Raw genomic sequence first — 58469 nt, forward strand, 5'->3', positions numbered from 1 at the left:
TTTGTGGACAAAATAAGCAAAAAAGAAAACTATCGCTAAAAGTGTGAAAAAAAATCTAATTTCAAATTCATGCTAAGAGGATTCTTCTTCTATAGTGAAACTAAATAATGAAATGTGAAAATATATTTGTGACACCTGAAGTGAAATAAATGAGAGACTGTGTAGAAATCTCTGAGGTTTCATTGATCTCATTTAAACCATCTCTACATGAGATTATTGGCTGGAAGAACATCGATTAAACCAATACAGCATAAAAACTCATAAAAACAATCGTCACCTCATCTCATTAAGAGTCTGTTTCACACTGAGGCTGTTTTTGGTGCAGCACTTGTTTTAAGTTCTAAACACCAGGTGGTTTACAGTCGTAGGATGTTGTTAACGGGTGGAACTGGTGAGGAGCGCTCCTCGCTAGTTCTACCAACTTTTCCAAGAGTTGTCAGCAAAGGACAGTCAGCACCGAGGACAGATTGTTGGTATTTATCTAAGACGCCACTTCTGTCAGAACGGAAATGATGTAATTTACAGATAATTCCATTTTCCATATTAGAAGTCTTTTAAAATTCAATTTTATTTATAAACAAGCAGTCTTCTTTATGAAATGACCACGTCACAAACACTACAGACTGAGAAACATTTCATGAATAAACAGAGGCAAAGATCAGAGGTCTATTCTAGGGTTAAAATATGTATGGGCCTGTTTAGAAGTAGTTCCACAAACATCGGCTCATTTTAGCTTGGTTAGCTTTGGCTACAGCTAACACAGCTACGTAGATAAGTTAGTTCATTAGCCAATGTAGCTACTAAAGCTAACATAGCTAAAGTGATTCTATGTTTGTGTAACTACTTTTAAAGCATGTCTAGCTATAGCAAATGTAGCAAAAGCTAACATAGCTTCAGTGGCTTTCAGCTTTAGCAACGTTGGCTATGTAGCTTCTCTACCTGTGTATGTAATGTATTTATGTACCTCTGTTACCTATGTTGTTTTTGTAGCAAATGTACCTTCATTAGCATTAGCTTAAGCTACATTAGCTTCATAGCTATTTTACCTGTGTAGCTTGTGTAGCTAATAAAGCTTCATTAGATCTAGCCCCAGCTTTTTAACTTTGTTACCATTGTTGCTTATGTAGCTAATGTAGCCTCATTAATTTTTTCCTTTGTAACATACCTTTGTTACCTATGTATTTTATGACATTAATGCAGCCCCATTAGCTTTAGCTATGTTAGCTACGTAGCTTTTTAACTAGGTATCTTAAGTAGCTGATGTAGCTTCATTAGTTTTAGCTTTGTTTGCTACAAAGCTTTGTTTCCTATTAAGCTTAAGTAGCTAATGTAGCTTCATTAGCTTAAGCCTTAGGTATGTTAGATACATAACTAAGATTCCCCATGTAACTTATGTACTTAAGGCAGATTCATTTGTTCTAGCTATGTTAGCTACATAGATTTGTTACCTATTTAGTTTATATAGCTAATATAGCTTCATAAGCTTTAGCTATGTAAGCTACATAGCTTTGTTACCTATGTAATTAATGTAGCCTTATTAGCTTTAGCCTTAGTTATGTTAGGTACATAACTTAGATTTTCTATGTAACTTATAGAGCTAATGTGCCTCATTAGTGTTTTCCTTTGTAACATACCTTTGTTACCTATGTAGTTTATGCAGCTAATGCAGCCCCATTAGCTTTAGCCATGTTAGCTACATAGCTGTTTTACCTAGGTATCTTAAGTAGCTAATGCAGCTTCATTCGTTTTAGCTTTATGTTCTACAAAGCTTTGTTTCCTATTAAGTAGCTCATATAGCTTTATTAGCTTTAGCCTTAGGTACATTAGATGCATAACTTAGATTACCCGTGTAACCTATGTACTTAATGCAGCTTCATTAGCTCTAGCTTTGTTAGCTACGTAGATTTGTTACCTGTTGTTGCTTATATATCTAATATAGCTTAATAAGCTTTAGCTGTGTAAGCTACATAGCTTTGTTACCTATGTAGCTAATGTAGCTTCATTCATTTTAGCTTTGTGTGCTATAAAGCTTTGTTTCCTATTTAGCTTAAGTAGCTAATGTAGCTTCATTAGCTTTAGCCTTAGGTACACTAGATACATAACTTAGATTACCCATGTAACTTATGTACTTAGTGCAGCTTCATTAGCTCTAGCTAAGTTAGCTACATAGATTTGTTACCCGTGGCTTATATAGCTAATATAGCTTAATAAGCTTAGCTTTTTATGCTACATAGCTTTGTTTATGATGTAGCTAATGTAGCCTCATTAGCTTTAGCCATAGTTATGTTAGGTACATACCTTAGATTTCCTATGTAGCTAATGTAGCCTCAGTAGCTTTAGCCATAGTTATGTTAGATACATACCTTAGATTTCCTATGTAGCTAATGTAGCCTCAGTAGCTTTAGCCTTAGTTATGTTAGGTACATACCTTAGATTTCCTATGTAACCTATGTAGCTAATGTAGCCTCATTAGTTTTAGCCTAAGTTATGTTAGGTACATACCTTAGATTTTCTATGTAACTTATGTAGCTATAGAGCTTCATTAGCTTTAGCTATGTTAACTTAATAGCCTTGTTACCTTTGTAGCTTATCTAGCTAATGTAACTCCGTAAAGTTTAGCCATAGCTACATTAGCTTCATACATTTGTTACCCATGTGGCTTATGTAGTTCATGCAACCTTGTTAGCATGAGTCTTAGCTACGTTAGCTGCATTAAAAGGGTTTTCATGGAGACTGTTTATGAGGCTTTATTAAATGTTTTGTCATCAAGTTTTGAAGGTAAAACTTTTCACTTCTGCTATCCTGACCCTTTCATTGGCCCTAACCAGAAGTTTTAGCGTGTATTTCTGTTCTGAAAGATGCGGCGTCTCACTGTAGTGTTCTCTAAAAGGGGAGGTCTGAGATCTGCTGTCTGCAGCCTGACTGTCTTTGTCTTTTTCCCTCTGTTGATTTTTTTAGGCATTTGTTGTTTTGAAGCGGTATCATGTAAAGTTATTTAAAACCTTAAATCCACACATGCCTGACATGATTACTTTCACTTTAACAGCACAGTTAGTAAGGTTATAATTACAGCTTAAATAGTACATAGAAGATCGTTAGTTCATACATGAGCCAAACGTGTTTTTGGAAGATGGTGGATAGATGTTTCAGAACGATGCTTTATTATTAGGCTCTTTATGCTTTTCTCTCTTTAAAGGACCAGTGTCACCCCAAATCTCTGTGCCTGAGGATGTATTTTCCTGAATTTGTGTAAATGCTGAAATAAAAAAACATTAATGGAAGGTTTTCAGAGGTTAAACGGAAACTGTTGTGCAAATGTGACAGCGGTAGAAACAGTCAGATCCACATGAAGGAGTTAAAAACCTGCAGCAAACTCAAACGAGCCCCTAAAACTTCATTAACATCTCAAACACACAGACGTGGCAGCCACTTTTTGTGGTGCTTTTAATCAGATTCTCAGCAGTTTTAAGTTTCAGATCTTGCAGTAGGGTTTTCTTGATACCAGGATTTGAAATTTTGGTGCAATTCTGGTAAAATTCAAACAAAATCAAAATCTATTTGATATCCAGAAATGAAAGTAAGAGTCCTGGTTTCTGTTTAAAACCTCAGGAGGTACTTCAAAAGTTTGAATCGATCTGATGAGCCCCTACGTTTACTCAGCCTATTTTCCTCTGTGCTTCTTAATAACGGGGGTTTAGTGCTTTATTACCTGCATATCTGAGCCACATTTTTCTCTTACACTCCACACATGTAGGCACTTCTTCACTTCTCTGCAGTGGGCAGGTCAAGGAATGCATAATATAAATAAAGGTCCTTATAAGTCTAGAAGAGTGATTGTGTTGAGGTCAGCAGAATCCTTCAGCCTTCACCTTCAGGACGTCACAGAGCCCGGGACGCTTCTGAAGAACCTAAAAAAACACAGAATGAAACTTTAGTCAGGACCACTTTGTTATGACCTGCCTGAACTAACGCTTGGTTTTCAGTTGTCAGGTTTGTTGGTCGTAGCTACGAAGCTTCCTTACCACTGCTATGTCTAATCCTGTAGAACAGCGGTTTTAAAAGTGTGTGAGAGGGAGCCTCCCCTAAGAAGAAAGTATTCATTCGGTGGACCCCCACCCACAAAAAGGATTGAAATTGGAAAAAAAAACAACAACAACATTTATGTCTAATCTTTAAACATTCTTAACATTGATATATTTCGGATATTTTTAGTGATGCACAATAAGTATTTTTTTGAACCGATACCGATAACCGATAATTTCCTACTCCTGATGGCCGATAACTGAATAAGAACCGTTATTTTTTTCTCAATTGTTGATTTAAAAAAGAAGTTTGTTCAATGTATTTATGCACATCTGTGGGTAAGAAGTGAGCAGAGATATTTATTATGAATTCTAACTGACATCACTCCTGTTTACATCAAAAAACAAATAACAATTCTGACTTTACAGCTGTTATTTTTTTAGTTAAACATTTGTGTACCAAAACACAACATACACAAACAACTGACAGACGTTTTCCCTTGAAACGAATTAAAGTATCTTGTCAAGTGGTCAAATCTGAAATTTCAATCAACTAAACAAGAATTCAGCTGACTCCTGTCAAATCAGACATAAAACCAAATAATAACAGGCTGTCATGCTTAACAAATGGATATGTTTGGGGGTCTGTTTTTTTTTTCTTTTTGCTTAAGTCAGAATTAAAGCGAGCTGATGTTTTACATAAAGACTTAAAACATGCACTGACAGAAGTCATATCAGAAATAGGTTAAAAATGTAAAGTCCACTGTGGTCTGTGGGTAAACTTCTGTTCCTAACGTCGATCAGACTGAATGAAACCACGTCAAACAGCAGGCAGGGATACGTCTATGAAAGCAGCAGTGGATCAGGAGGCTGTCAGACTGATTTTGTCATTTATTAGCGTTGCACCTTTTGGATCTAGCAAACCTTCGGCGGTTTCTGATGCCTGCTGAGTCAACACTCTGCCTGGCTTTGGCTTGGTCCTGATGCCCGCAGCTCACGACTACTGCCACTTCTTTTTAACGTCGTTGTGATGAAGACTTTTAAGTGACTTATATGATCCGCTGTGTTAAATTTTTGTGTCAGGACTGTTTTCCTCTCTTTGGGATCTTTGAGGGGCAAGTTTTACAACCACTGTTGTGTTATCCACTCATCCATTTTCTATACCCTTTATTCCGTTCCGGGTCGGCGGGGGGGGGGGGGGGCCTGGAGCCTATCCCAGCTGTCATTAGGCAAGAGGCAGGGTACACCCTGGACTGGTCGCCAGTCAATCACAGGGCTGACATATAGAGACAGACAACCACTCGCACCTATGACCAATTTAGAGTGATCAATTAACCAAATGAGCATGTTTTTGGTGGTGGGAGGAAGCCAGAGTACCCGGGGAGAACCCACGCGTGCACGGGGAGAACATGCACAGAAAGGCCCTGACCGGGCCACCCCTATCGTGTTATCCTCCCCTTAAATACTGAATAATTCCACCATGTTTTAGCCTCTTAGCGCTAATGCTGCTTCCTCTTCTTCCCTTGGGCCAACGGCGGGTCCCCTACTGCGGCGCCACCTACTGTTTCGGAAGGTGTAGTTTTGTGAGAAAGAGAACAAATGCCTTTATTATCAGTAGATTTTATTGGTTAATATTTTGTTATCAGGATAATAAAAATATGTAAAATGTATGCAATATCGGCCGATAATTTATCAGTGCCAATAATTATCGTGCATCCCTAGATATTTTGGTTAGCAAATGTCCTTAAACATCTGCCTTTCCCTCTTATTCAGTTATAATGCCATTGAATACCCCTTTTTCTTCTTTTTTGGCCATTTTACAACTTCTTTTTGCCTCTTTTCCCCATTTTTTCCACTTTTATCCCATTTTTGCCCTTTTTCACCTTTTTGCCCATTTAAGCTACCTTTCATCATTAAATATCATTTTTCCCCCAATTTTTTTGCTCATTTTTGCGACACCTTTTTTTTTTGCCATTTTTATCCCATCTTTTGCCCTTTTTTTACCATATTTTGCAACTTTTTATCCATTTAAGCTACCTTTTGCCATTAAATACCACTTGTTTCCTTTTTTTCCCCAATTTTTACCTCTTCTTTTTGCCTTTCTTTCCCATTTTACCCTTTATCATAATTGTTTTGCCAATTTTTGGCCATTCAAACCAGCTTTTGCCTTTACATACCACTTGTTTCTTCTTTTTCTGCCCATTTTTGCCACTCTTGACTGCTGAATGTCCATTTTAGTCACTTTCCACTCATTTTTTTGTCACTTCTCACCCATTTCTGCTACGTTCTGACCATTTTTCCACTTTTTCTCCTCATTTTTGCCCCTTTTCACCCATTTTTGCTGCTTTTTGACCATTTTTGCCCTTTTTTAAAACATTTTTTGCAACTTTTTGTCCATTTAAGCTACCTTTTAGCATTAACCACCACTTGTTTCCTTTTTTCCCAATTTTTACCTCTTCTTTTTGCCATTTTTTTTCCCTTTTTGCCCATTTAAACTACCTTTGCCTTTACATACCACTTGTTTCCTCTTTTCCTCCCCATATTTTCCCCTTTTCAATCAGTTTTTGCAGTTTTTTGACCATTTTGCCGCTTTTAACCCATTTTTATTGCTACTTCAGGCTGTTTTTGCCACTTTTCACCTCTTAGATTGTGGCTCTTGCAAAGGTATTTTTCAGCAATTTGGCTCTTTAGTTGAGTATCACTGCTCTATAGCATAGTCCCTATAGTAACTATAAGTCTATCCATTTTGCTCCATGCACAGCAGAGGTTAGCAAAGCAAATCACCTTTTTTCAGGTTTATGGTTCCGCGCCTCCCCTGAAGCTCTGTGGCGCCCCCCAGGGGAGGCCCGCCTCACACTTTGAAAACCGCCGATGTAAAGTAATATTTACAGTTTTATTTTGAAAATCTCCCCCTCACCTTCAGCGTTGTGAGGATTTCTCCGAACAGATGTCGAGACTCCTCAGTGTCCGGCTCTTCAAAGTAATCCTCCACAGAGACCTCAACCACGATCCACCGGAGGTTTTCACACACGCCTGCAGACACACGTCAGGTTATTAACCAATCAGGAGAGAGAATGAGGATCAGAGGTACAAAAGGACATTAACCAATCAGGAGAGAGAATGAGGATCAGAGATGTGAATAGAGGAAGGCTCTCACTGTGGAAGTGCAGGATGGCCTGACCACTGACGGGCGTGTGAGTCAGGATCAGAGTCTCAAGGTTCTTCAGACCAGCTTCACACAGATCTGTCGCCACCTGCAGGCCGAGGTCGGTGATACGCTCCAGCTCTAACACCTGCAGCTGAGCGCAGCTACACACTGAAAAACACACCAGAGAACAGGACTGAAATTGCTTAGTTCCATCTAGCTAATTGATGAAGAAGTATTATCAAAAAGAAAGTTTTTAATTGCTTTAAAATTTAAGAAGCAAAATTAAAAAGCAAAAGGAAAAGTGCTGGTACCATCAGAGACTCTACTTATTAAGAAAAGGCTGGTAGCTGAGCTTTTATTCTGAAACCTGTCCTCAATCCAGGTAATTTAACATCCCATTTCTTACTTAAAAACTGAAAGAAAAACAAAAAAGAAAGATATTGACAAACATAAACACAACACGTCTATAATAACTAACAAGCAGGGAGAGTTGAGTTTACTTTGGCTCCGTCTGTGTCTTCTTTTTTTGTATTTCACCGTCTTTAAATCTCTCTTTTATTTGATCATTTTTGTCTAAAAATGCAAAAAAGGTTTGTGAAGTCTTGAATTTTAATATATGTAAACAGCTAGTCATAAAGTTAAACTGCCACTCACCTAATGCAACCAATCCCTGAGTCCCACAGCCGGCCCCGCCCACGCTGAGAGAGCGGATGTGTGGCCAGCATCGACCAATCGTCTGCAGGCAGCGGTTTCCAAAGCGAGTGGGCTGTTGGCTGAAAGAAAAGACAAAGAAAACAGAAAAGTAAAAAACCTCTCAAAAAAAGAAAATGTAGAAATAAAGAAATATTTCTATCCAGGTAGGGATAATAGATATTAACTATAAACCCATAGAATGGACCCTGATAAACCCAGAGAATGGACCCTGATAAACCCATAGAATGGACCCTGATAAACCCAGAGAATGGACCCTGATAGACCCAAAGAATGGACCCTGAAAAACCCAGAGAATGGACCCTGATAAACCCAGAGAATGGACCCTGATAGACCCAAAGAATGGAACCTGATAAACCCAGAGAATGGACCCTGATAAACCCAGAGAATGGACCCTGATAGACCCAAAGAATGGACCCTGAAAAACCCAGAGAATGGACCCTGATAGACCCAGAGAATGGACCCTGATAAACCCAGAGAATGGACCCTGAAAAACCCAGAGAATGGACCCTGATAGACCCAGAGAATGGACCCTGATAAACCCAGAGAATGGACCCTGATGAACCCAGAGAATGGACCCTGAAAAACCCAGAGAATGGACCCTGATAGACCCAGAGAATGGACCCTGATAGACCCAGAGAATGGACCCTGATAGACCCAGAGAATGGACCCTGATAAACCCAGAGAATGGACCCTGAAAAACCCAGAGAATGGACCCTGATAGACCCAGAGAATGGACCCTGATAAACCCAGAGAATGGACCCTGATAGACCCAGAGAATGGACCCTGATAAACCCAGAGAATGGACCCTGATAGACCCAGAGAATGGACCCTGATAATCCCAGAGAATCAGCAGCTTTGATACTTACCAGGGGTGCGCTGGCGCCACTTGCAGGCTGCTGATGTTCCTGCAGCCCGCCCCTAGAGCCCAAAGAACTTCCTGACCCAGAGGATCGGAGGAACTCCTGCAGACAGAAGAACAGAGCGGCGGGTTAATAAAGACTAAACATTGAGGCGTTACAGTCGTCCACAGGTAGACAGGTGCGCCAGCTGACCTGTAGGTGAGCGTCTGCAGGTTTCGGCTGTAGCAGCTGGCGAGCCACAGCGTCCTGTCAGTGAGGATGTGAGGACACTGAGAGACGGACAGATGGAGCAGACTGCCCCCTGCTGACCGCAGCAGAGCCTCCAGCCCCGGCTCCACGCTGCCACTGAGACACAACAGTCACAAATAAGTTAACTACATTACCCATAATGCACCTCCTCTGTCTGCTGCTCATTGAAGAAGAGCATTGACCTAGTTTTTCTATGAGGGAACTGGTGTCTGTGTGAAGGTGTTACCGTGTGATCTTGTGGTAATCCTCTCGCGCCTCATTGGCTCGTCTGCTCCGAGGTTTCAGGTTGTGGAGGATCACGGACTGAGTCTGAGTGCACCACTGAGACAGCGTGGACAGGAACTGCAGAGAGAAACCCTGGATCAGGATCTTTCTGACGCCTAAAGTCCCTAATCTTGTCCTAACCTGTTTATATCTACAGTTATGTAAACGACAGCTCAAAGACCATGACGGCGGCGCCCTTACTTCTGCCGACACTCTGGCGTTCTCCAGTCGGAGGCGTGTCCAAACCGCTGGGTGCCTGGCGACGAACCTCCAATCGGTGCAGACCTCGGCGGCACGCAGCAGAGACCGAACATCCAGGTATGGAAACACACAGAAAAGCCCTGCCCTCAGCTTCAAGGTGTCCGCCCCCAAGTTTCTGTCACCGTAACGACGGGAGGGGGTGGAGTCAAGAGAGGAGGGGATTTCTGTAGGAAAAGTGAGAGAAAGGTGGGAATATAAGCCCTGGATTTTATTGTGAAAGGGCAACAGGAAGTGGCAAAGGCTACCTGAGGCAGATGTGTGTGTCTTAGCAAATATGAGTCTCCTCATCTCAGCACTGCTCCAGAATCCTTCCTCCTCTTCTCCGTCCTCCTCTTCCTCCTCCTCCTCCTCGGTGCTGTGGTGGCGGCGGTTTGGTTTACTCCACGTTCTCCCACATCCTCCCTCCCCCACCCTGGAAACACAGGAGGAAGAGAGGAAGATTCCAGAAGCTGCACAGCTCAATAATCCAGCATTATTTTCTCAGAAAAGGGCATCGAAGTACGATTCGCATGGGATTACTATTTCCTGTGGACCTCTGTAATACAGTCAGTATTCAAACCGGGAATTTTTACTCTTGAAATTACGAACATGATTGATTTACGCTGGATTAACACAGGCACAATTATTGCAAACTACCAAAGGTCCCTAGGTAACGCTAATCCTGTGCGAGTAGGGCTTGAGTTTGGAGAACAGGTGGCAGGGTTTAAGGAAGTGCTGCAGCTGTACTAAAGGCGACCCAGTCTGCCGTCCTCTATGAGTCCGTCCTGAGGCTGATGGAGAGCTGAAGTATTTTTAGAAATGTATTCTGAGATGAGAATTCTTTGACTTACCACCGTCTCTCTCTCCGTCCGTCTCCTCCTCTTTCTCGCCGAATCCACGGTGAAGCGTAGAGGTGGGGATGAACGTGGATGAACCCGCCCTCGCCGTCCCAGCCTCCTGAGCCCAGAGATAAAGTTCGCATACGGCCAGAGGGACCCCTGGGAGACAGATCCCACAGAGATTTACCAAATTAAAGAGCCAATGTTTAGTTTACAAATCCTGAAATTACTGGGGTTTAATAAGGAAATGTTGTTGAATAAATAATAAATGCACACGGAAATGTTAAATTATATGATTATATTCTAAGAGTTAAGACTGTGTACCATTGTACTGAATATTTAAGGTGTAAGTGATGCGTTCAGGTACCCGTACTGATGTTGGCTGTACAGCTGCTCCCCAAGTCTGTAGGAGCCGGACACACTGTAACTCCTCTGGAGAGCAGGACCATCACAACAAGGAGGAGAAGGAAAGATCAGTGCAGGTCATCATTCACATTTCCAAATATGTAAACTGGCTCTGACTGGTGTTTGGAAACAGAGTGTGTTCATGAAATATTCAATCAGGTTTGCAGAGAGAAAAGCAGGTCTGTATGTCTGAACTGGATCAGCAGGATGAAGCTGTGGTTAAAAAACTCTGAATCAGACGAAATGCCGAGAAAAACAGGAAAGGTGGAGAACAATGGAAAGAAACACAATGTCAGAGTTTACTCTTTCTTTACATTGGGCTTTAATTAAATCTGTGTGTCAACCATTTCAACAACTCCATTTAAATCTCATCATTTTGACATTTTTCTTCAAATTTAAAGGGCATTTCTGCTTCTGTCCTCAAAATTTGGACTTCTCTTTTTTCAAATTCAAATTCAATTTTTTTTCTTGTTTGTTTTTAAATTTTCTTTCTTGTCATTTTGACTTTTTCTAGACATTCCAAATTTTTTTCAACAGTTTGACTTTTATTTTTCTCCTTTCTGTTTCTCTTATTTTAAGTATTCAGACATTTTCCCCACATTATGCTTTTTAATACTGATTCCCTTATGAGTTCATTCTTGACATTTCAAGTTTTTTCTAAGGACTGTTTGATTTTTTTTACTGAAATTTTGACTTTTTGGTTTTGTTTGTCTCATTTCAACTGTTTCCTGTAATTCTGTCTTTTTTCCTCAATATTCCACCTTTTTAAAAAGATTTTAGTTTTTACTTTCTGTCAATTAAATTTCAGTTATTTCCTTAACCCCTTAAATCCTGTCGTTTCAAACTTGATACATACTTTTATGATACCTCTATCTAATCAATATGATCAATAACTTACTAAAAAACTTCTGAATACAATCTGATAAATGATAAAAAATGCCCTCAAGTGGATTATCAGTTACCGAAAACACCTAATGCATCAAATGAGATGCAAATAATATACGTTACATTTTATGGAAATTTGGATTTTTTTGGATTTCATTGGAAAGTTAAATAATCATTTCAGTCCCAAAAAAATAGAATTTTCTGGCTATAATTTGTGTTTTCAGGCTTGAAGTGTTAATATTTGGACTTTATTTCTCTACATTTTCTAAAATGCTGACTTTTTCTTGACATTGTGACCATTTTTCTCAAAATCTTTTTTGTTTTATGCTGTCCACATTGACATTTATGTATTTTTCATATTTCAACCCTTTTCGGACGTTATGTAATCAAACTAAATATATATCACCGTTTGTTCTCGATATTTAAAAAAAAAGTTATCTTTACAATTAAAATCTTTTCTCGGCGCGCCGGTGGTCGAGTGGTTGGGGCGCATGCCGTGTGCGCGGGCGACCCGGGTTCGGATCCGGCCCGTGGCATTATTTCCTGCATGTCTCTCCCTGCTCTCTCCCCTGTTTCCGACTCTATCCACTGTCCTATCAAATAAAGACAAAAAGGCCAAAAATAAATCTTAAAAAAAAAAAATCTTTTCTCAATATTTCATTTCTATTTCAACATTTTGATTTGCTTGTGACATCTGTATTTTTCTCAATTCTTTAACTTTTTTCTAAATTTTGACTTTTTACACATTTTTAGATATTTGACATTTTTCTTGACATTTCTCATTATTTGACTTTTGAAATGTTTTTTCTCAGTATTTCGACTGTTTTATTGAAAATTCCACTTGCCATTTATACTTTTGTTTTAAAATTTTGTCTTTATTTCTTATTGAAATTCAATTTTTTTTCTTGTTTGTTTGTTTTTTTTAACTTACTTGTAATTTTGTCTTTTTTCTGGAATTTTTACGTTCCTCCTTGTCTTCCTTAAAAATCCACTTTTTCCTTGTGATTTTAAGATTTTAGACTTTTCCCCACATTTTCAGTTTTTTAAAAGACATTCTGCTTTTTAATTCTATTTCTTTATCAATTACAATGAACCTTTTTGTCAAGATTGTTTGATTTTTTTTTTGTCTTGTCATTTCAACAGTTTTCCAGTAATTCTGTCTTTTTCCCTCAATACTAATATAATATTTAAACATTTTAACTTTTAACCTTCTGTCAATTTCAGCTTTTTCCTTAATATTTGGACATAATTTGACACTGTAGACTGAATTGAATGCACAAGGACTTTTTAAGAACTTTTTAAAATCGTACTTATTTTTCTATAGCTCTGTTTATGAATGACCTCCGCCAAGGAGGTTATGTGATCGGGTGGGATTGTTCATTTGTTCGTTTGTTAGCAACATAACTCAAAAAATTTTCAGGAAATGTCACAAATGGTATAAGGAAGAACTGATCAGATTTTAGGAGTGATCTGGATCACTGTCTGGATTCAGGAATTTTTTTTTTAAGATTTATTTTTGGCCTTTTTGCTTTTATTGGATAGAGCCAGAAACAGGCAAGACATACAGGAAATAGTGCCACGGGCCGGATTCGAACCCAGCTCGCCTGCATATATGGCGTGCGCCTCAACCACTCAACTACTCAACTACCAGTGCGCCCAGGAATTTTCTTAAGGTTTCTGTACTACTGGGAGATAGGGCTAATGGTGGAGGTCTGTGCTGTTACCACTTTACACCAGGAGATGGCAGACATGAGCAACTTCAATCCCAGCAGCATTTTGGGTGTGTTTCTATTCAAAGTTTGAATGTGAATTTGAATTTTGTTCTCATTCTGTTTTTGTAAGGACAGATCCTGATGAACAGCTGACCAAAGGTCAATGATGCACTGATCTCTGTGTGGACAGAAGCTGAAGCTTCAACAGGAGCTGACCTCACTGTTCACTCAGACTTTTTAATCTCCTGCCTTGAACTTTTTTTTAATCATGACTCTTTTTCCTTGTTTAATATTACATCCCACCTTGTTAAGGACTCAGTAACAAATTTAACACTTGACTATGCAAGGATACTATCATCATTATTTAAGCTTCTGCTTTATTGTGTAAGAGCTAAACACTTCATGTGTACCTGTTTCTGATAAAATAAACATTTGAACTGATTGTGAAAGCATCTATCTTACCAACAATTATCTTACACGAAAAACTATGTTACGGGACTAAAGTTGGCCACAACTATCTAAGAATCTTTGGGGGTTTCTAGAGATGTCAGTCTCTGTGGTCAAGTGGAAGAGAGGTCTGTTTGGGAGCCTGAAGGTTGCAGGTTCAAAGCTTTCTTTGGTTTGGTCTTGTTTTTAAGAGCTGAATCTGAAGAAAGAAGGGAAAGGCTTTAGGAGATGATAGCAGGTGTCTATGAGGGCTAGGGAGGTAGAGGTCTGTGTGGGAGTCTGAAGGTGGCGGGTTCAAATCTTAATACGGCTTTAACTCAAAATAAAGAGGAAAGACCCCTAGAAGACCAAAGCCAGTGTCTGTTTCTGTAGTCTAGTGAGATAAAGGATGGCTTGGGAGTCTGAAGGTGGCTGGTTCAAGTCTTACCATGGTTTGGTCAGTTTTCAAGACTTGAGTCTAAAGGGAGAATGTAAAAACCTTTGGAGGACTTCAGCAAGTGTCTTTCTCTGTGGCCTTGGGAGAGAGTGGGCTGCTTGGTAACCAGGAGGGTTGCTGGTTCAAGTCTTCCCATGGCTTGGTGAGAACTTGAGTTCAAAGTGAGAAGGAGAAAACCTCTGGGAGTCTAGGGTTGGAGGTTGTGACTTTTAAAGTCCGACATCCCAAATGAAGAGGATAAAAGCACCAGGAGAAGATCTCCGCTCTCAAGCACGAGCACCTGTGGCGGGAGAGGCTGGGGTTTGGAACTCAGTGTGGCCGGTACCTGGATCGAGCAGTGCCCTGTGGGATGGGGCCAGGGGGGGCTGTTTCCCCCCTGGTGTTCTGTGACATGAATCAGCAGGGGTTATGAAATTTTTTTTTTAAAAAGGTGTTAAGTTATTGATAGTCATCACCTATTATAGTTGTCTTCATTGTTGCCAACAATATCTTAGGCGACAGCTGTAGTTGACAACAACTTTAGTTGCCTTGGAATATAGTAGTTGTTGCCAACAGTAGTCGTCGCCTATTATTGTTGTTCCCAACTTTGGTCACCTTCTATAATCGTAGTTCTATAATCATCTAAGATAGTTGTTGCCTACTATAGTCGTCACCAACGACTGGTGACGACTATAGTAGGCAACAACTATAGTCCAAGGCAACTACAGCTGTCACCTAAGATATTGTTGGCAACAATGAAGACAACTATAATAGGTGATGACTATCAATAACTTAACACCTTTTTAAAAAAAAAATTTCATAACCCCTGCTGATTCATGTCACAGAACACCAGGGGGGAAACAGCCCCCCCTGGCCCCATCCCACAGGGCACTGCTCGATCCAGGTACCGGCCACACTGAGTTCCAAACCCCAGCCTCTCCCGCCACAGGTGCTCGTGCCCGCTTGGGTGCTTGAGAGCGTGCTAAACCCACTGCGCCACCAGTACCTTTCACAGTAGGAGATCTTCTCCTGGTGCTTTTATCCTCTTCATTTGGGATGTTGGACTTTAAAAGTCACAACCTCCAACCCTAGACTCCCAGAGGTTTTCTCCTTCTCACTTTGAACTCAAGTTCTCACCAAGCCATGGGAAGACTTGAACCAGCAACCTCCTGGTTACCAGGCAGCCCACTCTCTCCCAAGGCCACAGAGAAAGACACTTGCTGAAGTCCTCCAAAGGTTTTTTTACATTCTCCCTTTAGACTCAAGTCTTGAAAACTGACCAAACCATAGTAAGGCTTGAACCAGCAACCTTCAGACTCCCAAGCGTTCCTCTATCTCACTAGACTACAGAAACAGACACTGGCTTTGGTGTTCCAGAGGTCTTTCTTCTTTATTTTGAGTTAAAGCCGTATTAAGATTTGAACCCGCCACCTTCAGACTCCCACACAGACCTCTACCTCCCTAGCCCTCATAGACACCTGCTATCATCTCCTAAAGCCTTTCCCTTCTTTCTTCAGATTCAGCTCTTAAAAACAAGACCAAACCAAAGAAAGCTTTGAACCTGCAACCTTCAGACTCCCAAACAGACCTCTCTTCCACTTGACCACAGAGACTGACATCTCTAGAAACCCCCAAAGATTCTTAGATAGTTGTGGCCAAAGAGAAAGACGCTTGCTGAAGTCCTCCAAAGGTTTTTACATTCTCCCTTTAGACTCAAGTCTTGAAAACTGACCAAACCATGGTAAGACTTGAACCAGCAACCTTCAGACTCCCAAGCAATCCTTTATCTCACTAGACTACAGAAACAGACACGGGCTTCGGTCTTCCAGGGGTCTCCTCTTCTTTATTTGGTGTCAAAGCTTGAAATTTGACCAAGCCAAAGTAAGATTTGAACCTGCAACCTTCAGACTCCCAGCCAGACCTCTCTTCCTCTTGGCCACAGAGACTGACATCTCTAGAAGCCTCCAAAGATTCTCCTTTCTTTCTCTGGACTCAAATCTTGAAAACTGACAAAGTGTTGAGATTTGAACCTGGACCGTGCAGTCTCCCTGGCAGTCCTGGATCCTAGGCTACAGATGAACGTCTGAGGTTTTCATTACCTCCTTTGGTCAATGGACTTCAAAATCAACCAGCCCCACCTGAATTAGGTTTGAACCAGGAACCTTTGGACTGCCAGTCAGTCTTCGATCACCCTCAGCCAAAGGATCAGAGACTCGCTCAAGTTTCTCCAAAGCTTTCAGTGTTTTATTTGGATGTTGGACTTTCAAACTCAGCAGTAGTGAATATGAATCAGTCACACAACCTGCAGACGGCCAGGTAATGAGCCAGATGGTAGATAGGGTTTCCAAGAACATTTTCACCTTCCTTTGGTCTAGGTCTCTCCCTAAGGATCAAACACAGGACCTCTGATAACTCAGGCAGTCCTTTATGCCTCTGGGCTATTGAGACCGACACTTAGTTTTACATTTTTTCTGGCAATTTAAGGAAAGATGCATCCACAATGACCCAATGCACACTGCCAAAACAACAAAGGAGTTCATCTGGGGCAAGAAGTGGAAGGTCTTAGACTGGCCAAGTCAACCTCAAACTTAAGTATGCATTTAGCCCGATAAAGAGGAGACTGAAGGTAGTAACCCTGTGGGTGTTTTTTTTTTTTTTTTTTTTACACTTAACATTTCTACGATTGCCATCCTATTGATATTTATATATTTTCACAACATCTCAACCTTTTCTCTGACATTGTACTAAATATTTCACCTTTTTTTAGATGTTTTCTTCTTTGCAAAATTTCAAATATTTTCTCAATATTTAGACTTCTATTTGGACATTTTGATTTATTCGGTACATTTCAATTTTTTTTGTTCAGGACATTAAAATATTTTTTCTGTATTTATTTTTTATGTATTTATAACATTTTTATATTTATTTATATATTTATTATATATATTTATTCTATCATATATATATTGCATTTTCTGATATTTGACAGTTTTCTTGACATTTCTCATTGTTTGATTTTAAAAATATTTTTGTCAACATTTCAAACTTTTTCTTGACATTGCACTTTAAACTTTTTTCCTTTTTATGTTGACATTTAATATTTTTATTCTGTGTTTAAGTTCATTCTTTCCACAATATTTCAGCTTTACCATGACATTTTGACTTCTGTTTAATTATTCATATTTTGATATTTTTTTCCCAAAGTTCCACTCTTTTCTCTCAACCTTAAAACTTTTCTAGATATTTGAATTTTTTTTCTTTTTCCGCTGCCATTTCTTTTTGTTCTTTACATTTAAACCATCAGCCTTCTTTCTCAGCATGTTGACTTTGACATCTTTTCCACGACTGATGTCAATGCTTTTTCATACTTTTCCTTTGCAAACATTTGTTTGAATTTTTGGGGGAATTTTGTGTTAAAAGTTCTGAACTCTTTTCCTGCCATACTCTCAGTTTCAGAATAAAGTGCTATTATGTTTTTATGTACATATTCATCTTTAACATTACATTCTGAACATTTTTAACCCCTTTAGTGTTTTTTCACTCACCCGGTTCCCGATTGTTCCCTGCATCTTGTTGGCGATGATGTCATCGGTGCTGGCGTCCAGACTCCGCCCTCCTCGTCCAGGTACAGGTGTGTATCCCTCAGAGAAAGCATAGGGGTCGGCGTATGCTTGGGTGTGAGCGTACCTGTGGTGGTGAGCGTAGAGGTCATGGCGTCCGTGTGAGCTCAGCAGCAGCAACTGTCTCTCTGCACGGTCGGCTCGCTCCAACAACGTCTCGATGAAAACCTGAAACAAGATGAGCATACACCTGTAGGACGGGTGTTTTTACTGAAAACCGTGTTTGAAATAACAACAGGAGGGGTCTGAGGATCACCTGCAGTCTCGATTTGGCCTCGGCCTCTTTCTCTGCCGTCTCTCTCAGGAAACACTCAATGTCGACCATCTCTCTGAAAAACAAACCCACAGGACCTTCTCCATAAACGCCGTGAATGTTCAGGTTATCAGTGAATCAGAGACCTCTGATAGAAACACAGAGCAGAAAGACTCAGACAACAGAAATAAACACGTGGATCTCTGCAGCCTCACAAACACAGAGGCCTCTGTGCCGCTTTGTTTGTGAGGCCCTCAGGGCCGCTGTCATCTTCTATTGGTCATCTCTGCTGAGCACAGCTGAGGCTGTGAGCGCTGATGCAGACTAAACATGACGTGTCCTCTATGTGAGCATCATGTTGTTTCTCTGTCCAGGACACATAATGGGATATGTCAGAGATATAAAGCTCTGTTTGCTGTGTTTATCGGATTAAATGAGAAGACTAATGCATATTAAAGAGAATAACATTATGACTGCAGACACCAGGCTCCCTGTCTTTTATATTTATCTAAGATCCTCTTTTACTGCCTCCTAGCACAAAGTTTTACTGGATTTGATGTGAAAACGAGATTCTCAAGCCTTGATGAAAGGAAACTGCCCAGTGATGAGACCCCTAAACCTAATGAGGCTCTTCCTACTCCTAACGAGTCCACCGTGCTGGTCAACGGTCATAAGAGTGAGGATTTCACTTGGAGCTTGGATCCTCCCTTCACTAGTGTTCAGTCCAGTTAGTCCCATGACCCCTCAGGAAGGTGAGCTCCAGCACCTCAGACCCACCACCCTAGACTAGATTCATCATAGAACCGAGCCAGGGAAATCAGAATTAAAGCAAACAGGTGAGTTTCTCCACTGAAATTCTAAACCAAGCTTTTACTTTGAAAAGCTCAAACCAGAAACTGTACATCTTCTATCCATGCAGACACACATATCTGATTAAACAAGGTACATTTTTCATTTACCTGACTTTTTTGGCAGACGTATGCAGCTTTCAGTAAAAACAGGGCGAGCCTTCTATTCTCTAGATCAGTGTTACTCAACCCTGCTCAACCAAAGAGCCAAATTGTTAAAAAAAAAAAAAAAAAACCTTTGCAAGAGCCACAATCTAAGTGGTGAAGCAAAAACAGCTTAAAGTAAAATAACAATAAGTTAAAGGCAGAAAAAATAGTCAAAAAGCAACAAAAATGGGTAAAAAGGGGTGAGAATGAGAAGAAAGAGTGGGAAAGGGGTTAGAAAGTAGTGAAAAATGGGTGAGAAGTGACAAAAAAAGAGTTACAGGTGACATTAGATGGTCCAAATTTGGCAAAAATGAGTGAAAAGTGACTAAAATGGGCAAAAAGCAGTCAAGAGTGGCAAAAATGGGCAAAAAAAAATTAGGAAACAAGTTGTATTTAATGACAAAAGGGAGCTTTAAATGGGCAAAAAATGTGAGGAAAAAATGGTGGAAAGGGGCAAAATGGGCCTAAAGTTGCAAAAAGAAGTGTCAAAAATGGGCAAAAACTAAGATTAAAGGGGGATTTAATGAGAAAGGGGAGCTTAAATGGGCAAAAATATGAGAAAAAAATGGTGAAAAGGGGCAAAAATGGGTAAGAAGTTGCAAAAAAAGGTTTCAAAATGGGCAAAAAGTAGGAAAAATGTGGTATTTAGTGGCATTAGGTTAGTTAAATGGGCGATAAATGGCAAAAAAAGGTATTAAAGGGCAAAAAATGGGCTAAAAGTAGCAAAAAGAAGTGGCAAAAATGGGCAAAAACTAGGATAAAAGTGGTTTTTCACAAGAAAAGGTAGCTTAAATGGGCAAAAATATGAGGAAAAATGGTGAAAAGGGGCAAAAATGGGATAGAAGTGGCAAAAAAAATGGTAAAAAGTTGCAAAAAAAGGTTTCAAAATGGGCAAAAAGTAGGAAAAAAGTGGTATTTATGGCATAAGGCAACTTAAATGGGCGAAAAATGGTTTTAAAAAAAAAGGGCAAAAATGGACTTAAAGTGGCAAAAAGAAGAGAGTTGCAAGATTTTGTTTAGAAGTGGCAAAAACAGGCAGAAAAAATGGTGGAAAGGATGAAAATTGACACAAAATGGGGTTTATGTTGCAATTTTTTTTCAATTAGGCAAAATTGGTGAAAGTGGAAACAGTGTAATTCCAAAATGTTCTTAGTTTTTAAGGCATCTGGAGACCCCCTCTCAGTGTCTCGCGACCCCAAATGGGGTCCCGACTCCAACGTTGAGAACACCTGCTCTATAGAATAACATTAGCGATATCCAAAATAATCCTCAAGTTCCCCCCAAACAAATAATAAATAAATGTAAAATTATCAAACTAAATGAAATCATGTGTTAGTCGAGGAGATTAAAACCGCCCCCATGTCTGCTTGCTGCAGATATGGGGGTGGTGTGAATGAGTAAAAACCTTGAGGTTAGCTTCGGCGGTGCAGCAGGCTAGTCTCTCCTGGGCTTCCTGGCTTTTGTCAAGACTCTGCAGCAGGAAGTTTGACACTTTTATTTGCAGCGTTGAGCATAAACGGTAAAACATTGTGGGAAATAGTGATGCTGCATGGTCCCCCGTGCATCCATCAAAGATAGTAAAGAAGTGAGATGGCTCACTCCTCACTAATCTCCACGCAGGAAAACAATGCAATGTTCACATTTAGTATGAACACACAAAACGACAATTAAATCCAACAGGAACAAACAGAGACAAAGCCATCAAAGGCTCAGCGATACAATTAACACATTTCTAATCATGCACCTTCAAAATAAAAGCTGGAAAGTGAAATAAAAGAATATTTCACAGCTGCAGTGGGGACAGTGAGAAGCCAATGTAGGGCTGACAACTTCCTGTTTACTGGCGAGTATTCGGTGAACGAGCTCTTGTCCTACCCTCACCCCAACAAATGCTTACAGTGTCACATTTAAACCCAAACTCCAAAAATGACCTTCATGTTTATAAAACACCTCAGAATTGATCGATTTAGAGGCCTGGAGAAATCAAACCTAGAGATACTTACTGATGTCGTTCACTGAGCTCTCTCTCTTTCTCGTCCACCTCTTTCTTCAGCTGCTCCATCATCTCCATGGCAGCACTGACCTGATAAAAATCACAGAAAATTAAAACTTTAAACTATTATTGATAAAAGTGCTTAAATATATAAAACAATCAGTATTAGTTCTCTGAGTCCAAGCTCCACTCACCTGCCTGGCCAGGTACGACGCCCTGTCTTCTACTTCCTGTTTCTCACACTTTAGTCGCTCGCCGTCTCGCCTCTCCCGTTCAAGCTCTGCCTCCCTCCTCTGCAGCTCCACCCTCAATCGGCCCATGCGGCGGTTCACCCTCTCCTCAACCTCCGCAAACGTCCGAGCGATTCTGTGATCCAGACCCAACCCGAGCCTCTCCTCCAGTCCGATCCCCACCGACAGCCCCAGGTCCAGGCCCAGCTGGAGACCCACCTGGCTGAGGCTCCTACCTGAAGGAGGCCCCACAGAGCCGGGAATAGCCAGAGCGGTGGACGGCCCCTCCGGAGGTCCCGGAGATGAGGGGAGAGCGGGGTCACGAGAGGGGCCGAACATTTCCCTGAGCAGCTGGATGGAGGCGGATGACGAGGCCAGATCCAGGCAGGCCAGCGGCAGGGGGAGGCTGTGGGCTCTCATACCCAGGGAGGAGCTCTGTCTTTGGGATACAGGTTGTCTAGGGAGTGGGAGTAGGGCACCAGATCTGGAGCTTCTGACCCGAGCCTAAAATGTGAGAGTAAGATAAAAAAAACAAAACATCTGACCAAGACTGAGAAGGACAAGCAGGTTTGACTAAGGACCATATAAACATCCTTAGCACTGTACGATCCGTGAATCAGACCTTAGGATAGAGCAGATGGAGGGAGCAAATGATGACATCTTTTGGAGCTATGTCAGTATCAGCAGATTAAACATTTTTGACCATTTACAACCAATATAATAGCAAAAAAAAAATCAGACAATATCAACTGTAAATATCAGCCTGTATCAAGTAAATATCAGTCCATATCAGCTGTAAATATCAGTCTATATCAGCTGTAAATATCAGTCTATATCAGCTGTAAATATCAGTCTATATCAGCTGTAAATATCAGTCCATATCAGCTGTGAATATCAGTCCATATCAGCTGTAAATATCAGTCCATATCAGCTGTAAATATCAGTCTATATCAGCTGTAAATATCAGTCTATATCAGCTGTAAATATCAGTCTATATCAGCTGTAAATATCAGTCTATATCAGCTGTAAATATCAGTCTATATCAGCTGTAAATATCAGTCCATATCAGCTGTATATATCAGTCTATATCAACTGTAAATATCAGTCTATATCAGCTGTAAATATCAGTCCATATCAGCTGTAAATATCAGTCCATATTAGCTGTAAATATCAGTCCATATCAGCTGTAAATATCAGTCTATATCAGCTGTATATATCAGTCTATATCAACTGTAAATATCAGTCTATATCAGCTGTAAATATCAGTCTATCTCAGCTGTAAATATCAGTCTATCTCAGCTGTAAATATCAGTCTATCTCAGCTGTAAATATCAGTCCATATCAGCTGTAAATATCAGTCTATATCAGCTGTAAATATCAGTCCATATCAGCTGTAAATATCAGTCTATATCAACTGTAAATATCAGTCTATATCAGCTGTAAATATCAGTCTATATCAACTGTAAATATCAGTCTATATCAGCTGTAAATATCAGTCTATCTCAGCTGTAAATATCGGTCTATCTCAGCTGTAAATATCAGTCTATCTCAGCTGTAAATATCAGTCTATATCAGCTGTAAACATCAGTCTATATCAGCTGTAGTCATCAGTCTATATCAGCTGAAAACATCAGTCTTTATCAGCTGTAAATATCAGCCTGTATCAGCTGTAAATATCAGTCTACATCAGCTGTAAACATCAGTCTATATCAGATCTAAATATCACCTGTAAATATCAGCTATAAATATCAGTCTATCTCAGCTGTAAATATCAGTCTATCTCAGCTATAAATATCAGTCTATCTCAGCTATAAATATCAGTGTATCTCAGCTGTAAATATCAGTCTATCTCAGCTATAAATATCAGTCTATCTCAGCTATAAATATCAGTCTATATCAGCTGTAAACATCAGTCTGTATCAGCTGTAAATATCAATCTATCTCAATTGTAAATATCAGTCTACCTCAGCTGTTAATATCAGTCTACATCAGCTGTAAACATCAGTCTATATCAGCTGTAAATATCACCTGTAAATATCAGCTGTAAATATCAGTCTATATCAGATGTAAATATCAGTCTTTATCAGATGTAAATATCAGCCTGTGTCAGCTGTAAATATCAGTCTGTATCAGCTGTAAATATCAGTTTATATCAGATGTAAATATCAGCCTGTAAATATCAGCTGTTAATATCAGTCTATATCAGATGTAAATATCAATCTATCTCAGCTGTAAATATCAGTCTATATCAGATGTAAATATCAGTCTGTATCAGATGTAAATATCAGTCTTTCTCAGCTGGTAATATCAGTCTATATCAGATGTAAATATCAATCTATCTCAGCTGTAAATATCAGTCTATATCAGCTATAAATATCAGTCTACCTCAGCTGTTAATATCAGTCTACATCAGCTGTAAACATCAGTCTATATCAGATGTAAATATCAGTCTATATCAGATGTAAATATCACCTGTAAATATCAGCTGTAAATATCAGTCTATATCAGATGTAAATATTAGTCTGTATCAGATGTAAATATCAGCCTGTGTCAGCTGTAAATATCAGTCTCTATCAGCTGTAAATATCAGTCTTTCTCAGCTGTAAATATCAGTCTATATCAGATGTAAATATCAGTCTATAACAGCTGTAAACATCAGTCTGTATCAGCTGTAAATATCAGCTAAAAATATCAGTCTATATCAGATGTAAATACCACCTGTAAATATCAGCTGTAAATATCAGTCTGTATCAGATGTAAATATCAGTCTATATCAGATGTTAATATCATTCTATTTCAGATGTAAATAACACCTGTAAATATCAGCTGTAAATATCAGTCTATATCAGCTGTAAACATCAGTTTATATCAGCTGTAAATATCAGTCTATATCAGCTGTAAATATCAGTCTATATCAGCTGTAAATATCAGTCTGTATCAGCTGTAAATATCAGTCTACATCAGCTGTAAATATCAGTCTATATCAGCTGTAAATATCAGTCTATATCAGCTGTAAATATCAGTCTATATCAGCTGTAAATATCAGTCTATATCAGCTGTAAATATCAGTCTATATCAGCTGTAAATATCAGTCTATATCAGCTGTAAATATCAGTCTATATCAGCTGTAAATATCAGTCTATATCAGCTGTAAATATCAGTCTGTATCAGCTGTAAATATCAGTCTATATCAGCTGTAAATATCAGTCTATATCAGCTGTAAATATCAGTCTATATCAGCTGTAAATATCAGTCTATATCAACTGTAAATATCAGCCTATATCAGCTGTAAATATCAGTCTATATCAGCTGTAAATATCAGCCTATATCAACTGTAAATATCAGTCTATCTCAGCTGTAAATATCAGTCTATCTCAGCTGTAAATATCAGTCTATATCAGCTGTAAATATCAGTCTATATCAGCTGTAAATATCAGTCTATATCAGCTGTAAATATCAGTCTATATCAGCTGTAAATATCAGTCTTTATCAGCTGTAAATATCAGTCTATATCAGCTGTAAATATCAGTCTATATCAGCTGTAAATATCAGTCTATATCAGCTGTAAATATCAGTCTATATCAGCTGTAAATATCAGTCTATCTCAGCTGTAAATATCAGTCTATATCAGCTGTAAATATCAGTCTATATCAGCTGTAAATATCAGTCTATATCAGCTGTAAATATCAGTCTATATCAGCTGTAAATATCAGTCTATATCAGCTGTAAATATCAATCTATCTCAGCTGTAAATATCAGTCTACCTCAGCTGTTAATATCAGTCTACATCAGCTGTAAACATCAGTCTATATCAGATGTAAATATCAGTCTATATCAGATGTAAATATCACCTGTAAATATCAGCTGTAAATATCAGTCTATATCAGATGTAAATATTAGTCTGTATCAGATGTAAATATCAGCCTGTGTCAGCTGTAAATATCAGTCTCTATCAGCTGTAAATATCAGTCTTTCTCAGCTGTAAATATCAGTCTATATCAGATGTAAATATCAGTCTGTATCAGATGTAAATATCAGTCTATATCAGCTGTAAATATCAGTCTATATCAGCTGTAAATATCAGTCTACATCAGCTGTAAATATCAGTCTATATTAGCTTTAAATATCAGTCTACATCAGCTGTAAATATCAGTCTATATCAGCTGTAAATATCAGTCTACATTAGCTGTAAATATCAGTCTGTATCAGCTGTAAATATCAGTCTGTATCAGATGTTAATATCATTCTATTTCAGATGTAAATAACACCTGTAAATATCAGCTGTAAATATCAGTCTATATCAGCTGTAAACATCAGTTTATATCAGCTGTAAATATCAGTCTATATCAGCTGTAAATATCAGTCTATATCAGCTGTAAATATCAGTCTGTATCAGCTGTAAATATCAGTCTATATCAGCTGTAAATATCAGTCTATATCAGCTGTAAATATCAGTCTATATCAGCTGTAAATATCAGTCTATATCAGCTGTAAATATCAGTCTATATCAGCTGTAAATATCAGTCTATATCAGCTGTAAATATCAGTCTATATCAGCTGTAAATATCAGTCTATATCAGCTGTAAATATCAGTCTGTATCAGCTGTAAACATCAGTTTATATCAGCTGTAAATATCAGTCTATATCAGCTGTAAATATCAGCCTATATCTGCTGTAAATATCAGTCTGTATCAGATGTAAATATCAGTCTATATCAGCTGTAAATATCAGTCTATATCAGTTGTAAATATCAGTCTATATCAGCTGTAAATATCAGTCTAAATCAAGTAAATATGGCCCTCTATTGGCCATAAATATCTGTCTTAACTGGCTTCAATATATCTTCTGTAAATATCGGCCAATTATCAATTAATCAATAAAATGCCCTCCTATTAGATAATGATGAAGGTAATAAAGTAACAGCTGTGTTTGCGTTACCTGCGACAGCACCAGCAGGGTCTCATAGGTGTGTCTGCTGACCAGGTGAGCCCTCAGCTCAGGTACAGATGAGAAGCGAAACTCGTCCCCACAGCGAGGACAAAAGTAGGGCAGCTCCAAGGAAGACGAGGCAGAGGAAGAGGAAGAGGAAGACATGCTTCAGTGGGGAGCTGCAGACCTGGAAGATAAAACAGGGACAGAGACGCTGCAGCAGAGGGACTCAATGGGAGTAAAATGTGCTTTTATGTATTCCTGCTGCATGAATCTGGGTCAGTGTGTGGATGTGGATGTGTGCTTCATAATTGATTTCATGGAAATAAAGAATTAATGAGAGTGAAATCTGTGGATTAAAACAGCAAAGCTCCAGAAAATGTGTGTGTTTCTGTGCCAGTGTGAGCCTGTGTCACACTTCTTAGACGGAGCTGATCGTGTCTGAATCTCTCGCACACGCCTGTAGGATCTGACATTAGTAGGGCACGCGTGTGCGTTTCTGTCAGGCTAATTGGGAAGTGAAGCGTGCATCTTCCAGCCGACCGGCCGCGCATGCATGTCTGTGTGTGGAAGATGAAAAACACACTTGCTGATGCTGCACTGGGCGTGTGCGTGTCCTCAGGTCAACCCCGTGTGGAGGAATTTAAAGTCTGGATGGATGAGCAGGAAGAAAGAAATGTCTGGGTGTGGATTTTTGCTTTTTGATTGTAGTAAAGCTTTCATTTTTAGCATGTTTCCAGAGGCTCTTTGGAGCTAGAATCCCCAGCAGGTGCAGACAGCAAACATTTGTTTCTGTTGACTTTCTGTGTCTCAATCTCAGCCACTTTTAGATGGATTTAAAATGAAATCTTCTTCAGACTGAGGCTGGCTGCTAGTGCCCAAGCTAAGGCTTGTTTATTTCAGTTATTCGCCCAGATATCCCTGAAGTGTTTGCTCTTAAACTGATGGAGCAGTAGTCTCCCTGATCTGGAATCATAAATATCAGGCTGGTATGATATTTCCATTTCCAGATCGTACTGCCTCTGATGGAAACGCCTCACCAAGCTCATGGAGTTAGTATCACACAAAGGTGGTGTCGCATGTTTATTATTAAACTGTTGGAGTGGAGTACAGCTAGATCTTTCTGGTCTTTTAGTGTGCTAGCTAAGCTGCTAACTCCATAAGGATCTGTTAAAGCTAATGTGGCTAAAGCTAATTTAACTTTACCCAAATTAGCTTTAACAATTATAGCCGAAGCGCCCATAGCTACATTAGCTACTTAGTTAAAATAGCTATGTTCTTAGCTTTAGCAAAGTTGGCTTTAGCAAACATAACATGAGCTAGCATGGCTAATATAGCTTTGTTAGCTACATTAGTTTAACTGACATTAGCGGCATAATTGTGTTTTCATGAAAAGACTGGCTGCAGACCACAGGTCTTAGACAACCCCCCATGCAGACCACTATGGTGAGACACCACATCTGTCAAAAAGGAAATACGTGCTAAAACTTTCAAAATAAAGTCAGATAAAACTTCCAGTTAGGGTAAAGATACCAAAAGCTGAAAGTCAAAAACCTGACCTGTAGAACCTGATTACAAAATATTTAATAAAGCTGAATAAACAGTCTGCTAACAGGAAAAAACGCTTGTCCTCCATGAAAACACTTTAATGCTACTAATGTAGCAAAAGCTTACTAAGCTACATTAGCGATATGATAACATAGCTAAGTATGTTGCTAATTTGGGAAATCTAAAGCTAACAAAGCACATTGGCTATGTAAGCTACATAAGGTAGTCGTAGCTAAAGTTTAAGTAAACAAAGCTACATTAGCTTAATTAGATTAAGCTAAAACTAGACCCGTTTTAGAAGTTGTAAGTGAAAGATGGCTTGCTTTAGCTTTATTAGCTTTAGCTCAAACTAAAAAAAAACTACATCGGCTTATGTCATAATGATACCTATCTAGCTAGTGAAGCTATGTTAGCTTTATCTAAATTATGTCTATACATAATTCAACCCCCGGTTTGACCTCTGACCTTTTTCTCTATTTTATCTCTAAAATGTTTCTTAGTCTGTAATATTGTAATTTTTTTATTTTATTAATGTAACTGCCAGACTTTGTTTAAAGTAGAGACATGTAGCAGGGTAATGTAGCTACCGTAGCTACATAGTCTTGACAAACAGCTAAAACTAATGTAGCTATATTAGTTATTAACACATCCTCCTACTTAGTGTTAGCCATGTTAGCTTTAGCCACATTAGTCTCGGCAAACATAGCTAAAACTAATGTAGCTACATTAGTTATTAACACATCCTCCTACTTAGTGTTAGCCACGTTAGCTTTAGCCACATAAGTCTCGACAAACATAGCTAAAACTAATGTAGCTACATTAGTTATTAACACATCCTCCTACTTAGTGTTAGCCATGTTAGCTTTAGCCACATTAGTCTCGGCAAACATAGCTAAAACTAATGTAGCTACATTAGTTATTAACGCATCCTCCTACTTAGCTTTAGCCACATTAGCTTTAGCAGACATAACATGAGCTAACAAGGCTTGCGCAGGTTTGTTAGCTTAGCTAGGTTAGCTGCTTTAGTGTGTTTTCATGGAGGAAGAGATTTTTCCCGTAGGCAGCGTCAGCTATAATAAATGTTTTGTCATTTCAGCTCCTTAAACTCTTAACCTAACACAAAACAGAAGTTTAATCCAACTTTATTTTGAAAATTTTTGTGTATTTCCTTCCTGGCAGTGGTGGTCTGCAGCCAGACTGTCTTGGGGTAAACTCAGCCTCATATTTAAACTACAAATGTTTGCTAACAACAGTGGAATAAGTTACAAAAAAGGCAGGCTTCATACTTTTGATTTATTTAAAGAAAAAGACTTTTGGGTAAAGCAAAAGTAATTCTTAATGTTTTGTTAAACTTGGTTGGCTACTGCAAAACAATCTGTCAGTTTGTTTGCATATCAGAAATAAAATGTACATTTATAGGAAAATATTTTCAGCTTTGTTTACAGAAACATCCTTTAGTTTTTGTTCTGTTGTAGCTCTGATAACAGAAAATGGCCTTAAAGCCTCTGTTATTAGAGACTGAAACATCTCTGTCACAGAGAGTGGCTGAAATGATTCTGCTGTTGAGTTTTATTTTTATTTAAAGATTATTTGGACTTTATCAGCAGTAAAATATCGTGTTTATAGTTCAGCATGACTCTGACTGAAGTAGTTCTAAAATCACCGTCAGAAACTCGCTTTAATAAAAATGGAGGGCTACATTTTCAACTCTTACCTGAATTAAAACGGTTAACTAATCAGCCTCCTTCTTAAATCCGTTGCCATGGTTTCCCTTTTTCCCTCTCAGGAATCCGTTCCCTCCTCGCGGCGGATCGATCAGCCCTCTCTGATCCGGTACCGGAGCGGTCTCGTGCCGGAGCAGCGGCGGGAACCGTTGCCGTGTTTGTGTGTTAATGTGTGTGCGCGCGTGTGTAAAAGGCATATATGTGCTCCAACCGCCGCCCCGCGCGCCCCCTCCCCTCAGTGGCCGCGTGCTGCTGTTGCTGACGTCAGAGCCGCGTGACGTGTCAGTCCTGATGTGGGGATGATGGCGGAGCAGAGCGCCGATTAATCTACATTTAGTCGATTTAATCCACCTTTTAGAGTAAATGGGAATTTAAACACCTCTGCTTTAATCTGTGATTGATTTAGAAATATGTGTTTGATATTTTAGACGATTTTTTACGATCAAGTTTCTTTTTTTATTTTCTTTCTTAACGAGAGAATTTAATTTCATGTTTATATTTCATTAAAAGTGTTAAATTTCTCCTTTTGAATCGTCAGTTGATCTTCTAGTAGACATAATACTTAATAAATCAATGATAATAATAACAATAACAAAACAACAAAAACAAATGATAATAACACAATAAATAATAAAATAACATAAAAATAACAATAATAATAAATAACCAATAAAAATAATGATAATATAATAACAACAATAGAAAATGATAATAACAACAACAATAATAACAAAAACAACAATAATGATAATAACAACAATAACAAAAACAACAATAATGATAATAACAACAATAACAAAAACAACAATTATGATAACAACACCAATAAAAATAATGATAATAACAACAACAATAACAAAAACTACAATAATAATAACAACACCAATAAAAATAATGATAATAACAACAACAATAGAAAATGATAATAACAACAACAATAATAACAAAAACAACAATAATGATAATAACAACAATAACAAAAACAACAATAATGATAATAACAACAATAACAAAAACAACAATTATAATAACAACACCAATAAAAATAATGATAATAACAACAACAACAACACCAATAAAAATAATGATAATAACAACAACAACACCAATATAAATAATGATAATAACAACAACAACAATAGAAATAATGATAATAACAGCAACAACAATAACAAAAACAACAATAATGATAATAACAACAACAACAATAACAAAAACAACAATAATGATAATAACAACAACAACAATAGAAATAATGATAATAACAGCAACAACAATAACAAAAACAACAATAATGATAATAACAGCAACAACAATAACAAAAACAACAATAATGATAATAACAACAACAACAATAGAAATAAGGATAATAACAACAACAACAATAACAAAAACAACCATAATAATAATAACAACAACAATAAAAATAATGATAATAACAACAACAACACCAATAAAAATAATGATAATAACATAACAACAACAATAGAAATAATGATAATAACAACAACAACAATAACAAAAACAACAATAATAATAATAACAACAACAATAAAAATAATGATAATAACAACAACAACAATAACAAAAACAACAATAATATTAACAAGGTACTCTGCCTTAAACTCTACATGGCAGCACTTGCGTCCAACTGGACCTGAAGCACTTGATGGTACTTACTGATGTTGTTTCTTCTTGTCTGGATCGTTGCTTGTGTTGTTCTTGCTCTCAAATGTACGTCGCTTTGGAGAAAAGCGTCTGCTAAATGACATTGTAACATTGTAACATTGTAACAACAATAAAAATAATGATAATAAAAACAACAACAACAATAAAAATAATGATAATAACAACAACAACAACAATAAAAATAATGATAATAACAACAACAATAACAAAAACAACATTAATAATAACAACAATAAAAATAATGATAATAACAATAACAACAACAACAACAAGAAAAAATAATGGTAATAACAACAACAACGACAGCAACAATAAAATGAAATAAAATAAAAAATACTACTACTACTACTACTACAAATAATAATAATAAATATTTATATCCATGTAATAACAGAAATAATGATAATAAATATTAGGATGATGATTCAAAAATAATGTTAATGATGAAAATAATAATAATAAAAAATATTATAATCCATATTGTAACACTTACAATGATAATAATGATGATGATGATGAAAAAAAATAATGATAATAATAAAAAACAATAATGGTAATAATAATACATTGTTATTATTATAATTATTATCATGATTATTATTACAATTGTCATTATTATTACAATAATAATAATAACAATAATACATTTTTATTAATACCCATATTATAACAATAATAATAATAATAAAAATAATAATAACAATAATAATAATAATAATAGAAATAATAAGATACTATAATCCATATTATACCAGTAACAATGATAATTATGATAGTGATTTAAAAAAGTAATAATAACAATAACAATAATGGTAATAATCAAAATAATAATAATGAGATAATAATATTAATAATAAATTGTTATTATTATTATTATTATTATTTTTTTTTTATTATTATTATTATTATTGTTATTATTATTATCACAACAATAATAATGATAAAAATAATGATGATGATGATAAAAGAAATGAATTATTATCATTATCATTATTGCAACAATAGTTAATAATAATAATTATTATTATTATTTAAATTCATAATTTAATGTTGATTTCATTAATTTACCCTTGTGCCCTCCTCAAATTTACTACCCTCAGGACACCGTCGAGGCGAAAATGTACACGTACAGAAAAACTGCCATTAAATCAGCATACATCAATATTTTTTCAACCTTTTTTTCGTAAATCTTTTTAACAACTTCAGAACTGCTCAAAACTACAAAAAAAATAAAAATAAAAATTCAATAATTCTCAGAATTGTAACCCTTTTAATTCCAGTTTAATGATTTGAAATATTTCATTTTTTACTGCAAAAAAAAAAAAAACCCACAAAAAGTGGATTATTTTCCGTATAATGAATAGTAGAAAGATGGGGCTTTGGTGCTGATGAGAGTCTTGGATGGGTCAAAGATTAACAACAAAATTGATTTGATTGCATTTGTATTTTTTATGTAATGTCAGAAATACCCTCTGGACATTTTCAAGGCAAAAATCCCTCCATTGACTTCCATTAAAACCAGGTTTTTTAATCTCACTGTCATTGCAGTATAAAATCATGCATTCTTTAATGTCAGCATTTCAATGTGAAGAAGTCTAGTGAAATTTGACATTTTTACCGTATTCCACCAGATTCAACCATTTACTCATTGTAGGACCATGCACCAGATTCTTGTGTTTTTGTCTGTTATATTATTGAGAGTTTTGTGTGAGTTTTAAAGGGTTAAAATTCTGAGAATTATTGAATGTTTGGTAGTTTTGAGCAGGTCTGAAGTTGTTCAAGAGATTTATGAAAAAAAAGTAGAAAAAATATTGATGTACGGTGATTTAATGGCAGTTTTTTGTATGTGTACATTTTTGCTTCGAAGGTGTCCAGAGGGTAGAACATTCATTGAGAGAGTATGAATGACATTTAAGAGTGAAACATGTTGGATTTCAAAAATTTAACTAGAAAGAAAAGTTCCTGTAAGAATTCATGTCACAAGCTGTAAAACTGACAAAATAATCACTTTATGATGATCAATTTAAAAGAAAAGTTGTGAAAAATGGCCAAAAACGCCCGAGGAGGACACGAGGTTAAGGGGAAAGTCATCCAAACCTCCCTGTCCCTGTTTGAGAAAGTCATTTGCCCCTAAACCTAATAACTGGTTGTTTCATCCTTGGCAGCAATAACTGAAGGAAGCGGTTGTGATAACTTATAAAGAGTCTCTAACATTGCTGTGGAGGAATGTTGTCCCACTCTTCTTTGCAGAATTGTTTTCATTCAGCCACGTTGGGGGTTTTCCAGCATCAATGGCCTGTTTAAGGACATCACAGCATCTCAGCCAGATTTAAATCAAGACTTAGATTAGGCCACTCCCAAACTTCTGTCTGCTCAGTCCTCAGAATATTTCCCAGAAGTCTTAGGGATCATCAGGATGTTTTTAGTCAAATGTGGGACGAGTCTTTATGTTTTTTTTTTTTTTTTTTCAGCAGTGGTTTTGGCCTTTGAACTCTCCCATGGTGCCACTGTTGCCCAGTCTCTTTCCTAGTGTTGAATCATGAACTCTGACCTCAACTGAGTCAGTGAGGCCTGCAGGTCTGTAGATGTTGTACTGGGTTCTTCTGGGACGTCCTGAGTGGCTAACCACACTGTTCACAGTTTTCCACATTTGTAGGTCATGGCTGTCAGCCTTAGAAATGTCCTTGTAACCCTTTCTAGACTGAGAAATATCATCATCTTTGTCTCTGATCTGTTCTTGACTTTTTCTTGAAGTTTTTTTTACTTTTTCTCAGCAGCGTAGCTGGATGAAAACAGTCCCAGTGGAGAAAGGATCTCTGATAACTCAGCTTTAATGAGGTTAACTAAGGTGAACACTCACAGAGCTCTGCTTTAGTGGAGCTGCAGTACTCACAGTCAACCACAGGATGGCAGCAGAAGCATATAAAGGAGGGAATGCTGTTTATCTTCATACACAGACTCAAAGCAGACATGGAAGCATCTGATAACAGGGACTGTGTGAGAATCACAGTCTGATTTATGCTCTGGTCTTTCCCATAGAGCTCTATGGAGGTTAGAAACAGGTCAGTGAGGCACACTGCAGCTCTAACCCCTTTCCTCCTGTCTGTATGGTAAAATAGTTGAGGCTTTGTCACAGTATTCCTGTTAGAAGTCGTAGAATCTTCCGTAGAAACTGATGGATTTGGATCTGAGAGCCACAAACAGGAAGTCAGACGGTGCCCGCAGATATGCTTTTTATCCCCTATATTTAATTATAGAGAACATCTTGTGTCTTTACTGTGAAAACAAATCTGTCCGAGTCTTTCAGCTGCTGTTACCATAGCAACGTGACCTTGACGGTTCACAAAACGGAACGGGGCTGCTCGTCGCCTAGCAACAGCCGCCTGTTGATGAGTGGAAGCACAGAGGAATTTACTGCAGTGATTATCAGAGAGAGGATGGAGGTTAAAGTGCTCAAAGAGCTGAGGATTGAAGTCAAGCTGCAGTTCTTCTAGTGTCCACTAGAGGCTGTGCAACAGTGAGTCAACCTCCATAGAGCTCAATGTTACAACATCAAACTTTACAGCAGAAATGAGCATGTTTACAAGCTGGGACAGGAGAGGTTCAGGTCTCTATGGCTCATTCCTCCTTTTATGAATCTGTACGGGCTGAGTTTGAGTTAGACTCGGACTCAAGATGATGTCGAATTGGGGGCGTGGCCACATAAAGATCAGGCAAATAATCTGTTTCAGATTGCCCTTTACTGTACTAGCCGACCATCCAACAAGTCTGCACTCCAATTTTTCCAACATTTCACATGATATTATTATTTTATTTCCTGTTAGCATAGTTAGCATTAAAAAGAACATTCCTAACAGTTTTAGAACGTCGCTGGCGAGAGTCGCAGCGGTCTGAACTGATATATAGTATAAAGAATTTCCTACACTATGAAGTTTTATATTTATCCATAAAACTGTTTCAATAGTAATTGTTTTTGGGATGGGTTTAACAGCTGCCGACATTTGAAGCCAAAGGATACTAAAACCAGAACGTCTTCTTTTCTGGATTTAATGATCTTCTGGGGGCCGGACGGGAAGCTTTGGGGGGCCTGATTTGGCCCTCAGGCCGTCTGTTGATGATCAGCGCAGTATAGCCTAGGTTCCTTACCAGTGCTCTGGCATGCTTTCCTTAAAGGGCCAGCGCACTCTAAAATCTGTGGAGCAGCAATATCTTTGCAAGAGCCACAATCTAAGAGGTGAAAAGTGGCAAAAACGGCTTGAAGTAGCAAAAAGATAAGTTAAAGGTAGCAAAAATGGTCCAAAAGTGGCAAAAAAAAGTGACAGATAAGTGACTAAAATGGGCTAAAAGCAGTCAAAAGACGTAAAATAAGGCAAAAAACAATAGAAAACATGTGGTATTTAATGGCAAAAGGTAGCTTGAATGGGCAAAAAGTGGTGGAAATAAAAGGAAAAAGTAGCAAAAATGGTCCAAAAGTGGCAAAAAAAAAAGTGACAGAAAAGTGGCTAAAAATAGGCTAAAAGCAGTCAAAAGATGTAAAATAAGGCAAAAAACAATAGAAAATGTGTGGTATTTAACGGCAAAGGTAGTTTAAATGGGCAAAAAATGTGAAAAAAGGGCAAAAATGGGATAAAAGTGGCTAAAAGAAGTTGCCAAAATGGGCAAAAATTAGGAAACGTGGTATTTAATGGCAAAAGGAAGCTTAAATGGGTGAAAAGTGGTTGAAAAAAATGGAAAAAGTAGCAAAAATGGCCCAAAAGTGACGAAAAATGAGAGAAAATTGACTAAAATGGGCAAAAAGCAGTCAAGAGTGGCAAAATTGGTGAAAAAAGGGAAAAAAGTGGTATTTAATGGCAAAGGGTAGCTTAAAAAGTGGTGACAAAGTAGCAAAAATGTGGCAAAAAATCTATAACAGTGTAAAAAAAATGGTAAAAAGAGTCCATAAAAAGGTGGCAAAATTGTGCAAAACATAGGAAAAAAAGGGGTAGGTAATGGCAAAATGGCCAAGAACTAGTAAAAAATATGGTGAAAAGTGGCAAAAATGGCTTGAAGTAACAAAAAGATAAGTTAAAGGTTGCAAAAATGATCCAAAAGTGGAACAAAATGAGAGAAAGGTAGTTTAAATGGGCAAAAAGCTGTCAAGAGTGGCAAAATTGGCAAAAAAGAAGAAAAAAGTGGTATTTAATGGCAAAAGGAAGTTTAGAGGTGACAAAGTAGCAAAAATGTGATAAAAAAATAAAAGATCTATAATAGTGACAAAAATGGTAAAAAGTGTCAAAAAAAAAGATGGCAAAAATGTGCATAAAATAGGAAAAAAGGGGCTAGTAATGGCAAAATGCAGCCTGAATGGGCCAAAAACTAGTAAAAAAAATATGGTGAAAAGTGGCAGAAACAGCTTGAAGTAGCAAAGAAATAAGTTAAAGGTGGCAAAAGAAGTGGCAAAAACATAGGAAAAAGTGGTATTCAATGGCAGAGGTAGCTGAACCCTTGTGTCCTCCTCAGGCAGTTTTGGACATTTTTCTCAACTTTTTTTTTTTTTAAATTGTGATCATTTTGTCAGTTTTACAGCGTGTGACATGAATTTTTACAGGAACTTTTCTGTCTAATTAAATTTTTGAAACCCAACCTGTTTTACTCTTAAATGTCGTTCATACTCAGTGAATTTTCTACCCTCTGGACAGCTTCAAGGCAAAAACAAACACGTACAAAAAACTGCTATTAAATCAGCATACATCAATATTTTTTTATAGTTTTTTTTTCATAACTCTCTTAAACAACTTCAGACCTGCTCAAAACTACCAAACATTCAATCATTTTCAAGATTTTAACCCTTTAAATGTCAGTTTGATTATTTGAAATATTTCATTTTTTACTACAAAAACACAAAAAGTGAATTATTTTCCATAAAATTAACAGTAGAAAGATGGGTCTTTGGTGCTGATGAGAGTCTTGGATGGGTCAAAGATTAGCAATGAAATTGATTTGATTGCACTTTTTATGTAGTGCCAGCTTTAACGTTAGGACACCCTCTGGACACCTTCGAGGCAAAAATGTACATGTAAAAAAAAACTGCCATTAAATCAGCATACATCAATATTTTTTCTACTTTTTATCATAAATCTCTTCAACAACTTCAGACTTGCTCAAAACTACCAAACATTCAATAATTCTCAGAATTGTAACCCTTTTAAACTCACACAAAACTCTCCATAATATAACGGGCAAAAATACAAGAATCTGGTGCATGGTCCTACAATGAGTAAATGGTTGAATCTGGTGGAATACGGTAAAAATGTCAAATCTCTCTAGACTTCTTCACATTGAAATGCTGACATTAAAGAATGCATGATTTTATACTGCAATGACAGTGAGATTAAAAAACCTGGTTTTAATGGAAGTCAATGGGGGCATTTTTGCCTCGAAGATGTTCAGAGGGTATTTCTGACATTACATAAAAAATACAAATGCAATTAAATCAGTTTAGTTGTTAATCTTTGACCCATCCAAGACTCTCATCACCCCCAAAGCCCCATCTTTCTACTATTTATCATATGGAAAATAATTCGCTTTTTTTTTTTTTTTTTTTTTTTTTTTTGCAGTGAAAAATGAAATATTTCAAATAAATAATAATGGCATTAAAAGGGTTAAAATCTTGAAAATAATTGAATGTTTGGTAGTTTTGAGCAGTTCTAAAATTGTTTAAGAGATTTATGAAAAAAGTAGAAAAAATATTGATGTATGCTGATTTAATGGTAATCTTTTTTTGTACATTTTTGCCCTGAAGGTGTCCAGAGGGTAGTTAATATGTTTAAGGATTTCTGGGGGAATAACATTTCAAATGAAGACATTAAAGAGCCACGAATAATCACAAAAGTGCCACGGACAGTCTGATGATGATGATGATGATGAAGATGAAGAGGAAACAGCAGGACTCCATGGTGCTCTTTGATTGGTTTATTTTGTCAGCAGCCTCATGCACATCGAGGAACATCAACCTGCACAGACACTGAGCTGCTGTGTTTAAACTGCGTATCCCACAATGCATCAGTGCAGCTCTCCCTGTGCTTCGTAACCACATGAAACATCAGAATGAAAATATAAAGATCATTCAGAGTCAGTCCTAGAAAAGTGACATCATTGCACGTTAACGGCGGTCTTACAAAGGTCAAACAGCGCCACACAGAGGTAGAGGATAGAAAAATAGAATATTTTACAAACATTGAATAGAAAGTCTGACATAAAAATATCTAGAAACACCACATTCTGACGTCGACATTCACTGTTCACTGTCACGTCCTCATGCAGACAGACCAGAGATAATTTACATCCTCCTGCAGACTCAGTCCTCGTCACACACCTGCACAGGTGAGGAGGACCCCAGGGTGCTCAACACTCCTCCCACAATCCTCCAGGTGGACTCAGACACACGCATGCGCCGTGACAGAGTCCTCTGAACACCTGTAAACACCTGCTTCAGCTTCCACTGTGACGTCACGTGGAAAACGTCGCCGTGACGCTTCCGGGTCGACGGTTCAAATCCTGAAGCTTTAAGTTGATTCCACAGCAGCCTCGCTGCCGCGTCACTTCCTGTTCAAACCCCGGGCGCGTTCAGGGCCAGGGAGTACGCGGCCATCATCTGCGCGCGGAGCTGCTGCTTGACGTGCACGCGCCCGTGCCTCTTCCTCTCGTCGCTGCGCGCGAACCTTTTCCCGCACACGTCGCAGGAGAAGGGCTTCTCTCCGGTGTGCGTGCGCGTGTGCGTGGTCAGGTGGTCGCTGCGGCTGAAGCTGCGCGCGCAGATGGTGCAGGTGAAGGGCTTCTGCCCCGTGTGGATGCGCACGTGCCTGTTGAGCTCGTCGGAGCGCGAGAAGCGGCGCTCGCACCCTTGCACCGAGCACGGGAACGGCTTCACCTTCAGCCCGGTCTTGGAGGCTCTCCGGCCCCCTCGTGACAGTTTGGGGGCTCCAGGCGCGTGCACGCTGCCGATGTTGACTATCGGGAACGCGCCCTGCAGGAGGGAGGAGAGGAGCTGAGCGTCCAGGGTAGAGGGGAGAGGGGAGGGGGAGAAGTTCTGCACGAGCTCCGTCTTCACTGTCGGTCTGCTGGTGACGTCACTGGAATCTCCCCCGGTAACGGGAGCAGCAGACAAACTCTTCAACCAGTCCTCCAGACCCAGCGGCTCCTGCTTCACCTCACAGCCGGCCCCCAGCTCGCCCTGCCCGGCCTCGGCGCTCAGCAGAGAGTCGATGAAGTCGGAGACCTCCAGCGGGAGGAGAGCGTCCGCGCTGCCCGCGAACAGAGCATCACCGCCGGCCACAGAGGGCTGCCCGCACCCGCTGCTGCAGCTGGAGCTCACAAACTCGCTCTTCACCACCACGGGCTGAGCGGCGGGGGGCAGCAGCTGGTCCGTGGCCCCGGCGGGGACGCCGATGTCAGAGCTGGGAGTCAGACAGGGAGATGGGGCGTAGAGGGAGGCTGCAGCAGCGGGCGAAGAGCTGGCGTCTCCCTGCTGCTCCATCTCAGTGCAGATCCCCACGATCTCTGTGATCATGTTGAGGATGGCGTCCGCTGTGCTGCTCAGCCCCGCCGCTGCTGCTGCTGGTGCTGCTGGAGCCGGCTCCGGTTCGGCGAAGAAGCTGCCGGTGTAGCCCAGGGAGGGAGAGAGCGTGTCCGAGGAGCAGTCGCTGAAGTCGGAGAAGAAATCTGAGTCAGAGGCGTCCGCTCCCGGAGAGAACACTGAAGAGAGAGAGAGGAGGAGGAGGAGGGGGAGTTAGAGCCATTGCATAATAGCAGCTGAGCAGCCTACACACAACTGATCAATAAGAAGCTGCAGCTGCAGCTAGGGCCGGGCAACAAGTACAGTTCACATAGAGATCGATGCGTTGATTTTTTTAATCACAAGATCATTTTAAATGATGGCTATTTATCATTTTAGCATAAATAGCAACAAAAATCATTTTAATGGTCAGATAAATTGCACAAATATGTTGTCAACTTTTGGAGAAGTTACTAGAACTTGTGAGGCTTGGTCCATTTGTGCAATTTAGACTAGCTTTGGGTGAAAAATATGACTAGAGGTCATAAAGTTGACACACTGTTTGGTGCCAAAATCATTCAAATAATGGAGATTTGATCATTCGGATACATATGACACATACAGAAGAGCTTTTTTTTTGCAATTTAAACCACATGTGTGTAATGTTTGGTTATCAAAATGCCCAATATTTATCGCAAAAAGTTGTTTGGAAATGTTTCGGTGCATTTTTAGCAGTTTTTCCTGCAAAATTTGATCATTAAAATCCCTGATGTTGTTGCAGAAAGGCTCCAGTGTGGTTTATTTATGACTAGAATTATATTAAAGTGTATAAACATTAAAATATTGGTGTTTGCATCATGCATTGGCGTCCAGCTCTCAGATCTGAGGATTCTGGACCGTAGTGGACCTTGTTGCCCAGCCCTAGCTGCACCAACATCTGAAGATCAACAGATGCACACTGAAGCTGCTGCACGTTCTCATCACTAATCAGTCTAATACAGCTATCGATCAGTGATTGGCTGACGCTCACCTTGGCTGAAAGGTGACCCCACGTCAGATTCGGTTCCGTCGCTGGGGCTCGAGCCCACACTGTCCACCCAGGCGCTGCACGCGTCCTCAAACTCCGACATGAAGCTGTCCTCGCGCTCCAGAAGCATCTCGGTTGTGCTGATGTGTTAAAAAAAAAAAACCAGACAGGAGAGAGAGATCCCGGTATTAATCCGCGAGCTGCGACTCTTAGTCCCGTTACTCTGCTCGGTGATGCTGAAGATGCTGGACTCCCTCTGCTCGGCGCCTCTTTTATACTCTCCGTCTCCTAGGTAACTCCCGAGCCCGCCTCATTGGTCGAGGGATTCCCCCCGCCGCGCGCTTCGTAGCTGCCCAAACATGGGCTGCATCCGGCTGTGACGGCGGGTATCCCCATACCATAAAAGGACAGGCGGCAGAGCGACGTAGACTCCGAGGAGAGAGGGGTTTCCTTCACTGCGGCAACAGAGGAGGAGGAGGGAGGAGGGGGGGGTTATACAACCAGAGAGGGATGCAGCAAGGATGGAGCAAAGATGTAGTATTGTCGTTTTTATGGACAAACAGACACAATGCTGCAGTCTGGGCTCGTGCCCTGAGTTTTACCTCACAGGAGGAGCCTTAGAGCCTGCAGCAGCTGCACAGGAACCCTCTAAGTGTCTGCTTTAGGTGGGGGGGTCAGGATTTCAAACTGGGACTCTTTCCACCTGCATGTATGAGCTCATGGCGCAGTTTTATTCTGCACCTTTCAGCACCATGGGGAGAGCCTCATGAAAAACCCCATTTACCATCACTGAGTTAAAAAGCAGCTAAATAAGAAGCAAACTGAGCATGTGCAGTCTTCAGAGTCTCACTAAAGTAGGTCACAGTGGTTTTAGATATGGGCCATGTCCTGAATCAACCCTGCCACCATGCTGTAGTGCTGTTTGAGCTCACTCATTCTATCCCACAATGCATCTGGTAAGAAAACGAAGTGAATAGCTTGCATTTATCAACCGACTTTTTGGCCTATCAGAGCCTAAAGGAGGACTCAGACTGACTGCAGTCTGGTAATCATCTCCTGTGTACATCAACATATCTCAAGAGCATGCACTGCTGCACACACTGCTAGGCAGATGTGCTGCATGTGTGCACATATACAGATGCATGCACATACTGCACCATTCTGCAGTTAAACGGTTCTGTTGTTGTGCAGTGCATGCTTACATACACATGTGCATGCATGCATTTGAGAGCCAGTATCTCTGTCCCACATTTGAATCATTTTAAAGTCTTCATGAAAGCCGACACGGTATCACATGAAGAGCAGAAAGACTGGCTCTGATTACTGAGCTGTGCCAAATCATAGATATTTCTAAAGAGACAGAATTCCCATCATTCCTAGGGAGGCTGGACCAACTTCAGCTGCAAGAAAGATCATTGTAACTTGAAGTTCTTGAGCTTTTGTCCCACTGTTCCAGTCATGTGACCACTTTTACTCTGCAGGTCATGCCTCCCTATTCACTCCACATTCACATCCTGAGAGCAAAGAAAAAAAAAGTGATACAAAAAATGGAAAAATTGTAAGGACAAAAAAAAAAAAAAAAAAAAAAATGGAGGGCATTAAGTGGCAAAAATGGACTACAGGAAACAAAACGGGTTAAGGGAGGCAAAAATGGTTGGGAAAATGGTGAAAAACAGTTAAAAAGGTCTACTCTCTTGGTTTATCAGGGTCCATTCTCTGGGTTTATCAGGGTCCATTCTCTGGTTTATCAGGGTCCATTCTCTGGTTTATCAGGGTCCATTCTCTGGTTTATCAGGGTCCATTCTCTGGTTTATCAGGGTCCATTCTCTGATTTATCAGGGTCCATTCTCTGGTTTATCAGGGTCCATTCTCTGGTTTATCAGGGTCCATTCTCTGGTTTATCAGGGTCCACTCTCTGGGTTTATCAGGGTCCATTCTCTGGGTTTATCAGGGTCCATTCTCTGGGTTTATCAGGGTCCATTCTCTGGTTTATCAGGGTCCATTCTCTGGGTTTATAAGGGTCCATTCTCTGGGTTTATCAGGGTCCATTCTCTGGGTTGATCAGGTCCATTCTCTGGGTTTATCAGGGTCCATTCTCTGGTTTATCAGGGTCCATTCTCTGGGTTTATCTGGGTCCTCTCTCTGGGTTTATCTGGGTCCTCTCTCTGGGTTTATAAGGGTCCATTCTCTGGGTTTATCAGGGTCCATTCTCTGGTTTATCAGGGTCCATTCTCTGGGTTTATAAGGGTCCATTCTCTGGGTTTATCAGGGTCCATTCTCTGGGTTGATCAGGTCCATTCTCTGGGTTTATCAGGGTCCATTCTCTGGTTTATCAGGGTCCATTCTCTGGTTTATCAGGGTCCATTCTCTGGTTTATCAGGGTCCACTCTCTGGGTTTATCAGGGTCCATTCTCTGGGTTTATAAGGGTCCATTCTCTGGGTTTATCAGGGTCCATTCTCTGGTTTATCAGGGTCCATTCTCTGGGTTTATCAGGGTCCATTCTCTGGGTTTATCAGGGTCCATTCTCTGGGTTGATCAGGTCCATTCTCTGGGTTTATCAGGGTCCATTCTCTGGTTTATCAGGGTCCATTCTCTGGGTTTATCTGGGTCCTCTCTCTGGGTTTATCTGGGTCCTCTCTCTGGGTTTATCAGGGTCCATTCTCTGGGACATTGAACTGTTTTAAAGAATAATATGAAGGTCCTGGTTAAATTTTTGCACTAGTTTCCTGTTTGCTCAGTTTATTGTCTAAAGTTTTACTCATATTTAGTCACATTTGATTTATATAAGTGATGATGGGACTGAAGGTAAAAAGACACTTTGGTGCAGAAACATCTGGTATATGTTTCTGTAGTTGGTAGGTTTGCCCTGATTTTTGCCTTACAGGTAGAGTACTTCCTGCTAAGAGCACCTTTAGAGAATAATCCCTCTAGGATTTATATTTGATCATATTAAATCTCCAGAAATCTCTGTGCTGGTGTGGGAAAATGATGCAGCAGATGATCTGAGCATATGTATGTCAGTGCGTCCTCCTCTGGTGGAGTTTTGCCCTAGTTTTTCTGATGTGATGCTCACCTTCTCATGTTTTTGTTTACATCTAATGACATGACATTCACAGATAATGAAACAGGATGAAAATGATGCAGTTAAAAGACGCATTTGTTATTTTTACACGTTTGATGAGGTTTCAGCTGAAAGGTGTCGCAGCAAATCCTGCAGCTGTTTTCTGTCAGCCATCTTTTCCTCACAGATGAACGCTGAAGCGACAGACACAGGCGGCGTTTTGCCAGCAGGAGACGTTTCTCGTGTTTGTCTCTGAGGAGCGGCGTGTGAAGAAGCCGTTGGTGTCGCACTGACACAGCTCTGCAGTGCTGCAGAGACGGAGAGAGAGATGATTGCACATTACTGCCCCACATGTGACATTCCTGCACACCACCGCCTCAGCCTCATATGTGATGCTGTCTCCATGGAAACGGGAGGAGATTCAGGGCAGGCGTTATGTAAAATAGAGTCAGAAATAGAAGCAGAGACTTTGTACTTTTTCTTTTTCCATTTTAATTCTATTTTCCACACGACGCTGACGTGAATAAGGAGCATCAAGCAGCAGCCTTAATGAAGTCACTGTGGTGCCACTGTTAATTACAGCAGGGTTATAAATACTGGCAGGACAAGAGATGTCATGATACTAGAACTAAAAACCTCTACATGAAGCCAGAACACATAAAAGATGATACAACCCAGCTTCAATAATAAAAACTGCAAGAAAATGACCATAACCGACTAAAATGTGTTTGCACTGCTCTAAAACCTCTCTCTACTTTTCAGCATTGATTGTTCCACGCCATAGGCACCAATGCAACCCCAGACCATCAGAGATGCAGGCTTTAGACCTGAGCCAGGAGAACAAGCTGGATGCTCCCTCTGCTCTTTAGTCCTCAGGACACGGCATCTATGATTTCCTCTGACCACAGAACAGTTTTCCATGTTTCCTCTGACCAGAGAACAGTTTTCCATGTTTCCTCTGACCACAGAACAGTTTTCCATGTTTCCTCTGACCACAGAACAGTTTTCCATGTTTCTTCTGACCACAGAACAGTTTTCCATGTTTCCTCTGACCACAGAACAGTTTTCCATGTTTCCTCTGACCACAGAACAGTTTTCCATATTTCCTCTGACCACAGAACAGTTTTCCATGTTTCTTCTGACCACAAAACAGTTTTCCATGTTTCCTCTGACCACAGAACAGTTTTCCATGTTTCCTCTGACCACAGAACAGTTTTCCATGTTTCTTCTGACCACAGAACAGTTTTCCATGTTTCCTCTGACCACAGAACAGTTTTCCATGTTTCCTCTGACCACAGAACAGTTTTCCATATTTCCTCTGACCACAGAACAGTTTTCCATGTTTCTTCTGACCACAGAACAGTTTTCCATGTTTCCTCTGACCACAGAACAGTTTTCCATGTTTCCTCTGACCACAGAACAGTTTTCCATATTTCCTCTGACCACAGAACAGTTTTCCATGTTTCCTCTGACCACAGAGCAGTTTTCCATATTTCCTCTGACCACAGAACAGTTTTCCATGTTTCCTCAGTCCATGTTAAATGAGCTTTGGTCCAGAGAAGATGGCAGTGTTTCTGGATCCTGTTCACATATGGCTTCGTTTTTTCATGATCAAGTACAGAATCATACACGTTTTTATGCAGTGGCCCCTGAGGGCCCCAAGATCCCCTGCATCGAAAACTGACCTGTTCCAAAAAGATGGGATAAGGGCAAACAGTAAAAATAGGTTAACTGTGGCAAAAGAGTTGAAGAAAAGTGGCAAAAATGGGTTAAATGTGTCAAAAATGGTGGAGAAAATGGGTTAAAAAGTGGCAGAATTTGGTTGAAAGATGCCAAAGAAAAGTAAAAGCCTGCAGGAACAGGATAAAAGTGGCAAAAAAGGGCAAAATCAACAAAAATGAGTTACTCACGGCAAAAATGGGCGAAAATTGGTTCAAACAGGCTATTTTTACCATAAAAATGTGGTTACAAGCGGCAACAAATGTGTATAAAGCAGCAAAAGTGGGTTAAAGGAAGAGAAAAAAGGGTCAGGACTAAATAAAGCCAAAAAAGTGGCTAAATAGGAAAAAAAAAGTGCCATTTGTGCCCTTTTTATTCATTTCTATTTGCCCCCCCCCCTTTATTTTCCTATTTAGCCACTTTTTTTTTTTTTTGCTTTATTTTGCCCCCTTTAACCCAATCCTGACACTCTTTTTTTCTCTTATTTACACGTTTTGCCACTTTGAACCCATTTTTGCTGCTTTATACACATTTGTTGCCACTTTTATCCTGTTCTTTTTATCCAGAAAAGTGAATAAATGTAAAATATCTGAATGAAACAGGTCAGCAGGTGTGGTAGTGCAGCTTTAAGACTTTATTAATCAGGGTTCATATTCCAGCCTCCTCGTTCCTCCAGACCTGCTCTCCCACTCACGTTTGCTCCCAGGCTGACAGGAAATACCAATCAGTTGACCAATGGGATGAGCCGGCCATAATCTGTCAGTGATGGATGACGGCGGCGGTGGTGGCGAGGACAGGCACCCCTCACACATGTACACGTGAACGGGCTATAACGAGAGGCAGGAGTGATGAGCGAGGGGGCGAAGAAGAAGAAGTAAAAGAGGCTGTTGCCATGGCGCCGTGCCACCTTCTGCTCCCTCCACCTGTTAGAAACCACACAGGCCGTCTGATGGAGCTTCATGGAGGTCTTCACTGGCGTCACTGAGTCTCCTGCCTGTGTTTTCATGTCTGTGGTCATCCGTTCATGCGTCTGTCAGATAATCAGAGCGTCTGTCAGCTGTTTAAAACTTCCTGTCTCTGTGTATTTCTCGTTTCACGCCTGTCTCTTTGCCAGAATTATGAGGAGACTGTTTTTCATCTAAACCAGGGGGTCTTGACCCCCGAAATAAAGGTGCCACAGACCGGGGACCCCCACTGGACCTGAAGGTGGATGAACACGGCCATGCACATTCAAGATAGTCATCTGCATACAAAGTCACCCATAAGGGGGGTAAATGGGAGCGCTTTAGCCCAGCTAAACTGGGGGCCCTGGGCTCTCTTTTTTAAACGGTTTGTGCAGTACACTGATCATCAACTGGTGACCTGGGGGCCAGATCAGGCCATTTTTTTTTTTTGGTTATTTTTTGCCACTTTTATGTAATTTATGCCACTTATAACCCATTTCTGCTACTTTTAAAATCCAAGTTAACCACCTTTCCCGCCATTTTTTTTGCCACTATTAACCCATTTAGCTATTTTTAACTTTTAATTTTTATTTTTAAGAGGGCTACTTACTACACAAATGAATTATAAAGATATTTGTTTCTTTGCTAAGCATATACCACAGCTTAACTTCACAATGGACCATGATTTTGCTGACCCTACCTTCAGGTACAGTGGGGGTCCCTGGTCTCTGGCACCTTTACTTTGGGGGTCGTGAGTTGAAAAGGCTGAGAACCTCTCGGTTAGAGAGTTAAAAATGGGTGATTAATGGCAAAATGGGTTGTGGCACAAAGGGACAGAAATTGGCAGAAAAAGTTGTGAAAAGAGGATAAAATGCAAGAAAAAATGGTAGAAGAGGAAAAAGGGAGTGAAAGGTATCAAAAATTGGTTACAAATGAGAAAAAATAGTGCAAAAAAGTAATGAAAAGGGGTTAAAAAGTCGCAAAAATAGAAGGGAAGTGTCAAAAAGAGTGACACAAAGGGGATAAAACATGCAGGAAAAGTGGTTTGAGTGGGTTAAAGAATGGCAAAAACTGGGTTAAAGAGGCAACAAGTGTCAAAAATGTGTTAAAAGCAGTAAAAATTGATTTTAAGGTTGCAAAAATTGTTGAAAAAATGTAATAAAATGGGTTAAAAGTGGCAAAAATTGATGTTAAAGTAGCAAAAATTGTTGAAAAAAATGCAAGAAAAAGGGGTTAAAAAGTGGCAAAAATAGAAGAAAAGTGTCAAAATAGATATGAATGGCACAAAGAGGATAAAACATGCAGGGAAAGTGGTTCAACAAGGGGTTAAAAGTGCAAAAAATATTGGGTTACAGAGGCAAAAAGGAGCAACAAGGGGTTAAAAGTGTAAAAAATGTGTTAATACTGGTGCTAAATCCCAACTGTGGAGGGCCTATTCTCTGGGATTTTTTAGGGGCCCAGCCAACTCTGTTGTCAGGTCTTTCTCCTTGTGTCCTGCTATGTTATGGATAATAGGGATAGATCTCACTAGTGATGCCTAAAAATGGCCTGCGTTTTGAAAGAAAGTACAAATAGTACTACAATAATTTTTGAATCTGACCAAAATATTTATTTAATTTTGTTTATGTGAAAGTCCAGCCCCCAGAGTTTCTGTTTAGACTAAATCTGGCCTGTGTGCGAATGTAGTTGATGACCCCTGGTGTAGCATATAGGCCTCTTAAAAATGTAAATCTATTTTGTAAAAAAAACAACAACAACAAAACAAACAAAAAACAAAACAAAACAAAAAGCAGGTTAAAAAATTGAAAAAAAAAAAGGTTAAAAATGGCAAAAAAACAAAACAAAACAAAACAAAACAAAAAACTGGGGAAAAGGTGGTGAAACTGGATCTTAAAAGTAGCAGAAATGGGTTAGCATGGCAAAAATTATATAAGAATGGCAAAAAACAACAGAAGAAAAGGCAAAAATGTGGCAAAACGGAATTAAAAAGTGGCTGAAAAAGCTTTAAATTGGCAAAAATTGGTGGAAATCTGGTGAAATGGGAAGAAAAATCGATATAAACTGGCAAAATAGTGCTAACTGACAAATTAAAAATAGGTGGATACTGGCAGAAATCAGTCTAACTGGCAAAAATGGGCATATCAGATAGTAAGATGTGGTTAAAATGGGAAACAATGGAAATAAAAAGTGGTCAAATGGGGTTAATAGCGGTAATAATGGGTCAACAGAGGCAACATTAGAATTATGTAGCAAGAATTTATTTCGAAGTGGCAAAAACAAGCAGAAAAAGTGGTGGAAATAGAAAAATGGCACACAAATAAGTGTTAAATGGCAAAAATGTGTTAAAATTTGTGGGATAAAAATGATGTAAGCTGGTTAAAATTTGTCAAAACTGGTGTGAAGTGGCAACAGTTAAATTTTAAAAATATTCTTATTTTTTTTCAGGGAATCTGGGGACCCCCGCTCAGTGTCTCACGGCCCTCAGTGGGGTCCCAACTCCAAGGTTGGGAACCACTGATCTAAAGAACCCCCTCCTGATTTTTCTTTCACATAGGTGCCACACTTAAACTTCTCAGACCATCTAACCAATCCAGAATCCTGCCTGATTTAACCTTTTCTCTAGGTGTTCTTTTGTCTTCATGGTGTAATGGTGGCCACAATTGATTTTTCGTGTTTTATTTCTCAAAAAAAAAAAAAAAAAAAGCCAAATTATACTGAACCTGATTGATTTTAAAGCCAGTAAAAAAGGGGTGAATACTTTTCAAAGGCACTGTAACACTTACTTTTCCAGCCTTCTGTGGCCCTGCCCCTACTTTTCTGAGATGTGTTGCAGCCATCAACATGAGCTCGTCTCAGTTTCAACATCTGATGTGTTGTTTCTGCCCTCAATAGATCTGACATCACTGACTTCTGTGTTTATTTACATTCTGCGCAGTGTCCCAGCTTTTTTGAAGCTCCGCCCCCTTCTCTGTCAGTGAATGGTGTGCAGTTTTAATATCCTCAGTGCTGTTAAAGATTAAATATTAAACTACTTTTAGTTTACATTCTCACAGGAAAGTTGGTTTGCTTTTTTTAAGGAAACCGTCTGATTGGACACTGAGGTATTTAAGGTCGTCATGGCAACCAGTGCCATGCAGCCTGATAACACCAAGGCTGTCTGACCATAAAAACACTCAGACTCCAGGACATGGCCAGGGTGAGGGTCTAACTCGCTCGTCTGACCCGTCCAAGGCCTGTTAGAGTGTCAGATATAAACCCTCCCTCCTCTGCCTCAGTCCTCAGTCTCCTCTTCATCACTCCTCGGTCTCCTCTGCCTCAGTCCTCAGTCTCCTCTGCCTCACTCCTCAGTCTCCTCTTCATCACTCCTCAGTCTCCTCTTCATCAGTCCTCGGTCTCCTCTGCCTCACTCCTCGGTCTCCTCTGCCTCACTCCTCTGTCTCCTCTTCATCACTCCTCAGTCTCCTCTTCACCAGATATGTTCACTCGTCTCTTCTCCTCCGTCTCCCCTCTGTCCTTCCCTCCATCCTTCCTCCTCCTCCTCCTCCTCTTCATCATGACAGCGGTCTTCTTCCTCCTCATCGGTCGTCTCAACAGACCCCCATCTTCGCCCTCCATCCCCTGCCTGCCACGGCTCCCCGTCCTGGGAAGTCTCCCCTGGCTGGGAGGAAGACTCCCGCCTCACCTGCTCTTCAGCCAGCTGGCCCAAAGGTGAGACACTCAGGACGTTTACATGATGTTAGAGTGGATTTACTGTTTATTCTGGCTTTTTAAATTCATGTTTACATGCTGACTGAAACACTGTAATAATTTATCAAACCCATCAAAGCTGGATGAGTCCAAAACCACAACCAAGGAGAGATTATTATTTACAAACCTTCAGACTCAAATGTTTCAAATCATCTGTTTTTAAGGATCATTTCATTTATTTAGGGAAAAAGCCACCCAGACCTTCCTTAGCTACGTGCCTACATTTTCTATCTTAGCTATGCAGCTCACATAGCTCTTTAAGCTATGTAAAGTATAGGTCACACAGCTTGCAGAGCTACGTAGCTTCATTATCTATAGCTTAGCCAGCTTCATCAGTATGAGCCCGAGAAAATGTAGGTAATGTCAACAGCTATGCAGATTATGCATGTTAGCTATGTAGCTCCTTCATAGACATCTTAGCTAGAGCTAATTTTGCTAAAAGCTTACATAGCTTATGTAGCTGTTTTGTGAGTCTAGCTTTAGCAACATAAGCTATGTAAGCTACATTAGCTATGTTATCTAAGTAGCTCACATAGATATGTAAGCTATGTTAGCTATGGTAGCCATGTAGCTACATCAGGTACATAGCTCACGCAGCTTGCAGAGCCACACAGTTAAGTCAGCTTTAGCAATGTCAGTTTCAGCAAATGTAGCCAACGCTAACAGCTACGTTGACAATGCATGTTAGCTATGTAGCTCCGTCACCTATACCTAAGTTAGTTTTGTCAATGTAGACTTAAGCAAACATTGCTAAAACTACATACATTAGTTACTTGAGCTATGCAGACCTCGTAGCTCTGTTAGCTATGTAGCTAGGTTGGGTATTTAGCTTATGCAGCTAGCAAACACACCAGCAGGTCCACCTCTGAATGTACATAAAAAACTAAATGAGGTTCTGGAGTGGTCTAGTCCAAGTCTGGATGCTGTGGAATGACCTTAAACAGGCGGTTCATGCTGGAAACCCTCCGATGAGGCTGAATGAAACGATTCTGAGAAGAGGAGGGGGACACCTTTGTAAGCTGCCTCATAAATTCTCTTCAGGTCAGAGAACTGTTAGAAAGGTTTAGAGGAGACCTGAGAGACTGAGCTCCCTCTCAGGCGTCATGTGTCTCTCCTCAGGTACGGCTCTCTGTTCGCGCTCTACCTCGGCCCTCACTACACCGTGGTGATCAACGACCATCAACACGCCAGAGAGGTCCTCCAACAGAGAGGGAAGGACTTCGCAGGGCGACCGAGCATGGTGAGACACTGAGAGAGAGAGAGAGAGAGAGAGAGAGAGAGAGAGAGAGAGAGAGGAACCAGCTCGGTTTAAGAACTTCCTCTTTACAGGTCAGAGCTCAGATCCTCGGTTATTGTCGGCTCTGATGGAAATTTAACAGGCAGCTATGGAATTTAAAGGTCAGGGCTGCTGCAGCACACATGGACGTGTGTTCTTTCAGTCTGAGGTCAACCTTAATAAATTCATTCTCACTAAAATGCTCAGAAAACAGACTTATAAAGAATAATACTTAGAGTTCATGACCTGTGGATTTGTGGTGTTGTTAGAGAATAGTTTTGGAGGTGTTACATAAGGACCAATTACTGGTCACAATAAACAACTATATTATCCATCCACATATGAGGACATCACATTTTGGCTTTTCTACATTATAGCAATCATTTCTGGTATAAGAATTGATGTCATAATTGTCCAAAATGTCCGTTCAAGTTTAAGGTATTTGCCTGAAATGCAGGGACAGTTTGGTGTTTGAGTATTTTAGGGAATTTGCTTGGACGTTATCAAGAACTTTTAAGGAAATTAACAGGATGCGTTTGCATATTTTGAAAGGTTTTATTGCTTTGAATTTATTTCAATTGTTATGGGAATATGGGGGAAATTATTAGGAAATTTTTGGGAAGTTGGATTGGGAATTTGGGCTTCAGGATTGTCCTTTGAATTTTTCTGGATTTTTCTAAGAAACCCAGTTTTGCCACTTTTCCCCGGTGTTTGCTGCTTTTCGTCACTTCTCATCCATTTTTGACACTCTTATCCTGATTTTTACCTTTTTTTGTCAATTTTCCCACCTTTTTTCAGATTTTAGCCACTTTTTCACAATTTTTTGCCACCTCTGACTTGTTTTTTTTGGTCACTTCCCACCCATTTTTACCAAATTCTGCCCTTTTTCGCCACTTTTCTCCCAGTTTTTGCCACTGCTTTTTATCACTTTTCAACCATTTTTGACAATTTTATCCTGCTTTTTCCACATTTTTGCCCCTTTTTGCCTATTTATACCTGTTTTTAATCACATTTCACCCATTTAAGCTTCCATTTTCAGTTTAATTCCACATAACTCCCATCTTTCCACCTTTTATTCAGGTTTTTGCCAATTTAAGTCACTTTTTGCCATTGTTGCAACATTTTTGCCACCTGTAACACTTTTTTTTTTTTTTGGTCACTTTTCCCTCAGTGTTTTTTGCCACTTTTGGACAATTATAGTGGCCTTTTGCAATTAAATGCCACTTTTTGCCCATTTTTCCACCTTTTTTCTAAATTCTTGCACATTTTCCCCACCCTTTTTTCAGATTTCGCCACTTTTTCACAATTTTTTGCCACCTTTAACCCATTGTTTGGTCACTTTCCACCCATTTTTGCTACATTCTGCCCCTTTTTTTGCCACTTTTCTCCCAATGTTTGACCAGTTTTGCCACTTTTAACTTATTTTAATTGCCACTTTTCACCACTTAGATTGTGGCCCTTTCAAATGTATTTTTCAACAATTTGGCTCTTTGGTTGAGCAGGGTTGAGTAACACTGGTTTAAGGGATTTGAATTTTTCCATCATTTTCTTTTTTGTTTCCTCAACTCTCTTTTTATTGTAAATTTTATTCCAGACATACAAAAAGATCTCTTAACATCCCCATCATTTTCATGAAATTTTGGAGAATGTTTTTGAAAATGTCTAGAATTTGCCAAGAAATTTAAGGGGGAATTTACTTCAAATTTCAGGAATTTTCTCAAAAATTTTCAGGAATTTGCGTGGAATTATGGGGAAAAATTTTAATGGAATTTTCAGGCTTTATGAGGAATTTTCACTGAGAGATTTGAGGACTATCTAAAAAAATATTTGGGTACTTTTCATGATATACTTCAAAAGAATTTCCAAAGACTTTTATTAATGATGGATTTTTTTTGAGTTTTGGAAAGGAAATATTCAGTTGTGATATCAAGATTTCAGGCATACTGTACATGAGAAAAATCTTCAGTGTGACCCAAAGTTTGTGATGGGGGTAAATTCACTCATCTAATTTGCATATTCTGACATCACCAGACGGCCTTCAATGCCATTGGAAGCTCTTGTGTGTTTTCTCCCACAGCTTCTAACATGGCTGCCCCTACCTCTGTGGTGTTTTTCATTCCCTACCTCCGTCACCATTCGCGGTGTTTTGGCCACCCTGATACCCCCACCACGTCCAACCCCCTCCCTGGTGAGGCAAAACGTCAGCCTTAGTATGTGCTGCTTGTGGACTATCATGGCGCACGGACGAGCTGTCTGTGCTCAGAGGCGCACCGTCAGTCTCACCCATGGTTTCACCAGGCCACTGAACGCCATGTCAGAGGGTGAATATTCCTCTATTCCTCCCAGCATTGTGAGTATTCTCGCTACAATTCGCTCTCTTTCTCTCCGTTACGCTCCGACTACAACCACCGCTTCCTCGTCTCCTCGACTGGGGGTGCCTCTTTCAAAACTCTCTCTCTACAAAACTTTGAATAGAAACACACCCACAAATGCTGCTGGGATTAAAGTTACTCATGTCTGCCATCTCCTGGTGTAAAGTGGTAACAACATTAGTCACCGTATTTGCAGCTAGAGCCTGATCAATTCAGCAATGTTGCTTGTCACAATATTACGACGTTGACGCTTAAACAGTTAAGAGGGGTTTCCACAAGTTTTTATGAGCAATTTCTGTCAGAAAAACTGAGTGTGAAAACTGCAAAAAAAAAAAAAAAAATCTAAGTTTCACAGAAGGTTTTTATGGTTGGTGGAAGGTGAAAAGTTTTCACATAAATAAAAAGAAAGCACAGCTGAATGTCAAACCAAACCCAGTTAAAGTTTGTCGTGTTTTTCCGTGTAGGTGACCACCGATCTGCTGACAAGAGGAGGGAAAGACATCGCCTTCTCAGACTACTCTCCTCTGTGGAAGTCGCACCGCCGCCTCGTCCACAACTCCTTCACCCTGTTTGGAGAGGGAACGAGCCGGCTCCAGGACATCGGTGCTCTGCGACACACTTTGGACATGTTCCATGTTTAAATCTCCTAGACTAAGATAAAGTGTTCTTTAGCACCCTTCTTCTTTTAAGATTTAACCTTCTGTCGATCCTCCCTCCAGTCCTGTCCTCCGTGGACGGCCTCTACGCTGAGCTCATGTCTGGAGGTCGCCTCGGCTTTGACCCGTCGCCGGCGGTGACCAGAGCCGTCACTAACGTGGTGTGCACGCTCGTGTTCAGCGCTACGTATCGTCATGGAGATGCTGAGCTGCAGGAGGTGATCCGGTACAACGACGGCATCGTTCAGACGATCACCAGAGGAGGACTGGTGGACATTTACCCCTGGATGAAGGTGCATCTGTTCAACCTCACGCTGAACTCTTACACAGCTCTGCTGTTCTTTCCTCACCATATTCCCCAACTGTTCTCGTGTTCCTTGAATGTCCTTACTCTTAAACTGATCTTCAGTCGACAGAAATATCCCTGATTCATAAAAAGTTATGAGTTGAAAAAGAGCTAATCGAGATTGTGACCTTGGTGGTCTCATCTCTTGTTCATGTTCTCACAGTTACCATTCAGAGGCCTTCATGGCAGCATGAGTATCTGAAGGCTCTAAGAGTCTTCTGGCTCAAAGACTTGATCCTGATCCTGGTCTTTGTCAACCTGAAAGTCCCCTTCTGCCCCTCAGGTCTTTCCAAATGAGTGTCTCAGCAAACTGAAGGAGTGTATCATCGTCAGAGATCGACTTCTGTCACGAAAACTGGAGGAGCACAAGGTGACGACTTCACTCACAGAAAATCTAGAGGTGTTTGTCCACTGGGGGGGCGCTATATTGGTCAGGAAGATCAGCTAAGACAGCCACATGTCCTCCTTTACCTAACATTCAGGTGACGTTGAGTGACGGTGACCCCCGTGACCTCCTTGATGCCTTGCTAAAGGGCCAGACGGAGAGCGGGCGGGGTCAAAAGCCAACTGGGTCTGAGGAGGAGAGGATAACTGACGACCACGTCCTGATGATAGCAGCTGAGGCTTTTGGCGCCGGAGTAGAGACAACCTCCACGTCTCTACTGTGGATCCTGGCCTACCTGCTGCACCACCCAGAGGTCCCACCATGATACTATGACCTCTAGAATTCATGTTGGCACTTAGAAAGAGATCAGATGATGTACATCACTGGTCATCAACTGGTGGCCTGAGGGCCATATCAGGCCCCCCAAAGCTTCCTGTCCGGCCCCCAGAAGATCATTCAATTCAGAAAAGGAGGATGTTTTGGTTTTAGGAGTGTCTTTTGGCGTCAAATGTCTGCAGCTGTTAAGTCCATCCAAAAAAAATTACTATTGAAATCGTTTTAGAATGATCTGATGTTCCCCTGTTTTTACAGAAATTCACTCGTCATTCATAATTAGTAAATATATTTGATGAAACTGTGCAGGAAAAGAGGTTAAAATGTTGCAAAAACTGGTAAAAGAGGAAAAAAAGAGGCAAAAAGTATAAAAAATGGGTTGTTAATGGCAAAAAAATTGTGCAAAAAAGTAATGAAAAGGGGTTAAAAAGTGGCAAAAATGGATACAAGAGTTGCACAAAGGGGCAAAAATGTGCAGGTAAAGAGGTTAAAATGTTGCAAAAAAATTGGTAAAAGAGGAAAAAAGAGGCAAAAAGTATAAAAATGGGTTTTTAGTGCCAAAAAATGGTGCAAAAAAGTAATGAAAAAGGTTAAAAAGCAGCAAAAATGGATACAAGAGCAGCACAAAGGGGCAAAACTGTGCAGGAAAATTGGTTTAAAAGGGTTAGAGAAAAGAAAAATGGTTTTAAAGAGGCAAAAATTGCCTGGCAAAGTAGTGAAAAGCGGTTAAAGAGTGGGACACGGGAACAGTAGTTGGCAGGAAAGTTGCAAAAATGGGTTGAAGAGTGTCAAAATTGGCAAAAGTGGCAAAAAATGTTCAAAAATAATTTGAGAGGCAGAAAATGTTGCAGAAATGGCCAAATGAAGAAGTGAAAGGGGTTAAAAGTGTCAAAAATGAATTAAAACTAGTGCTTAATCACCATTGGCGAGGGCCCATTATTGGGGACTTTCGGGGATGCGGACAATTCTGTGGGCCGGCCTGTCTCTGTGTGTCCTGCTGCATTATAGATAACAGGGATAGATCTCGCTGTAATGCATAAACCTTTCCTGTGTTTTGAAAAGAAATACAAATACTAATACAATAATATTTTAATCAGACCAAAACATTTAGTTAATTTTTGTTTATTTGAAAGTCGAGACTAAATCTGGCCCTTGTGCAGATGTGGTTGATGACCCATGATGTACATCATCCACGTACTTTTTTAAAGGCACTGTACATTCTTCATATGCTTCTTTCAATTAGTTGCACCTCTTAATCTCTTGGAAGTAAAAATCAACTAGTTGTGTTGTCATCTGCTATGCCCCGCCCCCTGTCAGGTCCAGGAGCGTGTGCAGAAGGAGCTGGATGAGAAGGTGGGCAGTGATCGACCGGTGTGCATGTCAGACCGAAGCCGACTACCGTACCTGGACTGTGTCATCAACGAGGGCATGAGGATCCGACCAGTTAGCCCCGTCCTGATCCCTCATACAGCCATGACGGACAGCTGGTCGGTCTACACTTCAGTATCACAATATTTTAAAAATAAAAGGCATTTTTTGTGACCTAATGTTTTGGATATGTGCAAACATGTGGGCTGTAGCTTTCCAAATGAGATGGTTTGACTTATTTCTAATGAAATAAAATGTGGAAATCCTTGATATCTTCAGGTTCCACTGGTTGAACTGAACAAGCTCTTTTTTAATGATAGTCAGTGGGACCAAAAAGGGCTCCTGGGGGACGACTGTCAGTCTTTTGTCTACACAGTGTGGATGCTGAAATTTCAAAATGTATTTAAAAATGAAATCTTTGTCAGATATCCTATTATCAGCATATCAACTGCCAAAATGAGAGCAGAAATACACCGGAAAGGCCCTCAAAGGGTTAAACCAGTGTTCGACAAGTCTAAACTCTCTTTCTGACTCGCAGCATTGGAGGTCACTCTGTCAGTCGTGGGACTCGTGTTCTGGTCAACATGTGGGCGATTCACCACGACCCTGACCACTGGGACAAACCCGACCTGTTCAACCCAGGTAAGACACAACCTCAAGAACAATCCAGACCACTCTGACCCCCCTTAAAATACCGCCTTCCCTGTTTCCAGACCGTTTCCTCGATGACCAGGGCCAGCGGGTGACACCTTCCTGCTTCCTGCCATTCGGGGCGGGGCCTCGAGTGTGCGTCGGCGAATCCTTGGCCAGGCTGGAGCTCTTCCTCTTCCTGGCTTCTCTGCTCCAGAGAATGACTTTCAGTCTGCCTGACGGGGCTCCTCTGCCCAACCTGCAGGGGCGGCTGGGTGTGGTTTTACAACCATTACCGTATAAGGTTGTCGTTACTCCAAGGGCGGGGTGGGGAGGTGGGATCAAATAAACAGGGGAGGGGCTACCAAGGATGCAGAGTGGAGGGGGTAGGAGTTTGTTCTTTCTTGATTCTTATATAAGATGATCTTAAAGTCCTCCCTAATCCAAGAGATGGGGAAACACGAAACTGATGTACTGAAGACAACATTAACTACAAAAAAGAAAATTCATAATTATTAGAGTTGTGTTTGACTATTTGATAATGATAAAAGTATAATTTTGAGTTACTGTAGCTTTTAAAAAAGACACCATTGTTCACAGGGCTAATGCCAGCATGCCGTCAGTGGAGAGGCTGGATCAGCTGTTCGAGACAACAGGGGGTTACGTATGCTGGGAAGTCCATCTAGCTCAAAGAAGACCTCTTATATTTAAAACATCACAAACATGTGAATTTCACAAGCTCCACAATAAAAATACTCAAATTCTACCTTTTTTAATTCCCTATTCCTTGATAGTTTTCTGAAAATACACATTAAAAACATTCTTAAAGAGTTAAAGTTAAATCTGGATGAAATTTAAATGCCATGATTATTTTTCATTGTCAATAAACA

General features: G+C 39.8%; 3 protein-coding genes across 3 annotated transcripts; 1 reads left to right on the plus strand and 2 right to left on the minus strand.

Annotated features, from left to right (window-relative positions):
• Positions 1-3845: 3845 nt before the first annotated feature.
• LOC121504369 (F-box only protein 41-like) lies at positions 3846-26385 on the minus strand. Its single transcript, XM_041779079.1, has 14 exons — positions 26230-26385; positions 21256-21795; positions 21072-21151; positions 18077-18149; positions 17746-17988; positions 10349-10454; positions 9459-9682; positions 9220-9335; positions 8937-9089; positions 8751-8846; positions 7825-7943; positions 7180-7338; positions 6940-7055; positions 3846-3908 (listed from the first exon to the last, which is right to left on the minus strand). The coding sequence occupies exons 1-14, from the start codon at positions 26383-26385 to the stop codon at positions 3846-3848; spliced, it is 2244 nt and encodes a 747-aa protein (XP_041635013.1).
• Positions 26386-38127: 11742 nt separating this feature from the next.
• Positions 38128-40962, minus strand: LOC121504406 (early growth response protein 4-like). The gene is made up of 2 exons (XM_041779129.1): positions 40745-40962; positions 38128-39914 (listed from the first exon to the last, which is right to left on the minus strand). The coding sequence occupies exons 1-2, from the start codon at positions 40869-40871 to the stop codon at positions 38770-38772; spliced, it is 1272 nt and encodes a 423-aa protein (XP_041635063.1). The 5' UTR covers positions 40872-40962; the 3' UTR covers positions 38128-38769.
• Positions 40963-49941: 8979 nt separating this feature from the next.
• Positions 49942-57928, plus strand: LOC121504405 (steroid 17-alpha-hydroxylase/17,20 lyase). Its single transcript, XM_041779128.1, has 9 exons — positions 49942-50174; positions 51333-51453; positions 54326-54464; positions 54581-54810; positions 55147-55233; positions 55346-55561; positions 56899-57068; positions 57488-57591; positions 57663-57928. Exons 1-9 carry the CDS (start codon positions 49942-49944, stop codon positions 57926-57928), a joined length of 1566 nt encoding a protein of 521 aa, XP_041635062.1.
• The last annotated feature ends 541 nt before the right edge of the window (positions 57929-58469 follow it).

The sequence above is a fragment of the Cheilinus undulatus genome, linkage group 22 (genome assembly GCF_018320785.1).
Source record: "Cheilinus undulatus linkage group 22, ASM1832078v1, whole genome shotgun sequence".
NCBI classification, from domain to species: Eukaryota; Metazoa; Chordata; class Actinopteri; order Labriformes; family Labridae; genus Cheilinus; species Cheilinus undulatus.

Bases quoted from the DNA above. Each gene is read 5' to 3' on its own strand.
- LOC121504406 (XM_041779129.1), bottom strand. From the start codon at position 40,871: ATGCTTCTGGAGCGCGAGGACAGCTTCATGTCGGAGTTTGAGGACGCG. The intron at 39,915-40,744 runs GTGAGCGTCAGC...CTCTCTCTTCAG, and splicing joins GGGGTCACCTTTCAGCCAAG to TGTTCTCTCCGGGAGCGGAC.
- LOC121504405 (XM_041779128.1), top strand. From the start codon at position 49,942: ATGTTCACTCGTCTCTTCTCCTCCGTCTCCCCTCTGTCCTTCCCTCCA. The intron at 55,562-56,898 runs GTCCCACCATGA...GCCCCCTGTCAG, and splicing joins ACCTGCTGCACCACCCAGAG to GTCCAGGAGCGTGTGCAGAA. The intron at 57,069-57,487 runs GTCGGTCTACAC...TCTGACTCGCAG, and splicing joins ACAGCCATGACGGACAGCTG to CATTGGAGGTCACTCTGTCA.
- LOC121504369 (XM_041779079.1), bottom strand. From the start codon at position 26,385: ATGTCTTCCTCTTCCTCTTCCTCTGCCTCGTCTTCCTTGGAGCTGCCC. The intron at 21,152-21,255 runs GTGAGTGGAGCT...GATTTTTATCAG, and splicing joins CGTCGTACCTGGCCAGGCAG to GTCAGTGCTGCCATGGAGAT. The intron at 7,056-7,179 runs GTGAGAGCCTTC...GTGTGTCTGCAG, and splicing joins GGCCATCCTGCACTTCCACA to GCGTGTGTGAAAACCTCCGG.